Source organism: Alnus glutinosa, chromosome 4 (genome assembly GCF_958979055.1).
Source record: "Alnus glutinosa chromosome 4, dhAlnGlut1.1, whole genome shotgun sequence".
In the NCBI taxonomy this organism is placed as follows: Eukaryota; Viridiplantae; Streptophyta; class Magnoliopsida; order Fagales; family Betulaceae; genus Alnus; species Alnus glutinosa.
In genome coordinates this window covers 19178045-19247518 of record NC_084889.1, presented here as the reverse complement: position 1 = coordinate 19247518, position 69474 = coordinate 19178045, and the positions used below count along the sequence as shown (strand labels likewise).

Sequence of the window (69474 nt, the reverse complement as noted above, 5' to 3'; positions counted from 1 at the left end):
ACCACCCCAAGGATTAAATCAGGGGATACAGAACTATAGGAAGTTCACCACTTAAAGGTTAACACCCAAGAGATACAGAATTTACAAGAATGAGGATTCACTCTTGTCACAAACCAAACTGATTTTCACACTCCAAAAAACGTCCCCCTTCAGCTTACAACCACAAGTATTAAAAGAGCTTGGAACAACCCTCCAAGCATAGGACAAACAACACAACCATGCTGCAATTCTTACACAAAAAAAAGACATGGCAAACAGGTCAGGAAATGCAGGAGATAGACAGGGGACAATATCCAAAACAGGCAAGGAGACAAGGGATGGTTCAAAAGTAAGAAAACAACATCCCGGATTTTTCAAGTGGACCCAACGACTAATTTCAAAACGGTCTATCTTTTTTCCTGTTTCTCCAAATAGATTGAAATTTCTTGGACTGGAAAGATAACGTCTTGAAATTCAATTTAGACCTAAGAAACTCTCAAAAAGGACATCGTTTGGTCCTATTATGATGGGCCTAAACCCAGTAGTAGACTGCTGCATCCGAATCTTCTTTCATTTTGGGGTTTGGGCCTTGCTTACTTGACAAGAGTTTACATGGCTCTTGCTGGGCATACCCAAGTCAGGCTGGACATACCCATGTCAGGTTCCCCCGATTGATGAGGACTTGCCCTCAAGTCCACGATTTCTTCATTTTCTTCATATGGAGATAAGTCACTCACATTGAAGGTTGCAGATACTCCAAAATCTCCAGGGAGTTCAATCTTGTAAGCATTTTCTCCAATGCGTTGAAGTACCCTAAATGGGCCATCAGCTCAAGGCAGAAGTTTAGATCGACGCTTCATGGGAAAACGCTCCTTTCGAAGATGAATCCACACCAGATCTCCTTCCTGGAAAGCTGCAGGCTTCCTATGTTTATTTGCTTGCTTGCGGTACTTCTCATTTTGCTTCTCAATATGAGCTCGAATCTGTTCATGTAATTTCTTGATCTCCTTCGTTCGTTCATTAGCATCTCCACTAAATTGAGTATTAGTAGGAAGTGGAGCCAAATAAAGAGGGCTAATGGGTTTAAGACCATAGACAGCCTCAAATGGGCTACAACCAGTGGTTTGGCTTGTAGACCTCTATTATAAGCAAATTCAGCTTGAGCTAGGAGGAGATCCCATTGACAGATGTTCTTCCCTACAAAGCTTCTCAAGAGATTCCCCAAACTCCGATTAACAACTTCAGTTTGGCCATCTGTCTGGGGATGATAAGCAGAGCTGAATTGAAGGATAGTACCAAGCCTTCGCCAAAGAGTACGCCAAAAATGCCCGACGAATTTGGAATCACGATTAGAGGTGATCGTCTTAGGAATGCCATGAAGCTTGACTATTTCTCTGAAGTACAGGTCAGCAACATGAGATGCATCAAGAGTTTTGTTGCAAGGAACAAAATGAGCCATCTTTGAGAATCGATCAACCACCACCATAATGGAGTCTTTGTTCCTTTAGGTTCTTGGTAAACCTACAACAAAATCAATACTAACATCCTCCCATGGGGCATTAGGAACAGGTAATGGAATGTATAGCCCAGTGTTTTGTTTACGACTTTTTGCGCGGTGGCAAATTTGGCATTGCTTCACGTGTCGCACAACATCTTGCACCATTTTGGGCCAAACGAAATGTTCCTGCACAAGAGTTAAAGTTTTATCCCTTCCAAAATGACCAACAAGGCTTCCTCCATGGGCTTCTTTGATAATGGCTTCCCTCAGCGAACATTGAGGAATGCACAAGTGATTGTCTTTGAAAAGAAAACCATCTTGTAACAAGAAATGGTTGTTAGGACCATTAGAACATTCCTTCCATACATTGCCAAAATCAGGATCATCCTTGTAAAGTTCTTTGACAACTTCAAAACCCAAAACCTGCACTTGCATAGTGTTAAGTAAAGAGTGTCTTCGACTTAGGGCATCAGCAACTTGATTGAGTTTACCTGACTTGTGCTTGATGGAGAATGAATAAGCTTGCAAGAATTCACTCCACTTTGCATGTCGCTTGCTGAGTTTTTGCTGGCTGCTCAAATACTTTAAAGCTTCATGATCAGAATGAAGTATAAACTCTTTATGGAGTAGATAATGACTCCAATGCTCCAAGGTTCGAACAAGAGCATAGAATTCTTTGTCATAGGTTGAATACTTATTCCGAGATTCATTGAGCTTTTCACTAAAAAAGGCAATGGGCTTACCTTCTTGACTGAGAACACCACCAATCCCCAAATTAGAGGCATCGCGATCAATTTCGAACACCTTGGAGAAATCTGGAAGTGTAAGGACCGGGGCCCCCGTTACCTTCTGTTTGAGAATTTCAAAGCTCTTCTGAGCTTCCTCTGTCCACTTGAATGTTCCTCCCTTAAGGCATTCCGTGATAGGTGCAATGACAGTGCTGAATCCTCTGATGAACCGTCGATAGAATGATGCAAGTCCATGAAAGCTTCTTATATCATGGAAGGACTTGGGAGTAGGCCAGCTGGTGATTGCCTCTATCTTGCTTGGATCCATCATGATTCCTTCTTTGCAAACAACATAGCCTAAGAACAAAAGGCTATTGGTGCAGAAATGACACTTCTTCAAGTTGACATACAACTTTTGCTCTCGCAGAGTTTGTAAAACTTGACGAAGATGATCCATATGTTGTTCTTGAGACTTGCTGTAAACTAAGATGTCATCAAAGTAAACAACAAATTGACCCATAAATGGTTTGAAAATATGATTCATAAGGCGCATAAAAGTACTTGGAGCATTAGATAGTCCGAATGGCATAACCATCCATTCATAAAGACCATCTCTCGTTTTGAACGCTGTCTTCCATTCATCGCCATCTCTCATGCGAATTTGATGATATCCACTGCGAAGATCGATGTTTGAGAAGATTGTGGCTCCATGAAGCTGATCTAGGAGATCATCCAACCGTGGAATGGGAAAACGGTAGCGGATGGTGATTTTGTTGACAGCCCTGCTATCGATACACATACGCCGTGAGCCATCCTTCTTTGGTACGAGAAGTGCGGGAACGGCGCAAGGACTCATGCTTTCTCGCACAATGCCTTTGGAGATCAGCTCATCAACTTGCCTTTGCAACTCTTCGTGCTCCCTTGGATTCATCCTATAGGCTGATTTGTTAGGTAAGACAGAACCTGGAATAAGATCAATATGGTGTTGTATACCCCTCATAGGTGGAAGGCCCGGTGGAAGTTCTTCGGGAATAACATCAAGGAATTCCTCAAGAAGTGGTTGTATCATAAGTGGAATTTCAATGGGGTCTTTCTTTTCAACTACAATAAGAACATACCCCTTCCCACATTCAGTTAAGGTTTTCTCAACTTCACCTACAGATAGTAAGTTACAACCCTCCCCTTTAGATGGTTTAGGAGTAATTACAATTTTTAATGGGGCCAAAATCACTTTAACTCCATCTTTTACAAAAGAATAGGTGTTTTTGAGACCATTATGGACAGTTTTTCTATCATACTGCCAAGGCCTACCAAGTAGTATGTGACAAGCATCCATAGGAACAACATCACACATAACTTCATCTTGATAATTTTTTCCAATGGAGAATTGAACTAAGCATTTCTTAGTTACCTAGATATCATTACCCTTTCGAAGCCATTGAAGTTTGTAAGGATGGGAATGAGCTTCGGTTTTCAGATTCAGCTTCTCCACCATGGTTGTAGACACCACATTCTCACAACTTCCCCCATCAATGATAACATCACACACCTTGCCATTGGAAGTGCATTTGGTGTGAAAAATGTTGTTCCGAAGCCAATCATCTTCTGCATAAGTTGATCTTAAGAGTCTACGAATGACAAGAGACTCTCCTTGATCTGCATACGTCAACTCCTCCTCAGATTCTTCCTCAACTTGCTGCTCCGCATTATCTTCCAATTCTTCCTCAACAAGGGAGATTATCTTGCGATTTGGACAATCAGAAGCAATATGTCCAAAACCATGACATTTAAAGCATTTTCTACTTGAATTAGAAGTATTGAAACGAGTAGAACCTGATGGGGCTTCATTCTTAGCAGGTGGTTTGACAGCTGCTGTCTTGGTTGGTGGACTGGCCTTAGAAGTAGAACTACTCCCCCGGTTTGTGCTTCCATCATGATTGAAAGGCCGATAGGTGCTCCTACGCCCCTCCTTCAATTGTTTCTCCACCTTGAGTGCTAGCTTGAAAACATCATTGTAAGTCCAGTAGGGTTGCAGTTGTACAATATTACTGATCTCAAGACGTAACCCTCCAAGATAGCTAGCAACCATTTGTTCTTCGGGCTCTACGATGTCACAACGCATCATAGAATGATCGAACTCTGCTGTGTATTCTTCCACGGAGAGATCATTTTGTCGAAAGTTGTGGAATTTAAGAAAAGCATCTTGCCTATAATGATCTGGCAAATACTTCTTCTTAAGAGCCTTCCTCATCTTCACCCAAGTTACAATGCGACTCTTTCTCTCACGTTCTCGCTGCCTCTTAAGGTGTTCCCACCAAATAGAAGCATGCTTTCGTAGCTTGATGGCAATAAGCTTCACTTTGTTGTGATCTGGAACATCTTTGTAATCAAAGATTCGCTCTACGGTGTTGAGCCAATCAATGAATTCATCGGGTTGCATTCTTCCTTCAAATTCTGGAATGTCCACCTTGACGTCACAACCCCTTCGGAAAACATGATTTCTTAGGTTATGTGGGTGAGGTGGAGTGCTGTCACTTGAGGCGTGACTACGAGCATGGTGAAAAGGATTAACTTCGTCTCCATCATTGCTAGAAACTTCAACATCCGATCCATGATGAGAGGCACCATGTTCAGAAGCTTCGTAATGCTCTAGGCGTTGTTGGAGCGCTGTACTTGTCTCCTCAAGGACTCCATTTCGATATCTCGCGGGTCTCCTTGTGGCGGTGCTTCTGGAGCTGCTACCGGATTAGCTTGACCACGACGAGCACGAACAGCCATAATAACAAGAACTATGGAGATCAAGGCACTAGAGATCACTCTTGAGAAACCAAAGCTCTGATACCAATTTGATACCGGTTTGAAATGGAGGAACAGGAAACTCAAGAAATGAACAAGAAATTAAGGATAGGAGTTCACCACCCAAGAGATTCACCAAGGGGATATAGATTATCACCACCCCAAGGATTAAATCAGGGGATACAGAACTATAGGAAGTTCACCACTCAAAGGTTAACACCCAAGAGATACAGAATTTACAAGAATGAGGATTCACTCTTGTCACAAACCAAACTGATTTTCACACTCCAAAAAACGTCCCCCTTCAGCTTACAACCACAAGTATTAAAAGAGCTTGGAACAACCCTCCAAGCATAGGACAAACAAGACAACCATGCTGCAATTCTTACACAAAAAAAAAAAAAAAAAGACATGGCAAACAGGTCAGGAAATGCAGGAGATAGACAGGGGACAATATCCAAAACAGGCAAGGAGACAAGGGATGGTTCAAAAGTAAGAAAACAACATCCCGGATTTTTCGAGTGGACCCAACGACTAATTTCAAAACGGTCGTATCTTTTTTTTTGTTTCCCCAAATAGATTGAAACTTCTTTGACTGGAAAGATAACGTCTTGAACTTCAATTTAGACCTAAGAAACTCTCAAAAAGGACATCGTTTGGTCCTATTATGATGGGCCTAAACCCAGTAGTAGACTGCTGCATCCGAATCTTCTTTCATTTTGGGGTTTGGGCCTTGCTTACTTGACAAGAGTTTACATGGCTCTTGCTGGGCATACCCAAGTCAGGCTGGACATACCCATGTCACTTTTCCTCAAGCTCTTGAACTTTGAGCAGCAATGAACTCTTCTCGGTCTGCAAACTGTTCAGATCATTCAGGTGCTGCTTTCAGCCTTCCCTCAACTTCTCATACTCTATGTAGAGTGTCTTGTAGGCCTCCTTGAGCTCTTCCTCATTATCACTATGCTCCGAATAATCGAGTCTTCTTCTTCAACATGTGGGGTTACAAAGGCCAGAAATTTTTCAGACTCTGGAGCTTCTTCTTCTGACTCATCACTGAGAGTCACATTGTATGCTTTCCCTTTGCCCTTTTTAAGATTCCCGCAATCAGCCCGGATATGCCCAAAGCCTGAACATTCAAAACATCGAGGTCCTCTGGGATCTTTCTTATCTTCTTCCTCAGGTTCAGCTTCTCTGGGAGATTTCTTAACTCTTTTAGAAAACTTCTTCTTGAACCAATCATCTTTCATCAGTCTTCTGAAATTTTTGGCTAACATAGCTACAAACTTTTCCTCATCCTCAGAGTCATCTTCAGATGATGCTTCTACCTTCTTCTTAGAAGCCTTTAGAGCAATGGTCTTCAACTTCTTGATCGGGGGCAGAGATAGCTCATATGTTTGAAGAGATCCCACCAGCTCTTCAATCTTCATCTCCTCAAGAAGGGCTTTCTTCAATGGTGGTCACCTTGATTCTGAAACGCTCAGGCAAAGATCTTAGAATCTTTTGGATGAGTTTTACATCCGAGATAGGTTTCCCAAGACTCACCATGGAGTTCCTCAGGTCACTCATCTTGGAGTAAAACTCTCTTCCAACATCTTAATTTCTTCAAATCTCGAAATCAACATTTGAAGTTTGGCAGATTTAACAAGTTTCGTGCCTTCATATGTTATTTCCAAGATTTTCCATGCTTCTTGGGCTGATTCGCAGTTTGAAATTTTGGCGAATTCAGAAAGAGAAAGTGCTTGGCATAGAGCATGGAGGGCTAATATCATTGGAAAGGCGTGCGTTCTTCTGAGGGACTAGTTCAAGTGTTGTTTCCTCTGGTTTAGTCCAACCAGTTTTAACAATACTCCAACAGTCAATAGATTTCAGAAAGAAACGCATACGTGCCTTCCAATAGCCGTAGTTCGTACTATCAAAGGCAGAAACAAAATTAAGAGTTTGAGACATTATGATCAAAAAGAAGTCAAAAATAAATAACACTCAAGAAATTAATCTTCTCAGAGTGTACCAAGCTCATACCAATTGAAAATCGAAATTGACTTCTAAAAATAAAGTGTGTGCAACAAGTTTCAACAAAAATTAAGCACAGCGGAAAGTAAAAGACACATATTTTTGTTGACGAAGTGGAAACTCAATCAAGAGAAAAACCACTCCGGGGCAGCCAAACCCAGGAATTCCAAAATTCAGAAGACGAAGCTAGATACGAGATAGTAACACTCACATGTACCGATTCAGTGGTCGTACTTGCTCTCTGACGTGTAACCCAACACGAACGCTTCCCAACCAGGTCTCCTACCTGAAAGGGTCTTCAATGGAATTCCTTACCTTAGAGACGACCTCTAAGATAGACTTCAGTTGTAGCGCAGCACACTTGAAACGGCTTCAGAGGGATCTTGAACTTCTCTGAGCTCTTGTGGAATTCAATACCGAATTCTTGCAGTTCTCAATGCCCAGGGGCCTCTATTTATAGGCTGAGGTGCAGAATGGGCGACTGCTGTAATATGTACGGACGCCGTCCAGACAGTGAACTTGGGCCGTCCGGACGGACAACTGTGCGACAGGATTTTCTGAAAATTTCGCTGAAAATCTTTTATGTTTAAGACCTGCGTTCGGAATGTGAGACACTGACATCCGAACGGTCGCACGTCCACTGCAAGTAATTTCCATATAAGGCTTAGCGCGCGTCCGGACCAAGGGGGATGAACTTCCGGACGGCAATTCTTCAACACGCAATTTCCATATCTGCTATGCATGCGTCCAGACCAAAAGAGGCAGACGTCTGGACGGTTGAAGTCGAATCAGCAATTTCCTTAACTGATGCGCGTCCGGACCAAGGCTGATTGACGTCCAGACGGTGATATTTGAATTTCAATTCTTGCCTTTAGGAGACGCGCGTCCGGACGGGATTCCACATCGTCCGGACGGTTGATTGATCTCTTCCCTTTATTGGAACTTGGAAAGAATCCGAGACTGTTCGAGTACTGATAGGCGTCCGGACGGGCTGCTGCGATGTCCGGACAGATGCAAGCTGGAACAGAAGCTTCTCGATATAGTGTAGGGTCCGGACGGAATGAACAAGTTGTCCGGACGGATGGAACAGTGGACAGATGGCGTCCGGACGGGATGACAGGTCGTCCGAACGGCTGACAGGGAATCTGAAATCTTCTATCTTTTTCGCAGTGCAGAGTCTTCTGAAAATGCTATGACAAGTGAAATCCCTTTTTACAGCATCTTTACACATAAGTGGTTTTGTCCAAACATAGAATGAGGCCAAAATACTAACAAATTTTGAATGCGCGACTTGCCTTATGAATGGGCGCGTCCGGAGGGGAATCCACATCGTCTGACGATTTTAGCTGTCTTCCCATATCAGTGTTTTGGAAAGAAATTCCATAGCTGATCGAACACTGAGTGGCGTTCGGATATGTTGCTGAAACGTCCGGACAAATGCAAGCTGGAACAAATCGAAGCTTCTCGGCATAGAGGAAGGTCCAGACAGAAAGTTCTTGTCGTCCAGACGGATGATGCTTTAGACAGTTGGGCGTCCGGACAGGATATCACGTTGTCCGGACGGATGCAAGGGATCCGATTTAGTTAACTTGGAATCTATGCAGAATCTTCTAGAAACATATCTCTAAAGAAGACTTCTGAAAACTAACTAAACCCCTATTTAAAAGCATCATTGTTTCTGTTACTGACTAATGAGTGTCCAGGCGTTTCACGTCGTTCGGACGATAAACTCGAGATCTGACTTTTGCTGAGCTGTAGACTTTGTAGAGTCTTCTTGGAGTCCGAAAATTCCTTCTTGACGCTTGTGACACTGATCTTGTCATAATAAGGCCCTTTCTATATCAGAGAAACAAACTCTGAATATTTGAAGACTCTGAACTTATATGGCATCCTTGTGAAGTCAGCAACAGTACATGATAGTGATTTTGTCTAACAGAATGCAGCCAACACAAAAACTAACAGTTCTCATCTCCAACTCCTGCTAAGAAGAAGGAACGTGGGCAAAACCATTTCCAACTTCTGCTAAGAAGGAACGTGGGCAGAAGACCTAAATGCTAGCAGATCAGATCATGTCAGCAGTGTGTAGCACATCATGGGCTTCAACATAGTGAAACTCTAGCAATTATCTAGGATAGTTTGTCTAAGTTGTTGTATTTCAGTTAATTACTTTAGTGTATTTGAACCAAGCTTTATCAATGAAATGGGCATCAAATATTCAGAAGCTAAAATATGAGGAATTGACCCCTTGAAGTGTCAAAATTGTTATCTTTTATTATCAAACACTACTTAGTAAGCTCATCACAAGTGGTATCCGAGCCACGTTCTTGCGACCATGGCCGAAGGAACACATTATGCACAGCTCAATGATGTTGTAGCAGCCAACAAGGATACTTTCAGCCAACACACGGAGATGCTCAAGACCCTCATGGAACAAGTAAGTTTTCTGACCACTACTCAAAGTTAGAATCAAAATCAGAATAGCAGAGGTAGTAGTAGTAGTCCTAATAGGGAAAATCAGGGAGAGAATAGTGGGGAGACTAAAGGAGACAAAGGTGGAAAAAATGAAAGGATAGGAGGAATCCATACCCGAATAGTCAAACTAGACTTTCCTTGGTTTGATGGCACCGAACCAGTCACATGGATCCTAAAAGCTCAGCAGTTCTTTACATTCAGCCAAACCCCAGAAGATTAGAAGGTACCTATTGCTGCCTTCCACATGGAAGGAAGAGCACTTACTTGGTATCATTGGTTGATGGATGCAAGCCACACCGGAGGATGGGAGGAGTTTGTGTTTGGCCCCTCAGCTTTTCATGACCCTGTAGAAGCCTTTACTAAGCTCAAACAAACATCAACAATAGAGGACTACCAAATCCAGTTTGAAATTCGTTCCAATAGAATTCAGGATATGAGTGAAGAATTTAAGTTGATTACATTCCTAAGTGGCTTGAAAGAAGAAGTTAGGATCATGGTAACTATGCTGAAACCCACTACCTTATCCACGGCCTTTGGGCTTGCTAAACTACAGGAAGAAGAAGTTAAGTTGAGGAGTTTAATAAGTACCAATCTTGGGTGACCAATTCCCAAGGTTATACCAAGCTATCTACAGCACCTACTCCACCTCGTCTCACAGCCCCTATGCCACCTGAGACCCAAAACACTAACCCCCCATACAATACCAACTTCAATAGATGACCTAGCATCTCCATTAAAAGGTTGACCCCAGCCCAAATGCAGGAGAGGAGATAAAAGGGGATGTGCTACAATTGTGATGAGAAGTTCCAGCCAGGCCATAGGTGTAGCCGACCTAGGTTATTCCTACTGGAAGGTGTAGAGTTGGGAGAGCCTGAAGAAATAAGGGTAGAAGAGATAGTGCATAAAGAAGAGCTAGAATGTGAACCACAGGAAGCAGGATTGCTTGGCATTTCTCTGCATGCATTGGCAGGAGCTCCAGCTCCCAGGACTATGTGTCTTATGGGAAGAATAAAAGAGCAGTCAATGGTGATCCTCATAGACACAGGCACTACCCACAGCTTCGTGGATCAGAATCTGGCCCAGAAAATTCAGCTACTAGCACAAGAAAGGAACCAGCTGACTGTGATGGTGGCCAATGGAGAAATTGATGAGTGCCAAATATTGCATATGTGGACCCCTTAATTTGCATTTACTAAACATTTAGTTTTGTTATTTTCTAATGTTTTTTGTTAGTTTTTGTATTTTAGTATTTTACAGGTCATTAAGAGAAAACGGTAGCTTTAAGGTGAAAAATGCAAAGCTTGGAAGAAAGCACACTTTGAAAAGACCTAGATGATGTGGTTATGTTCAACCAAATCAAAGAGATGACTAAATCGAAATTTCTCTAATTGGAGTCAAAATCGGATTGAATTAAATTTTAGATTCTGCACATGTCATAGTATTTTAGCCATAACTTTCAGTTCAAGTATCGTATTAAGATGAATCAAGTGGCGTTGGAAAGGTAACTCAAAATAATACAAATCATTGTGAAATAAGATTTTCCTAAATCGGATGTCTGCTATGCCAAAATTTTCCCGCAATAAAATACCGTAAATTTGGGCGAATTTGGAATCCTTTTCATTCTTGGATTGAGTTTTCAGTATCTTACTCAAGCTAGAAGACTAACATCTGATTTTACTAGAAATTCTAGGGCTTCTAGGATTTATTTTCTCCCTATAAATAGACCTCTAAGCTTCAAGAAAAAGTGTGAAAAGCTAGAGATCAAAGATATTTTCTTCTTTTTAGTTTAGTTTTTCTTTAGGGTAGGTTTTTATTTTCAATAATCATGTGTAACTAGATTTTCAACTAAGGTTGAGGATGAAGACTCACCATTGAAGAGCAACAATATTTTCATGTAAGTTTATACTATACGATTTTATGAGTTTTTGATTTCTAATTGTTCTACTTCAATTCAATTATTGATATGATTCTTAAATATCTATTGTGATTTACAGTTACATGTGATGATTTGAGATAGTTTCATTTAATTAATTGCTTGGGTTTTCATTGTGTTTTGTTATACAGATACATTTGATGATTTGGTTTAAACCGGATATCTTTTGTGATTTGTGCAAGAATGGATTCATTGAATGATTTAATGATTTTTTTGAAGCATAGTAGAACATACATAAGATTTGTACGGTGAGAACTTCGGATGTGTATTGATGAACATGAGAATATGTTGCTATGATTTGGCGGGTGTGGATTCAAAAACCTTAGTACCTTTTCTTTTGTTTTATTTTACTTTATTTAGTTTTTTTTTAATATCAAAAATCAAAAAGTGTGCTAGCTAAGTTACCGAACAGAGGAATGGTACCTGTCACCACATTCGAGTATTCCATCTCACCCTCATACTCATATTCTGATGTGAGTAGAACAATTAGAAGTCAAAAACTCATAAAATCATCAAATCATCACATGTATCCATAAATCACAATAGATATCCAAGAATCATATCAATAATTGAATTGAAATAGAATAATTAGAAATCAAAAACTCATAAAATCAGATAGTATAAACTTACATGAAAATATTGTTGCTCTTCAATGGTGAGTCTTCATCATCAACCTTAGTTTAAAATCTAGCTACACATGATTATTGAAAATAAAAACCTACCCTAAAGAAAAACTAAACTAAAAAGAAGAAAATATATTTGGTCTCTAGCTTCTCACACTTTTTCTTGAGGCTTAGAGGTCTATCTATAAGGAGAAAACAAATCCTAGAAGCCCTAGAATTTCTAGTAAAATCAGAGGGTTAGTCTTCTAGTTTGAGTAGGATACTGAAAACTCAATCCAAGAATGAAAAGGATTCCAAATTCGCCCAGATTTGCGATCTTTTATTGCTGGAAAATTTTGGCATAGCAGACATCCGAATTAGGAAAATCGTATTTCACAATGATTTGTATTATTTTGAGTTACCTTTCCAACACCGCTTGATTCATCTTAATTCGATACTTGAACTGAAAGTTATGGCCAAAATACTATGACATGTGCAGAATCTAAAATTTAATTCAATCCGATTTTGACTCCAATTAGAGAAATTTCGATTTAGTCCTCTCTTTGATGTGGTTGAACATAACCACATCATCTAGGTCTTCTCAAAGTGTGCTTTCTTCCAAGCTTTGCATTTTTCACCTTAAAGCTACCGTTTTCTCTCAATGACCTGTAAAATACTAAAATACAAAAACTAACAAAAAACATTAAAAAATAACAAAACTAAATGTTTAGTAAATGCAAATTAAGGGATCCACATATGCAATATTTGGCACTCATCAAAAATCATTCCCTATCCAGGGTGTTGTACAGTAGTAGCCTTCAGCCTATAAGGGTATGACTTCCAAACTAATTTACATCTATTGGTTTTAGGAGGGTGTTAGGAGTGGATTGGTTAAGTACTCTAGATCCTAGCTTATGGGACTTTGTAGAACTTACCATGAAATTCAAACACCAAGGCCAAGAGGTTTCCCTGCAAGGCCTTATTCAAGCTGCAAATAATTTGGAAATGGGAGATGGAATTTCAAGGAAACCAGGGGCAGAATGCAAGGGAATTTGGCTACAACTCATAGGAGTCGAGGCACCAAAACCCAAGAAGCTGCAACACCCATTAATAGCCGAGGTTCTAGAGGGGTTCACAGGGGTATTCCAGTTGACCAATGGAGCTTAGCCCACTTGTGCCAGGCCATACCAGTATCCTTACTACTAGAAGGAAGAAATAGAAAAGTTGGTTAGGGAGATGCTGTCAACTCAGATTATAAGACCAAGCCAGAATCCTTATTCTTTCCCAGTTTTGCTAGTGAGGAAGGCTGACAGCAACCGGAGGATGTGTGTGGATTATCGTGCCCTCAACAAGAATGCTATCAAAGATAAGTACCTTATACCCAACATTGATGAACTCCTAGATGAACTACATGGGTCTATGATTTTTCTAAGCTTGATCTTAGGTCTGGCTATCATCAAATTAGAATGAAGCCGGAAGACATCCCAAAAACTGCATTTATGACCCATGAAGGGCATTATGAATTCTTAGTTATGCCTTTTGGGCTAACTAATGCACCCTCAACCTTTCAAGGCCTAATGAATGATGTTTTTAGAGACCCTATCTAAGAAAGTGTGTTTTCGTATTTTTTGATGACATCCTAATCTGTAGTAAGACCATCAAACACCATCTAAAACATTTTAGGGCTGTCCTAGAGCTACTCCAGTTACACCAATTGTATATTAAGTTATGTAAGTGTCAATTTGGGTGCCAAGAGGTAGAATACTTATGTCATTTGATCTCAGAGGAAGGAGTGAAGGCTGATCCATCAAAAATTGAGGCCATGCTCAATTGGCTAGTCCCTCGAACCACCAAAGCCTTAAGAGCATTCCTAGGGCTAACCGAGTATTATAGAAAGTTTGTCAAAGGGTATGGGAGAATAGCAACTCCATTGACTAGACTATTGAGAAAGTGAAAATATTTATTGACTTATAATTTAAACCAAGTGTGTGTTTGTGTGCAAACAAATATCTTAAATGCAGAATTTAAATGAGACAAGATATTTGTTACGAAGTGGAAACTCTTTGAAGAAAAAAAACCACTCCGGGGCAGCCAAACCCAGGAAATCCACTATCCAAAAACAAAGCTAGTTACAAGACACTCGTACTCACATAACCCTATGCAGTAATCATACCTTTAACTCTGACGTGTAGCCCAACACGAACGCTTCCCATATCTTTATCCTATTTTCCATATCTTTAACCTCAAGAAGAAATTGGGCAACCAGATCGCACCCTTACCACACCTCCCGACACTCACATCGGAGGGCGCTCTGACCCTGAAACCAAAAGCTGTGTTAGACCGACACCTGAAGAAAAAAATGGAACAAAGCTGGTGCTAAGGTACTCATCCAATGGACTAGGACAACTGCACAAGACGCACCTTGGGAGGATGTGGACGAACTTCGAAACTCTTTCCCTACCCTTGTAGGCAAGGTCTTCTAACAAAGGAGCCGTGTTAAGCGCGTAAGTGTCTAATCTTATCAAGAGAGTTCAGAAGAGTTTCCACAGACAAGTGTCAACTTGGTAACTCATCAATGTTACACGTGTCTGCAAACCAATTGATTTAGATAGTTCAAGACAGCTGGATGCAACTCTATGTTATTTTCTGTCTGTTATGTTATTTAATATTCCCTAAAACAGTGTCGTTCCCACCTCCAACTCCTGCTAAGAAGAAGGAACGTGGGCACAGCCATTTCCAACTTCTGCTAAGAAGGAACGTGGGCAGAAGACCTGAATGCTAGGAGATCATGTGCTGGCGGATCATGTCAGCAGCGTGGAGCACATCATGGGGTTCAACGTAGTGGAACTCTAGTAGTTATCTAGGACAGTGTGTTTAGTTGTATTTCAGTTAATTACTTCAGTGTATTTAAACCAAGCTTTATCAATGAAATGGGCATCAGATATTCAGAAGCGAAAACAGGAGGAATTGACCCCTTGAAGTGTCAAAATTGTTATCTTTTATTATCAAACACTATATTACTTAGTAAGCTCATAACAGGAGTCAATGGTGATTTTATGAGAAGTTTACATGGTGATGAGGGGTTTTTGCTGATTAGTGGTTACGCGGATATGATAGCTGAATTGCTTCAAAAAGAAGAGCCAGAAACATTTGGGTTTACACATTGGTGTAATTTTGGTTTCAACGAGATTGATTTTGGAGGGGAAAGCCATTTGGGTTCTCATCTCTCTCTCTCTCTCTCTCTCTCTCGTGAAGACACAAACCAACAAAGGGAAAAGAAGGGATGGGGAGAAGCTTTGTGGTAGGGACTACAACGAAGAAACAGACCAGCAAAGCTACCAGAGTCTCAGATTTGGGACTACTACGACAATAGAAACCTCGATCTGAAAAAAAAAAAATTCATGTCTTCCATGGTGGCGGTTCCTCTATGTATGTGCACTTGAAATGCTGTGGGAAGGAGAGATTTTATTCAAAGAAAAAATTACTGAGAAAGAATTTACTCTGAGAGAGAGAGAGAGAGAGAGAGAGAGAGAGAGAGAGAGAGAGAGAGAGAGAGAGAGAGAGAGAGAGAGAGAGAGAGAGAGAGTATTGAAGCACAACTTTCAGATATGGAGCAGGACTCCACGTCACCTCCTCAAGCCAACCTATCTCCAGAAAAGTCTCCAAGAAATAGAGTAGCAACTCTGCAGAAGATAGGAAACCTGCGTATCAAACAGTCCTGACTTCAAGGGATTTTCACAGCTTGATTGACATCCTTATTTCAAGGGAAACTCAACAGGAAACATGGGCTTCAGTTTTTCATTGCTCAAGGACTCTCACGTTGTACAGTAGCTAAGTAGGTAGTTTACTTTTAGTAAGTTCTAGATAATGCAATAGCTGTTGTTGTAGTCTTTGGGTTGTCTTCTAACCCCTGTAAATCCTTTATATAAATGATGATCTAAGCACAATGCTAAGCAAGGCAATTAACAATCAAACACTATCCTTTCTTTATCAAAAAATCATTATGGTATCAGAGCCCTCTTCGACTAACGTCGCCATGTCTGACTTCTCCACACAATCCTCTGTTTCACCCTCAACTCTACCAACCATTGCTCCCATGCCCAACTTTTCTTATGTCAAACTTGGACGTGACAACTATCTTACTTGGAAACAACAGCTCCTTCCCTATTTACAGGGACATGATGTTTATGGCTACATTGATGGTTCCGTCCCACCACCTCCAAAGCTTGTTTCCTCTGCTTCTACTAGCAATGATGGCCTTTCCCCATTGGCTCCTAATCCAGATTACAAACGTTGGTTCCAACAGGACCAGCTTTTACTAAGCACCATTTTGTCATCCTTGACTGAAAATGTGCTTGCCCAGATGATTGGGTACTCTACCTCCAGAGAAGTCTGGATGGCTCTTGAGAGAATGTACACCTCTCAATCTCGAGCCCGAACTCTTCAAATGCGGACTCATCTTGCAACCTTGCGCAAAGGTAATGCATCTATTTCAGAATATTTTCAACGTGTCAAGAGCTTATGTGACACACTTGCAGCTGCCGGACAACCTTTGTCCGATGATGAATCCATTTCGTATATCCTTGCTGGTTTAGGATCAGATTTTGATCCTTTCGTGACTTCTGTCACAACACGTCTCGACCCTATGAGCATTGAGGAGCTGTATAATCACCTTCTCACTCATGAGATGCGAATTGATCATCAAAATCAATCCAGTGGGCTACTTACTGCTTCTGCCCATGTTGCATCACGCCAATCCTTCAAAGGCCGTCCTCAACGTCCTCACCAAAGCTATCGTGGTGGAGGCTCTACTCGTGGCTCCTTTTTCAGCTCACGTGGCGGTACCCATCCGCGTTACTCCTCTGACTCCTCTCGTCCTCAATGTCAGATTTGTGGGAAACTTGGCCACACTGCCTTAAAGTGTTTCCGTCGCTTTGATGTGGCTCATCAAATGGACGTGCCCTCAGCAACTAGTTCTCAAGCATTGGCAGCCTTTTCTCAGCCCTCTCCATCTAATTCAGATTGGCATCCAGATACTGGTGCTACGCACCATATTACTGCAGATATGAAAAACCTCACATTGAACAATGAGGAATATCATGGCTCAGACAACATCCAAGTTGGCAATGGTACAGGTTTAGCTATTTCTCACATGGGTTCTTCCACTCTCAATGCCTCTAATCACTCTTTCTCCCTCAAAAATATTTTGCTTGTCCCAGAAATTCAGAAAAACTTATTATCTGTCCAACAATTTGCTCGAGATAATAACGTTTATTTTATTTTTCATGCTAACTTTTTCTTGATCAAGGACTGCACTACGAGGACCACTCTGCATCGCGGACCCCTTCGTAATGGTCTCTACTCCATGCAGTTCTCTTCCCGTTCATCGTCTCCATGGGCTCTCATCGGTGTTCGGGTGTCTTTTGAAGATTGGCATAAAAGGCTTGGGCATCCTGCTTTTCCAACAGTTAGCAAAATAGTGGGTCGCTTTTGTCTTCCAGTATCCACTAAAAGTCGCCCTTCAGTTTGTTCTGAATGTCAACAAGCTAAGAGTCATGCTCTTCCTTTTCCTCTGTCCATGTCTAAGTCCCGTGGTCCTTTAGATTTAATTTTTAGTGATGTATGGGGACCCTCCCCAGTTCTTTCTACTCATGGTAGCCGCTACTATCTTGTTTTTGTTGATGATTATAGCAAATATATGTGGTTGTTTCCCCTTTTGTTGAAATCTGATGTTGAATCCTCATTTTATAAATTTCAAGCTCTTGTTGAACGCCAATTTAATCGAAAAATCAAAGCCATTCAAAGCGATTGGGGTGACGAATTTCGTCGCCTAAATGTTTACTTTAAAAATCATGGCATTATCCACCGTCTTGCTTGTCCACACACCCATCAACAAAATGGATCTGTTGAGCGTCGGCATCGTCATATCACTGAAATGGGTCTTGCTCTTTTGGCTCACTCTCATTTACCTCACTCATATTGGGAAGAAGCTTTCACCACTGCCACATACTTAATTAATCGTCTTCCCACCCCGGTGCTACAAAATAGAAGTCCTTTCGAAACACTTTTTCAAAAATCACCTGATTACACCTTTTTACGTGTCTTTGGTTGTGCTTGTTGGCCTTGTCTCCGCCCCTATAATTGTCATAAACTTGACTACCGATCCAAAACATGCATCTTTTTGGGTTATAGCACTGAGCATCATGGTTATAAGTGTCTTGACCAATTTTCAGGTCGTGTCTATGTTTCCCGCAATGTCATTTTTAATGAACAATTGTTTCCTTTTTCTTCTGGTTCCCCTAACTCTGACTCTTTCCTGCCATCCCATGTGCATCTATCTACACCTAACACTATTTTGCAGGAACCAGCTGTACCATTGTCTTCTTATGCACCCCATGTGCCTTCTATTTCTCGAGCTTCACCATCAAGACGTGTTCATCATCCTACAGCACCTCAACTGCCTTCAACTGCTCCAACTTCAACACGTGTTGCTCCAACCAGCCCACTCATCAACACGTCTTCCATTCGTGTTCCTCTCTCCAGCCATGAGAACTCCCTTGGAGCTCCAATCAATGACGATGAGGCCCACATATACCCCACACCTCCTGACCTTGCAGCCCCTCATGATCAAGTTGCACCCCTCCACACGTCCTCCATACGTGTTCCTCTCCCTGCACCACCCCTTGGAGCTCCCATCACTGTAGCTGAGGACCACGCCAGTCACCCTATGGTTACCCGAGCTCGCAATAATGTCTTCAACCCCAAACAATTCCTGGACGGCACTGTCCGGTACCCCTTGCCAAAAGCTCTTCTTGCAGAACATTCAGCTTTATCCCATGAACCCTCTTGCTACACAGAGGCGGTCAAACACTCTCATTGGCGAGAGGCTATGAATGTCGAATTTGATGCCTTCATGAGAAACGGTACATGGTCTCTTGTTCCATCCACTCCAAATCAGAATATCATTGGCTGTAAATGGGTCTTTCGCATCAAACGAAAGGCCGATGGCTCCATTGAACGTTATAAAGCCCGTCTCGTGGCCAAGGGTTATCACCAACAGCCGGGGATTGATTTCTATGAAACTTACAGCCCAGTTATCAAACCCACAACCATACGCACGGTTCTCTCTATTGCAGTGGCGTTGGGATGGTGTCTACGGCAAATTGATATTCAAAATGCGTTTCTCCATGGATTTCTGAATGAAGAGGTATTTATGGCTCAACCACCAGGCTTCTGTCATCCTCAACTGCCTCACCATGTGTGTCATCTCCGTAAGGCTCTTTACGGTCTTAAGCAAGCTCCTCGTGCATGGTTCTCAAGACTTAGCAATCGTCTTTTAGCTCTTGGCTTTACAGGCTCCAAGGCTGATTCCTCTCTTTTTATCTTCCGCCAAGGTTCAGTTGTCATCTATTTTTTAATCTATGTTGATGATATCCTTGTCACGGGTTCTAATCCAGTTGCTGTAAATTCTGTGATTCAACAACTGAATATCGACTTTGCTGTCAAAGACTTGGGACACTTGAGTTTTTTTCTTGGGGTGGAAGCCTTACATGTCTCAGATGGCCTCTTTCTCACTCAAAGAAAATACACTGCTGAACTACTCCATCGAAGCAAAATGTCCCTTGCCAAACCGTGCACCACTCCCATGGCATCCAATTGCTCCCTTTCAGCTCACACAGGGGCACCTTTTGAAGATCCTACTCTCTACCGAAGTGTTGTTGGGAGTTTACAATATTTATCTTTCACTCGTCCGGATATTGCTTTTTCGGTAAGCCGTGTATGTCAATTCATGCACAACCCACTTATCTCTCATTGGCAAGCCGTTAAACGTATTCTTCGGTACTTGAAGCACACCATCTCCTATGGTCTCTTTCTTACACGGCAATCCTCCATGGCTCTCTCCGCCTACTCTGATTCCGATTGGGCTGGGGATCGTGATGATCGTCGTTCTACAAGTGCTTATTGCATTTTTCTTGGCACCAATCTTATTTCATGGAGTTCGCGAAAGCAATTGACTGTTGCTCGAAGTAGCACTGAGGCAGAGTACAAGTCTTTGGCAAACGCAGCAGCTGAACTACATTGGATTAAACAACTTCTCGGTGAACTTGGCTTTCCTCCATCTCATCCTCCCACTCTTTGGTGTGATAATATTGGTGCCACTTATTTATCTTCCAATCCTGTGTTCCATGCTCGCACCAAGCATATTGAGATTGATTTTCATTTCGTTCGTGATCGTGTTACTTCCAAAGAGTTGCTAGTTCGTTTTATTTCAAGCAAAGATCAAAAGGCAGATGTCCTCACTAAACCTTTGTCCTCTGTTCGTTTTTCCATTCTCAGAAACAATCTCTCCGTTCGTGAACTCCCGTTGCGATTGCGGGGGAGTATTGAAGCACAACTTTCAGATATGGAGCAGGACTCCACGTCACCTCCTCAAGCCAACCTATCTCCAGAAAAGTCTCCAAGAAATAGAGTAGCAACTCTGCAGAAGATAGGAAACCTGCGTATCAAACAGTCCTGACTTCAAGGGATTTTCACAGCTTGATTGACATCCTTATTTCAAGGGAAACTCAACAGGAAACATGGGCTTCAGTTTTTCATTGCTCAAGGACTCTCACGTTGTACAGTAGCTAAGTAGGTAGTTTACTTTTAGTAAGTTCTAGATAATGCAATAGCTGTTGTTGTAGTCTTTGGGTTGTCTTCTAACCCCTGTAAATCCTTTATATAAATGATGATCTAAGCACAATGCTAAGCAAGGCAATTAACAATCAAACACTATCCTTTCTTTATCAAAAAATCATTAGAGAGAGAGAGAGAGAGAGAGAGAGGATGTAGAAGATGAACAGTGTTTTCCACCTCCGGGTTGCCCGCAAACCTGGTCAGACCCAGACGCACCTTCATGGAGCTGGACCCGGTCCCATCCATGGTGGGGAGGCATGTAGGAGGTGGAAGAAGACTGAGATTGGAGGTTTGACATTTTTTTTTCAGTTTAAGATGCTGGAGATGGGACGATGAGGCTTGGTTTTACGTTATGGTGGGCATTGTTTAGATTTTGGTGGGGGGTTGTAGTCGAGTGGGTGTGTGCTCAATTGTGTTGATGATCATGGATATATGAATTGATTGATGAATATGGTTTTGGGAAGAAGAGGGTTGAGGCAGGATGTCCCTGAATTTGGATGGGTTCATATTTCGGCAAAATATCACTTACTTTTTCTTTTATTTCTGTCTTTCTTTGGTTTGTTAGGTTCATATGCCATTGGAGAGAGAGAGTTGAAGAAGAAGATGAAAGATTGCTACCACGGTCTGATTCAGTGGCTAAAGAAGGTTTGAAGAAGATGAAGAGTGGGTTCGAGAAGAAGATGAATGAACAGTAATTTGATTTTTTTTTTAAATGTATTTTTTAAATTTTAATTTTTAATAAAATAGTAAAAATCTTATTTTAAGTAAAAATGCTAACTAGGCACTAAATGTGTAAAATAAACTTGGACGACAAACTCAGGAACGGATCAATTGCGAATAATCAAAAAACTCAAGTACTTAATTTTTAAAATTAAAAGGTGAGTGAATGAAATCAATTACACGTTTACCCAAATATTTATTATAAATTTACTCTAATTTTTTATATATTAAACTTTTTTTTTTAATAGTGACAAGTGTCGCGTTTTTATTAAACTAACCTGACAATCTAACGGACTTTATTAAGTTTGTAGACGTAAAATGACTTCATAAAGTAATTGGTAATTTTCACCTACGATAAGGACCTTATAATTATTTTTTATACGTGTGAAAATTATTTGTAATTTTGGCCAATTTTAATAACTAATGATGCAACTTTTTCTCTCTTATTTTGCAGGTGACCATCGTTTAGTCTGACCACGCAGAAATATGCATCACCAATCACCATATAGGTTGCCCTAGACATTTTAAATTTTGTTTGTTGCTGTGCTATTAGCTCAATATTTTAAAATTCGTTAGGTGGAGCTTAAACCCATCTAGGCTCCAACTTTCCGTGTGTTCAATACAAGCATTTGAAATCCCAATTTCACACACAGAGGCCTAAGGAGTTATAGCCGCCACCTAAGAGGGACCAAAAGAGCAAACATTGGGTTTGGGCTTTAGGGATTTAGAAGTGTTCAACCTTGCCTTGCCTTGCTTGCTAAACAGGGTTGGCGAATCCTTCAAGATCCGAATGCTTTGGTGGCTAGAATTCTAAAGGAAAAATACTTCCCCTCGGGTTCCTTCTTATCGGCTAATATGGGGAGGCGTCCATCTTATACTTGGCGAAGTATCTGTCAAGCTAGAAAAGTTTTGGAGGATGGTCTTTTGTGAAGGGGAGGTAACGGGGAAAGCATTAAAATCTGGGGCAATAAATGGCTCCCTTCTTCCTTTCCACATAAGGTTCACACCCCGGTTAAGGGGTTGGATGGGAATGCACGTGTCAGTGGCCTAATTGATTCGGAAACGGGTTGGTGGAATATTTCTCATTAGGTCTATTTTTTATCTAGGGGAGGTAGACCTTATTTGTGGTATCCCTCTTAGTCCTCTTTGAAACCCAGACAAGCTGATTTGGCAAGGGACTAGTCATGGATTCTTTACTGTTAAAAGTGCTTATCACGCTGAGAAGCAGCGGCATAATTCAGCAGAGGGCAAGTCTTCAAAGGCGGCAGAGGAGAGCACTTTGTGGAGAAAGATCTGGTCCATCCTAGGACCAGTTGTGTTGAAAAATTTTATATGGAAGGTGTGTCAAAACATTCTACCTACAAAGGCCAATCTCTTCCACAAGAGAATAGTGTCTAACCCCCTATGTCCCTGGTGCACTACAAAAATAGAATCCATAGGCCATATGTTATAGAGATGTCCATCTTCAATAGCAGTATGGCAAGATTATAAAAGAAAATTTCAGAAGCTTTCCACTGCAGCAGATAAAGGGTGGGATCTTGTGAAGGACCTTTGGGACAAATTATAGGTGTTTGAATTTGTTTTTGAAGGTTAGATCTCTCTCCCCTCCCACGTGATCCAACAAGCCCAAGATGCTATGGAGTCCTACGCCCAAGCTCATTCCTCCTCGCACCATGTAGTACGAATTAGTGAAGATGAATGCCAAAAATGGACAAAGCCCCCCATAGGAAAGCTGAAATGCAACTGGGATGCAACGTTGATTTCTGGACAGAAAATCACAGGTGTAGGGGTGGTGGTGAGGGATGATCAAGGTAGGGTGGTGGCTTCTTTTGGCTCGTGCTGTCCCAGGTATAGACCATCCAACAGTGGCCAAATCCCAGGCGGCTTGGCAGGCTGTGGAGTTATGTTGTGTGTTGGGGTTTCAAAAAGTAGCTTTTGAGGGAGATTCTATGATTGTAGTCTCTGCCCTTAACAGCGAAAACCACTGCTGAAGTGCTTATGGCCAACTAATTGAGGACACCAAAATTAAGCTTAATTCCTTTTCTTCTAAGAGAGTTAATCATGTTCCTATGGTAGCTAATAACGTGGCTCATTGTTTGGCCAAGTTTGCTCTATCTCAAAGGTTAGATAATGTCTGGATTGAGGAATGTCCTTCCTTTATTCAAAGTGTGGTACTTGCTGAGCAAGATGTTTAATTATCAATGATATTCATCCTTTCCTCAAAAAATAAATAAATAAATAAAACTAAACCCTAATTTAGTTTGCGGAATAAACCTCTAGAATGAAATGGAATAATCATTCTTTTATTTGGTAAGGATCTATTCTTTGAAATAACTATTCATGTTAGAATAACTATTTCCTTACCAAAATAAATAGATATTCCTTTAAAAAATGAGTAAAATAGAGATTCCACTACATTTTCTATATAAAAAGAGAGAAAAAAAAAAAAAAAAAAAAAAAAAAAAAAAAAAGAGAGAGAGAAGAAGAAGAAGAAACCTACTAGCCGACCATACCAGTGGGTAGTCAGCCATCCACAAATGGAGCCGAAGGTAGTCGCACCACCCTCGATACACCTTGTGGTGGAACGTCAATGGGCTTCGGGGGTGGTCTTTTATGTGGGTGGGATTGTCACCAAACTAAAAAGTGAATAACTGTTGCATTCCACTCTATTTTATTCTAAGTAATAATTATTTAGTTTTCCAATGGAATACTCATTTCGCAAACCAAACAAAGCCTAATATAAATATATATATATATATATATATATATATATATATATATATATATATATATAAAATAGGGGAATCAATAGAAGGAGAGCCTATAATCGTCACATGTAGCATACAATTGACAAGTGTACCTATTTTTGTATAAAAGCAGTTTTCTTTTTCTAGAAAATAATTGTATCTTATTTTTGTATAAAAGTAGTTTACACAGCTAAATGCAAACATCGCATACATAAAAAAGCCGTTACAAATTTTTACCATTTGTTCAATTTCCACAGCCTGTTTATTTCTTTCTTCTTATCCACTACTCAAATTTTTTCTTTTCATTGAAACTTAGAAAAGAACACCAAAAAGACATTTATTTTATATTATATTACAATTTTTCATCTTTTCCTTTTTTTGTTTTTATTTTACGTGGTTATGTTCTTCTGCTTTTTATTAGTGTCCTTATTTTTTTTTTCTAATTTATATATTATTTTTTTTGGTAAATTTTACACTGAATTCATAAAATGATGGTGAGAAAGAGATTTTCATATCTTCTTTTGTTTTGGTTCTTATTTTTTGTTGTAATTTATGTATTATTATTATTATTAAAAGTAGTTTCTTTTACGTTATATATACGAAAGATGGTCGAAAGAAAAATATCTATTTGACAAAACTTCTTTTTATACCTATGAATTTAATTGGAACGTAAAAAAGTGAACGGAAAAAGAAAGTTAATTTCTATTATATTAGTATTAATTTTGATTGGGTTTTGAAATTGTGTTTCCAGGGTCACGTTCCAAGAGAATGGTAAATTATCTGTTTGTTTATCTTTATTTTTCGTGACTTTGTGCTTCAGATTTAATTTTCTATCCTTATTTTTTGTTTTAATTTTTATATTAATTATTAATTTTGTTCTAAAAGTATTTTCTCTTATGTTATTATATACACAAATGATGATCAAAAGAAAAAAAATATCTATTTAACAAGAATTCTTCCTATACCTATGAATTTCATTGGAACCAAAAAAAAAAAAATGAAAAAAAAAAGACAGTTAATTTTCTGTTAGTATTAATTTTGATTGGGTTTTGGAAAATGTGCTTGCAGGGGTCGTGTTCAAAGATAATGGTAAATAATCCATTTATTTGTCTTTAATTTCAGTGGTTATGTTCTTCAAATTCCTTTTTTTTTTTTTTTGCCTTTTTCTTCTAATTTTTAAATTATTTTTAATTTCAGTAATAAAAGTAGTTTATTTTACGTCGAAAAAAAATCTCTATTTGATAGGACTTTTTCCTATACTTATGAATTTTATTGGAACCGGGGAAAGTATACGTAAAATGAACTTCTTTTCTCTCTCTCTCTCTCTCTCTCTCTCTCTCTCTCTATATATATATATATATATATATATATATATATATATATATATATATTAGTATTTTTCAAACTTTTTTTTTTAATTGTTTGTGGTTCTATACTTTTGTTAATTTTACAATAAATTCAAGAAAATAATGTGAGCAAAAGAGCTACGTTGGTTTTGGTACAAAGTATTAACCATATTAATATTATTATTAATTTTTGATAGAACAAAGTATTTTGTAGTGGAGAGGAAGTGGTATTATAGTTGGGATATGATAGATTGTTTTGTTGGTGGGGTTTTGTTTATGCTATTGAGTAAAGATATAGGGACATGCTAAGCATTTATCCTCTAAGAGCATCTCTAGTGAGTTCTCCAAATTTTATTCAAATTTGAGCTAAAAAATATACTTTTATTATTTTAACTACTACTTTTAACAAACTTTCTAAATATTTCTCTATTTCAACTAAATATTAATTTTTTTATTGATTTTAAGAAACTCACTCCTAACAAATGAGGAGAGATGAAAAGTGAAGTGAAAGGTGATGTGAAAAGAGAGAGAAATGATTAAATATTCAATAACTTATGAAATTTTTGAGCCAAATTTAAAGTGAAATTTTGACATGAGCCAAAATAAAAAAATTATACAGAGTTTGTTGAAGTAGACTTTTTTGAATTTTTCACCAAATTTTGGTAAAAGATTTGAAATAGAGAGCTCACTAGAGATGCTCCAATTATCACTTACCCATTTGCATACAATTTCAATTTTGTTCTTTATTTTTTTTATTTTTTTTAACTTTTATTTTTTGTATTAATTTATATATTATTTTGTATTCAAATTGATATTTTTTTTCTTTTGAAAATTTTACATTCAATTCATGAAAATAATGGTGAGATAGAAAGGTTTCCTACCGTTATTTTAAATGTCAGGTATGATAATCTTTTAGTCTACGCAATTATTTATTAAGTAGCTTTTTTTCTTATTCTTTTTGGTTTTTCTTTTTGGTAATGTACATTATTTGATACATACTTAATTGATGATCAAAATTGGTTTATTTTATTTTATTTTTTTTTTAAGGTTTTTTAAATGGATTATATATTTTTTTTAAAGGGGAAGAATTTGTCTCACATAATCTCTCTTTAAGACCTTTCAAATAAATTACAATGAATAAAAATACCGCGCATATTATAAGCTAGTTCATGTATGCGCCCATTATCAGCATATCCTATATATGACAAGATGCCATTCCCATCATGTTTAACATGGCATAGTGGTCATTTTCTCAGGCATACATTAGCCATCGTTGTCACGACCAACCCCTATCACGATGATTTCATTGCCTTCGTCGACGATGTCATCTTCATTATCTGCAGATATTTTGGTCCATTACAACATTTGGATGGGGACAAGGTAGTTCATATCACCCTCGCAAAGGAACTTGTCTACAACTATTCAGCAAAAGTGTAAAACCAAGAATATCCTCTCTCTTTCTTTTTTTTTTTTTTGTGGCTGATTTGTCAAAACTATAGAAAGAAACACAAATTATATGCTCGACTTCTTTTTTGAGCGCAAAGCTTTCAGATGGGGTATTACAATGGTAACAATAGAAATGAAAAAAAGGAATCAAAATGATGATTTTCCACTAGAATGACGAGAATAATGAGCTCGGCATGCTCGATAATTTCAAGTAATGAATCTGCAGAATAAAGAACCAAACAAGGGATTGTCCACAGCTTGCTCTAGTTTTAATGGATTCTTTCTTCCCTCCCTCTACTATTCTAGCAGATACTTGTGTGTTCCTAGACAACTATAATTTATTTTAACTTCAACTAAGTTCCATTCTAAGCTTGAAGATACTCTGCCAACTTGTACTCAACTGTGATTCCCTCCCTCACTTCCATATACCCATGACCATATTTCGTATCCCACTTCCAAACTTCCTTTCAAACATACTGTTTTTCCCCTTATGAGAGAAAGAAACAAGCAATAACTTTACAGCCACCTGCTCAAGAAAATGACACATAATTGGCATTGAATTAATTCCAATAATTCTTATATAAAAACCCTGTTAATAACTTTACAGCCACCTGTTTTACTACGACCAAAACACATGGGAATGATTGGTCAGAGAACGTGTAGGAAACTTGAGAACCCAAAGTTAACTCCACACAGTAAAATTTCTTTACAAATAACCAAAAGAAAATGCATGTATTATACATTTTGAAGCACAACAAATGTAAAATAAGAATTCAGTTTTAACACAAGAAACTGCCAGTAACATGAATAAGAAAAAAATAGCACTAGTTTTCCATCATAACAAGTTTATGAACGACTGATTCAGAGTAAAAAGACTAGAAATTACATTACTTGAAGCAATATGAAGAACGAGAAGACAGACAGACCCCATTTCGCTAAATAGAAGGTACCAGAAAAGGTAAATTCACTGCACATTGGTAGCAAAGAAAAGGTGGAATTTTCATTTTTTTTTTTTAATGAAGTTTCTGAACCAGCATGTTATCAAGAATCAGTAATAAATTCAACTTGGTAAGGAAAGAAAGAAAAGTGTCAAGTGAAAAGAACAAACAATAAGAAATTCCAAGAAATTCGTTACTTTCACTAAACAAATTACCAAAAGTTAGAAGAAATTCCGTCTGGAAAAAATGAACGCGAGAAAAAAGTCAAACATTTGATCATCATATCACCGATGCTGTCATCATCATCATAACATTCACCGTTGTGATGTAAAAAAATGTTTTTTTTTTCTTCTTCATATCAATAACATATAGTCGTCGTCATCATAAAAGCAACCATTATCATGACAAAAAATTATATAAAATTGGCAAATTCAAAAACACTCATCTGGAAAGGACACTTCCAAGCCACAATTCATTCATCTCAAATCCTGCAAATTACTCAAAAATTATAACACAAAACAAACGCATCTACCCATAAATCCATAGTAGAACCCAAACCCTGTCAACTTACAATTCATGAAAGAATAATAAACAAAAATTAACAGATGGATTAGTCACTGGAAAATGCCCTGAATACCACTTGGTAGAAGGAAAACATAATTTTCTGATATTTTTCCTTCAATTTCTCAGCAACCCAACAGAGAATATGATATACAGTAATAAAAAAATACTAAATAATGAGAGAGAGAGAGAGAGAGAGAGAGAGAGAGAGAGAGAGAGAGAGGTGAGCGCTGGATGCAGAGGTTTATCGACCGATTCATGTTTTGTGTTACAACAAATTCCCAGGAAGAGATCGATGAACCGCTGCCTCCAGTGACTTCACCCCAACCATACCAACCGCCAAATAAACATTCAGCAGCAACAAATAAAATTTAAAAAAAAAAAAAAAAAAAAAAAAAAAAAAAAAAAAAATCTATTTTGCCTATATATATTTTGATGACAACAAAAACCAAAGACTTGAAAGCATAAAACATTAATAAAAAAGGGTAACACGCAGATCAAGCATTTCCCAGAACAAAAACTTTTAAGACAAAAAAATAATAATAAAAAAAAAAAAAACAGTAAAAAAAAAAAAGGCGATGTTGTCAACCAAGACAGATCTGAACATCAAAGAAAAAGAAAATAAACACAGCTGGAGCTGAGTTGTCGTTTTGCCACAGTCATAAATCGCATACATTTATAGAGAGAGAAACAGATTGAAACCAGGAATCTGAAGAGTCCCCCTTTGCCATGCGTCTCCCCCTCCCCCTCCCCCTCGCCCTGTTGGAATCTCTCTCTCTCTCCCTCTCTGCTTTGTTAAGAGAGTGACACGGTGTGACTTTTCAAGGTCACTTTTGCTATGGTAATTGCAGGATTCGAAACTACCTTTCTACCCCTGCTTATTATTGGATTGCTTTTAATGCTTTTTTGGGCACTGCCGCTGGACCAGCGAAGCGTCGGGTGGCGTGTCCTAACATAATTGGTCTGTCACTTAATCTATTATAAAATATTATTATTGTTTTTAACTTTGCTGTCCTACTGATGCAGACACGTACACGTGTTTGGTACCTTGGGTGCACCTTTCAAATTCGACTCCGTTGGAGACATTATTATACTGTATTATACAAGTGTAATTCTACCTGCTATATAAATTTTTATTAAGTATCCATTAAATAATAAAGTAGTTTTTAAAATAATTATTTGATCAAATTCTAAAAAATAAAATGATTTCTAATTAACCGTGTATGTGAACAATGTGCAATAAAATATTAAATGCGAAATTTAAAGGAAACAAATATTTTATTAACGAAGTGAAAACTCAATTAAGAAAAAAATCATTCTGGGGCAGCCAAACCTAGGATTTTCACTATTCAGAAGACAAAGCTAGTTACAAAGCAGTATCACTCACATACCCTTGATGCAATGGTCGTACCTTGAACTCTGATGTGTACCTATACATGAACGCCTCCCAACCAGGTTTCCTACCTGAAGGGGTCTTCAATGAAATCATTTACCTTAGGGCTTCTCCCTAAGATAAACTTTACAGTTGATCAAATCACACACTGGCAACAGTTAAAGAGCTAGCAGATTTTTAAATCTCCCTAAACACCCTTTCTAAGCTATATAAAGAATTCAATACCGAATTCTGTAAATAATACATGACTAGAGGCTTCTATATATAGGCTACAAAAAGCCTAAATCGACTCTGATTTGATTTTCTTTAAGCGGCGTTCGGACGGTTAGTTATGCAATCGCCTTTTCTAAAAGCGCTGAAATTCTTTCCTGAATAAGGCCTTGTCCGGACGGTGTTTCCCTAGCGTCCGGACGGTTGCACTTCTGCTGCTTCAATTTTCATAATAAGGATTGAGCATCCGGATAGTGTAGACTAACGTCTGAATGGTTGCAAATCTGCTCCACGTCTTGCCTTATCAAGGATAGCATCCGGACGGTGTAGACCTAACTTCCGAACATATGCAACTGTCTTCTCATATCTGTGTTTGCGAAGGAAAACCTAATTCTCCTCGAACTCTAACTAGCGTTCGGACGGTATAACCACGTCGTCGGGATGGATGCACTGGAACGCTGAAATTTTCTCGAACTCTAAATAGCGTCCGGACGTGTTGCCAAGACGTCCGAACAGATGCAAGCTTGAGCTGTTTGAAGCTTTTCAACACTGATGGGTGTTCAGACAGTATTGCCACGTTGTCTGGACTGATGTTGCTGACTGATGAGCGTTTGGACGTTTTACTGAGTCGTCCGAACGGAAACATGGGATCCGGCTTCTATGAGTTGGAATCTGCACAGAATCTTACTTGACACTTTAAATAGCCTTCTTTGAAGCTTGTAACACTTGAAACTTGTCATAATGAGGCTCTTTTCGTATTAGAGACATAAACTCTAATTACTGTGAAGATTCTGAAATATACGGCATCTCTGTGAAAACAGCAACATTACATAATAGTAATTTTGTCAAATAGAATGCATTCAACACGAAAACTAACAAACTCCTCCTTTGGCCATTTTGGTACAAAAATCACTTGACCGGTTTAAAAATACAATCCCGATCTAAAATCTAACATACTCTCCCTTTTTGTCTCAAAATGACAAAGGGTAAAATAGAATATGAAAACCACATCTATAAAATACTCCCCCTCGATGTCTCAATAGGACAAGGGTAAATAGAGTATATAAAATTCTAGATAGAAAGTTCTAATAATCCAAAAATAATGGGGATAAAGAGAAGTGTCTGGAAGTAGCCTAAATAATCAGAAGTTTGAAGAACAATTGATAGAGGAAGGAAATAAAAATCCCCCAAGTACCAAATCCTGCTGATCCACTGAAAGCAAGTGACAGAGAGAGATTCGTACAGTAAGCCGGATTTGTGCTACAGTAGCTACTAGCACTTGAAGCTGGGAACCATATACTGAAAAACTTTAGTCACTTGAGTTTGCAAAGCCTGAACCTGATTATTCGCAGATTGAAATCCTCTAGTCAACTAGTCTGCAAGATAAATGAGAAGATTCGCCACTAATCCTCTAATTGGTATAGATCCAAAGAAGGATGCTACGAAAGTGATGGGCCTCATGGTAGACTGAATCTTAAAGATCCCTTACAAGTTCCAGATGGGCCAATCACAAGGTCAAGAGCGAAGAAGATCAAGGATGCAATGCAAGGATTGGTGCAATCCACTTGGGCTGAGTTTGCAAATGTATCGAGCAAAGCCCCAGCATTCAAGATGGGCTTGAAAGAAGAAGAACTAACTTTAATCCATGTGATACAAGCGACAGATGGGGGCGGCATAGCCTAGTGGTTTAGTGCAGACTCTTTATTCTACTAAGTATAGGCGTGTGGGCCTATTTTTATGTTTCTATGGTTGTAGGCTTTTGGGCCTATTTATTTCATTAAGTAGACTTCTTTTATTAGCTATAGAAGTGTAGTTTAGGATGTTTTGGGCTTGAAGATGTTCAGCCCATGTCTTTTAATTGATGTAGGCCTTAGTGGGTTTAGGGTTTCATGGAGAGGTTTTAAAAAGACTCTTAGCTGCATTTTCAACATGAATGAAGTTTTTGTTCTTCATAGAAAACTTTTCAATTTTCTCTACTTGTTCTTGATTGAACTAAGAACTTATCAAAGGCAAACCCTTTGTGGTGTTCTTCCCGAATCTAGGTTTTTGAAACAAAATTGCAACGGGTCTAGATCTTCTTGACTTGATTCTTGACTTTCTTGGGTAGGCTTCAATTTGATTGTGGGTTCAAGAGAGTTCGATCTCACAGGTTCACATCAGTTGGTATCAGAGCCAGGTTCCAAATCAGGTCTTATTTATCCTTTTTCTTTTTCTTTTTCTTTTTAGTTCTTGCATTTGGATCAGCGATTCCTCTTTCATTCTTGTTAATTTCGTGTGTCAAATTCATATCTGTGATTTTCACAATTGATTGCTCGTGTACTTGATTCAAGAATTTAGATCTGTGAATTCTTTAATTGATTACGCGAATCCTTGCTTTAATTTTCCAGATCTGTATTCTTTTTCTCCATAATTGAATTCCATTGATTACGCAAATCTTTGCTTTATTTTTTATTTTTTTATTTTTTTTCAGATTTGTTCTTTTTAGATTTGAATTCCATTCTTAATTGATTTTGCGAATCTTTGCTTTAACGTTTCAGATCTGTAAATTCCATATTTGGATTCCATTCTTAATTGATTACGCGAATCTTTGCTTTAATTTTCAGATTTGAATCATTGTTTTAATTTCCAGATTTGACTCTTTGCTTTAATTTTCATATTTGAATCTTTGCTTTAGTTTTCTAGATTTGAATCTTTGCTTCGATTTTCTAGATTTGAATACTTGCTTTAACTTCCATATCTGTAGTTAGCGTAGATTTTTCTTCTTTAGTTTTCTAGATTTGTCCTTTGTCTACTTCCGTTTCTTGTTGTGTAGTTAGCGTATTCAAAAGTTGCAGCATAGTTATTTAAAAAGAAAAAAAGAAAAAAAAAAAAAAGGGAAAAAAAAAAAGAAGAAAAAAGAAAAAAGAAAAAAAGAAGAAGAAGAAGAAGAAAGAAATTTCGAAAATAGCTGTTTGATATACTTTGCAATCCGAAAATTGAAGCGATTTGGTGTTGATTGATCTTTATCTTCAAAGGAATCGAATGTGTAACGACCCGCTTTTTACAAAAAAACGTAAGTAATTATATCTGGATAATTACGTGTCATTAACCATTCAGAGACGATAAATCTGGCAGCGGAAAATACGAATATCTTTTTTTTTTTTTTCTTTACAACCATCAAGGACAACTCTCTTACAATACATTTAGAGCTTTAACTGGCATCCACTAGAAATACATTAAAAGTCTTTCACACTAATTACAAAGAAACATGTGTCACAAATGACACGACAACATACATGGAAAGTTTACTAAATACAAATAAATCCTTAAACATGTTCCATACAAGAGTACAAACATTGATAAGTATAAAGCACTAAATCCTAACTACAATAGCTTTAAATCTCTTAAACTAGCAGTTAATCCAATCCATAATCTTCAGAACCTGCGGAAACATCTATGAGAAGGTGGTTACAGCCACAATCCCATAGTTCCATAAGTGAGCTAACTGTCATTCAACAACATCATGATTTATACGTTATTTAAGGAACAGAGATATGACATAATGATGTAGTGATAGTTTTCTATGCAAAGTTTAACAGTTTAATATAGTCATGACACTCCACTCATATAAGGGCCGTACCCCCGGTCAGCGTATTCGAGACGTTCGACGACGTGTCCCCTGCATTACTTTTTATTAGCATGGTTTCTGCACTAGCAGAGTACGTCCCACGTCACTCCACTAGCACTTTGAGAGACAGTAGCAATCAATATGAATTATTGGGTTTTCGGTTCCAGGCACTATTCCCATCCTGAACCTTTGGGAGACGATAGCACCCAATATTAATAGGTTAATTATTAAATGTATGCAATGATCAATCACACGCATCCAATTAAAATAAAACATAAACACAACACTAGTGAAATCCAGTTCTACCCTTAGTAAGTAATTTATACTTACAGCCCTTTCATGCAGTCATAGTTCATCATCTGCATCAAATACATACATACATATATATATATATATATATATATATATATATATATATATATATGCATAGAAGGTTAATATCATTTCTTTTAGAAATTCATGCCTAAACATGAACCCTAAAGTCACATATATGCATACATAGAAGCAATCATCTTTTCAATTGCAAAGTCATTTACATATATTAACACTTAACATCACATGGTTCATTCTCAATATTATTTTTCAACAATGGCACCTAAACCTATTTTCTGTAAAAATAATAACACTTCTACAAGACCTAGTCATTTCTAGGGAACATCAATCAAATCACTAAACCAATTAACAAAACATCTATTTTAAAACATATTAACTCTAACAATTATTTCAACTAACATATATTAAAGAAATCACAGTAAAACAGCATGCTCAATTTCCATAACACTCAATCTCTAAAACAATGCATTACATGATTAAACTCATAAAATCATTCTTTAATTTTAGAGTTTTACAACTAATCAAGCACTTACTTTAAACAACATCACTCATTAATTATCAATAATCAAACATAATCAATACCCTAAAATATTATACAATTCTAGGTTTCACTAATACATATCAATCATCAATAATAAGACACAAGCCCATTTAATTACAATAAGGAATTCTTAATAAAAAATTAGTTTAAACCAAACATGACAAGGCACAACAATTCATGCTTCACATAGATCGGGTCAACACATGATATATGACTTAACCTCAAATGGCCAAATAATAATAATACACATAAATATCTAGCCAATACATATCCAATTTAAACAACCTAAAACAAATCTCCAAAACACCCATTTGGCCCACATAGGAAATCTATTCTTTAAAATTCATCACTGCTCCGGTACTAAAATACCAATACACTCAAATATTCATTCAACAATAATTCTAGCTTTTAAAATTATCACAAGCCATCTAACCAAAACACTGCCAACAGGGAACATCAGAGAATAATCCCCCAAAATCAATAGACCCCAAACTGGCCAGCAAGACCTAATCCCAAAATAATTCCAACAACTAAAATCAACATAAAATACCACAAGGCCAAACCTAGCACAGCCTACACCAAATCAGAACATCAATTATCATTAATAATAACCAAAACTCAAATCCACAACCCCCAATTCAATACCCATAGCCACTGCCGACACATAACCGGCCAGAACAGGAACACAAGACAGGGAATTCAACATCCAAAAATACCCCATCATTAATCCATAAAAATCCCCTAATCAATCCATAGAAAACCCCCAAAATCATCAAACCCTAATTCAACAATAATCAAATCAATCCTCAAAATAAATCATCATAGGTTATAAGAAATTACCCCAAGGATTTTCATAGCAAATCCACCGAAATTCGCCACTATTCCGCCGGAAAAGTCGCCGGAAAACGCACAGGAAGAACCGGGTCTTCCCTCGGGTCTTCGGGGTTCGGCTGGGTTGCACACAAGGGTCACGGGCTTACCGGAAACCGCTACTGGGACCGCCGGACATGGAGGATCGGACCTCCGGAAGGATCGGGTCACACGGGGTTCTCCCGGATTCGTCGGGTTTGGCTCGCAGGTCGCGGGTCCAAGCTCCTGGGTTCGTCGATTTCCGCGTCCTAGGCACCACCGGAGTCGACCCACCGGTAACATCGGCCGAAAATCAAGTCACCGGCGTTCCTTGGGTTCCGGGTTCGGCTCCCTCTCTCCCGATCTCTGACTCTCCCTCTCCCGATCTCTCGGTGTCTCTGTCTCTCTCGACATCTCTCTCTCTCTATCCCTCAAGTCTCTCCCTCAATCTCCGGCTCTCACTCTCTCTGTCTCATTGTGTTCGTGAGAGAAGAAAGAAAGAAGAAGAAAGAAGAAAGAACGAAGAACAGAGAAGAAAGAAATAAAGAAGAGAGGTGCGTGGGATTTGATGAGAAAGGGGGATTTATTTTATAAAAATATAAGATATTATTTTTTTTGTAATCATTAAGTTTTAGTGAAATATCCATTGATATTTTGCACAAAACTTAGTAGTTAAGTTTTTACAAAATATCTTCCATAAAAATATCTCTTATTAAAATATCTCTAGATATTTTATCTATTGATATTTTTACCATTTTGTATAATTCCTTAAAATTATGAACTAAGTCCGTTTTAATTCTAGTTCGTTTCATTGTCAATATTATTATCTCAATATATACCAAATATATATTGCACAATAATATTACATGCAGTGAATATTACACATTAATACTATTTATCAATATTATCATGCCAATTAGTCCACTGAATAATTCGGTCAGTCTATTAAATAGCCCTGTAATATTATTAAACTTTATCAGAGTTTAATAATATTATTCTTTATTTATAAAATCATGGTTTATAAATAATAAGACCAATGAATATTTATTTTCATAAATATCTATGTATTCCTCATTATTTATCGGGGATTAAAATACCGTGTTTAAAGCAACGTATTTTATTAACTGATGGATGTGAATATTGTTTCCAACAATATTAAGCCGTTCGAGCGTCGAGTCTTGAGAATCGAACGTCAATTCTAGACTTGTCTATTTTATTCAGTCTTAGATTCTAATTTAAGACATTTATTTTATTTCTTAAAATCTGGGGCGCTACAGAATGTATCATCTTTAGTATCTTGTTTCCTAATTGCTCTTTCCTCGTACAAATTCTTTTAGGTCCGTGTCATTTTAGTCCTTGTTTCTGGAATCTACTGCTGATTGGAATAATACAAGGTGGTGTCTTGATTTAGTTCAACTAGTGGTGGAGGTGAAAGACCAAAAGAGTGAAAACACGAGTGGAGTGACAATATTTTAGTGTAAACACGTAAGGGAGTGTGTGAGGTTTTACCACAAACATCTTTTTTGTTTTGTAGTGCATTGAAAATGTCTCATAAGAGTGACTCAACACCTAAGGAGGAGGCGGATAATTCATTCTTTGTATTGTTGGCCACGCAACAACAGTTTGAACGGTTGAATTTGGTGTTGGAGGAGGTGAAGGATAGGATGGATCAACAAGAGGTAGTGATTAGAAATCTGCAAGGTGGGCGAGATAGGAAGAGACGTGCGCCTAGCGTTGAAAATGAATTTGAGAACGAAGGAGATGATGATGATGAGGAAGACATAGCATTTGAAGTTGGAATGGGTGGAGTTGACAGACCTAGAGGAGGTAGGCGTGGAAGAGGACATGGGAGAAATTCAAATGGGGGTAGATAGGAACCTTGGGAGCATCAAAATGAAAATACCATCTTTACAAGGTAGGACTGACCCTGAAGCCTATTTAGAGTGGGAGAAAAAAATGGAATTGATTTTTGATTGTCACAATTATTCAGAGGATAAGAAGGTGAAGTTGACAGTAATTAAGTTCACTGATTATGCAATTATTTGGTGGGATCAATTAGTGACCAATAGGAGGAGGAATTACGAGAGACCTATAGAAACATGGGGTGAGTTGAAAGCTCTCATGAGGCAGAGATTTATACCTAGCCACTACTATAGAGACGTCTACCAAAAATTACAAAACCTTACACAAGGGTCTAGGAGTGTAGAGGATTACCATAAGGAGATGGAGGTGGCTATGATTCGGGCTAATGTAGAGGAGGATCAGGAGGCCACAATGGCCAGATTTTTAAGTGGTTTGAATAGGGACATAGCCAATGTAGTTGAGTTGCAACATTATGTGGAGGTAAAAGACATGGTGCACATGGCTATGAAGGTGGAGAGGCAGTTAAAGAGAAAGGGGGCAACAAGGTGTACTTCAGTTTCTAGCACTCCTTGGAAACCAAAGTGGGATAGAAATGTTCAAGCTGTAGTAAAGGGGAAGGCCGAACCACCTAAGGGAAAAGATGAGGGAACTAGCAAGAACAAACCCAAGGTAGATTTCCAACCTTCAAGGAATAGAGATATTAAATGTTTTAAATGTTTGGGTTCAGGGCACATTGCGTCTCAATGTCCAAACAAGCAGGTGATGGTTATGCGAGACAATGGAGAGGTGATGACTGATAGTGAAGATGATAATGATGAGATGCCCAAGTTGGTCGATGCTAGTGATGATGATGGAGTGGAATACCCTGTAGAAGGTGAGTCTCTTGTTGCCAAGCGTGTTCTCAATACACAAATTAAGATAGACGATATGGAGTAGCAGAGAGAGAACATATTTCATACTAGATGTTATGTAGACAACAAGGTGTGTAGTATGATTATAGACGGGAGAAGTTGCACCAATGTAGCTAGTACTACCCTAGTTGAAAAGTTGAGCTTACCTTTACTGAAGCATCCTAGACCTTATAAGTTGCAATGGTTGAATGAATGTGGGGAGGTCAAGGTCAATAAGCAAGTTTTGGTGGCTTTTACCATTAGGAGGTATAGTGATGAGGTGCTTTGTGATGTAGTTCCTATGCATGCTGGCCATATTTTGTTAGGCCATGGCAGTATGATAGGAGGCTGATTCATGATGGGTTTACGAAGAGGTACAACTTTGTAAAGGATGGAAAAACATGCAAGCTTGCTCCTTTAACCCCAAAATAAGTTTATGAGGACCAACTGAAGCTGAAAAGTGAGATTGAGCAAAAAAGAAAGAGTGAAAAAGAAAACAGAAAGGTGCCTGAGAATAAAGAAAAGAGAGTGAAGACACGAGAGAAAAAAGAAAGAGAACCTGCAAAGGGAAAAGGAAAGGCAAAGATGAATTTTTATGCAAAGGAGAGTGAGGTTAAGAAGGCCTTCTTAACAGATCAGCCTATGATTTTTCTTGTTTACAAAGAATCTTATCTTAATCTTGATGAAACTAACCAATCTCTTCCTAGTTTGGCTGTTTCTTTGTTGCAGGAGTTCGAGGATGTATTTCTGGAGGAGATGCCGAGTGGGTTGCCACCCATTAGAGGCATTGAGCACCAAATTGATTTCATACCCGGAGCAGTTATTCCAAACTGACCAGCCTATAGGAGTAATTCGGAGGAGACCAAGGAGCTTCAAAGGTAAGTTGAAGATTTGTTGAGCAAGGGGTACGTGAGAGAGAGCATGAGCCCATGTGCAGTACCAGTGCTACTAGTGCCAAAGAAGGATAGGACTTGGAGGATGTGCATTGATTGCAGAGCGGTCAACAATATTTCGGTAAAGTACCATCATCCCATTCCTAGATTAGATGATATGATTGATGAATTGCATGGCTCATGTATTTTCAGTAAAATAGATCTTAAAAGTGGATACCATCAAATTAGAATGAAAGAGGGAGATGAATGGAAAATTGCTTTTAAGACTAAACATGGACTTTTATGAATGGTTGGTTATGCCATTTGGACTTACAAATGCGCCTAGTACTTTCATGATATTAATGAACCATGTATTACGTGTGTTCATAGGCAAATTTATAGTCATGTACTTTGATGATATCCTAGTGTACAACACGAACTTAGATGAACATATTGAACATTTGAGATGTGAAAAGTTGTATGCTAATTTTAAGACCTTTTGCATGGAAAAAGTTGTTTTTCTTGGTTAGGTTAGTACAAAAGGTATTGAGGTGGATGAAGGCTATCAAGGAGTGGCCAACGCCTAAAAGCATCACTGAGGTAAGAAGCTTTCATGGTTTAGCTAGCTTTTATAGGTGTTTTGTTAAGGATTTTAGCACCATTGCTGCACCACTCACTGAAATAATTAAAAAGAATGTTGGATTTCATTGGGGGAGTGATCAAGGGAATGCATTTGCTACTCTTAAAGAAAGGTTATGTTCTACACCTGTGTTAGCATTACCTGACTTTAACAAAACTTTTGAGATTGAATGTGATGCCTCAAGAATAGGAATTGGAGCCGTTTTAATGCAGGATAGACGGCCCACAGCCTTCTTCAATGAGAAGCTAAGTGGGGCGGCCCTGAATTACCCCACTTATGACAAAGAACTTCATGCTCTTGTTCGCGCTCTAGAGACGTGGCAGTACTACCTTTGGCCTAAGGAATTTATGATCTACACCGATCATGAATCATTAGAGCATCTCAAGAGTCAAGATAAATTAAATAAGCGACATGCTAGATGGATTGAATACAATGAGACCTTTCCCTATGTCATCCGTTACAAGCAAGGTAAGGAGAACATTGTTGCTGATGCTTTATCACGGAGGTATGTACTTCTTACTTCTCTAAGTGCTAAAATGCTTGGGTTTGAATATTTGAAAGACATGTATGTCAATGACGCTGATTTTTCTGATGTGTATATAGCGTGTGATAAAACGGCATTTGGTAAGTTTTACAAGCATGATGGTTATTTGTTTAAAGAAAGCAAATTGTGTGTGCCAAATTGTTCAATACGTGAATTATTGTTGCGTGAGGCACATGGTGGGGGATTAATGAGACATTTTAGTGTGAGGAAAACCTTAGAAATTTTACATGAACATTTCTTTTGGCCTAGGATGAGAAGAGATGTCACCCGAATATGTGGTAGGTGCATTACATGTCGCAAGGCCAAATCTAAGGTTTTACCACATGGATTGTATACACCCTTACCCGTTCCTAGTGAGCCATGGGTAGACATATCTATGGACTTTGTTTTGTGGACTTTGTTTTGGGGCTGCCTAGGACAAAAAAAGGTAGTGAGTCTATTTTTGTGATAGTGGACAGATTTAGTAAAATGGCACATTTCATTCCATGCCATAAAATAGATGATGCTACCAACATAGCTGATTTGTTTTTCAAGGAAATAGTGCGACTCCATGGTGTACCTAGGAGTATTGTTTCTGATAGAGATGTTAAATTCCTTAGCTACTTTTGGAAGGTTTTGTGGGGAAAATTAGGTACCAAACTTTTATTTTCCACTACTTGTCATCCACAGACTGACGGACAAACTGAAGTAGTCAATAGGACTCTAACTCAACTCTTACGCATTGCCATTCAAAAGAATTTGAAAACTTGGGAGGACTGTTTACCATTTATAGAGTTTGCATATAATAGGACTGATGGAGATCAAGGCACCGCTTTGAAGGATCTCGTTCAAGTACCAATTGGGCCGGTTACGAGAGCACGAGCAAAGAAGTTCAAGGATGTGCTCAACGGACTCATCCAAGAGTTATGGGCTCAAGCAAATTCGGGGAGGCCCATTGAGCACGATCCACGTGGGCAACAAAGAATTGTCACCTTGATTCAAGTTCTAGAAGGATCCGATCAAGGCTAAGAACTGTTGAGATTGTTCGTTAATTTAGAAGGATCGGATTGCAAGACTTATTTTCTTTACCTACCTAAGATCTTTATTTATTTTCTTTCCTTGCTAGGAATTGATTTGGACTTTATATTTTTTCCTTGCTAGGAATTGATTTGGACTTTATATTTTTTCCTTGCTAGGAATTGATTTGTTTACTTATTAGGATTAGAACTACTTTCTCCGCAAGTAATTTTCTTGTATAAATAGGTGTACCTACCATGTAATCGAGGAGACATTGATGATTCATAAAACTTGTGAGGTTTTATTCTCTTTGGTTCTTTGAAGAACTACTCGAATTTATTGGGATTTCCCGTGGCGTTCATCTCGACTTATCAAACGGAATTTCCACCACCGTTTGTGGCGTCTTCCTTATACCGAGGTTCTTGTTTGTCATAAACAACGGGTCGAGGTTTTTTCCATTCGAATCTGTCCTTAGAACGGTATTGGGTTCATGCTTCCCAACCAGGTTCTCCTACCTGAAGGGGTCTTCAATGAAACTCCTTACCTTAGAGCCGACCTCTAAGATAGACTTCGGTTTATAGCACAGCACAATTATAAAACGGCTTCAGAGGATTGATGACTTCTCTGAGCTCTAATGGAATTCACACTGAATTCTTGCAGTTCTCAGTGCCTAGGGGCCTCTATTTATAGGCTGGGGGCTCAAATGAGCGTCAGGCAAAATATACTTGGGCACCGTCTGGACAGTGGACATGGGCCGTCCGGACAAACAACTGTGCGACAAGATTTTTCGAAAAATTCACAGGGAAATCTTTCCTGTTTAAGGACATCGTGCGGACAGGATGGCACATCGTCTGGACGGTCGCACGTCCGCTGCAAGTAATTTCCTTATAAGGCTCTCGAGCATTCGGACCATGGAGGATGAGCGTCCGGACGGCTATTCTTCAACACGCAATTTCCATATCGGTAATGCGCGCGTCCGGACCATGATAGGCAGTCATCCGGACGCTTGAAGTCGAATCGGCAATTTCCTTCTCTGATGCACGCGCGTCTGGACCATAGCTGTCAGACGTCGGACGGTCATTTTTGAATTGTGATTCTTGCCTTAAGGAGACGCGCGTAAGGACGGGATACCACATCGTTCGGACGGTTGACTGATCTTCCCTTTCTTGGAACTTGGAAAGAAATTAGAAGCTGATCGAGTACTGGGAGGCGTCCGGACGTGATGCTGAAACGTCCGAACAGATGCAAGCTAGCACAGAAACTTCTCGATACAGTATGGGGTCCGGACGGAATGAACACTTCGTCCGGACTGATGATGCTGGTCTGTCTAGCGTCCGGACGGGATGGCACTTCGTCCGGACAGATGGAACAGTGGACAGATGGGCGTCCGGACGGGATGGCTCGATCGTCCGGACGGCTGACAGGGAACTTGGATTCTTCTGACTTGCAGACTCTGAATAGTGGAATCCCTGTTTATAGCATCTTTACACTTGAGTGATTTTGTCCAAACACAGAATGAGGCCAAAATACTAACATGAAGCAAGTCCAAACCGGATCTTTTTTAGCATAAGGGAGCTTCATCACCTTTATCCTAGAAGGTTTATCATTTCACACACACCCGGGCAAGATTGACAAGGCGTATACTACTAAGCATACAGCCAAACTCGACCATTATCAACTCCAGTAGGTTCCTGAGCTCCACCTCAGGGAGGGTGCACTCACTTTCCCGATAGCGTTCAGTTCTCCTTTTGCAGCCTATTGAGATGAGGCCTGAATGTGGCAAGCTTGTGAATCACAAACCAAAGAGCGGTGGAGTTGGTGACCTGTCTCCGCGGCAGATACACTCCCCGACGTCATCTTTGAGGTCCGGTTACCCCAGCTAAAAGTAAAAAAGAAGTACGGAGGGCCAAGATTATCGGTTTCGACCTTTTTTCGTAGAACAACTTCATGCATTTAGGGCGTCGATGAGTCTAAGCCGTTGGTGTCACGTGAGTCTGTCTTCTTTGGTTATGAGAATCAAGAGCTCGAGATGGGTTTTGGCAGGATTTACGCTGCTAGATCCAGAATTAATCTGGGACTCCCCAACACCTGGGCTATGTAAGCCCTCATCGGTAGGAGCAAGGGCAAACGACACTTTAGCAACAACTAGAGTGGCCATGATGTAAGGAAATTTCAGAGCACTTGCAAAGCAAGCCATCCCCGAGTCTCAGATTAGTTCTAAGCAACTAGAACATGTAACGCCCAGTAAATTCAACTCTTAAAGAAATCATTGATATTGTTGAGGAAACAATATCCACATGTTTTTACAAGCAAATCTAAAGTTGCTTTGAAAACTTAAAGATCAAACCCTAAAAACCCTTGAAAACTCAAAAGTTACATTTAAGCTTTAAACTTTGATTGAACCGAAAACAGGTCAAACGAACTCAGATTTAGATAAATCAAAGACCATTGTACTTACAAAAGAAAGATCTATCATATGGCAAAAGTTAGTAAAAAAGTCCACCAGTTGACTTTTTGCCCCGAGCCTAAATAACCCAACTATCGATATTAAACGAAAAACTGGAAAGAAAAATATCTCAATGCTTCTAGAAACATTTATGTATAAAAAACAAAAGTAATGATGAAAGAATGGAATATCTCAAAAGTAATTATGAAAAGGAGGAAAAATCAATAAAGCAAGTATGAACGTAGAAAGTGGATAAAAGATATTTTGGCTTTATAGACAGAAACTTTGACTTGACCGAAACTACGTCAAAATGAACTCAAAATGAGACGAACCAAAAAGAGAAAATGTTTGTCTTGAAGTCCTCTATCTACCCTCAAAATTTTACATCAATCGGAGTCAGTTTGACTATTGAAAAAAATTGTCAGAGTAAGCTGGGCCTATTTGGACGAAAATCCCAAAATGCAATTAGATAAAAAAGCAAGGACTTATGTGCAAGAACTTATCACCGTACTGTCGTCATTCGCAAAAAGGTAGCATCATGATATCTTCTTTGACGATGCGGGTAGACTACCTTCACTTTTTCATTGAGCAAACAGAGTTTGGTAGTCGGACCGGTAACTAACTGTTAGAAAGGAATAGACAGAAGAAAGTGTTAGAGAGGAATAAGCGAGTTTCAGAGTAGGCCGAACCTCAGTTGACCGATAATTGGGTGAGACCGCTTGCCGAACACTTCGGACTGTGCCCTTTTGCCCGACCTGATCTTCTCTTGTTTGTTCTCCGCCCTGCTCACGAGTTGACTATTCCAGTATTGGCCGAACTCTTTGGCTGGCTCACACTCTGTCCATGGAACCCGTATTTTCGTCGTATTTGTGACTTTCCTTCTGGCCCCTTGCCCCTCTCACTCCCTAAGGAATTAGAGGGCCACATCTAACCACTGTCCAAGAGATCGGAATACGGATGAGATCAAAAAGGCCATCATAGTCATCCCCATAGGATAAATCTTTTATTAAATTTTTCACCTCAATACCCCTACCTTCCTCCTATAAATAAGCATGCAAGGCCCTTTGTTTTTCCACACAAATCCTAGACAACTTTCAAGAAAGCTTTTGCTTTGGTTTTCTCTCCATTTTTCTCTCCTACCACACAACCACTTTGGTGTTCTTGAAGTTATTTTTCTCTCCAAATCAAATTGGTGAGTAAATCTTGACACCTCTTCCTTACTATTTGATTTCATTTGTATTTATTACTACGGACTTGGTTTAACAACCCCCGTATTTATTTACTTGTTTATTTATTGCGTTACTACGGAATTGGTTTAACAACCCCCCGTATTTATTTATTTGTTTATTTATTGCGTTACTACGGAGTTGGTTTAACAACCCCCGTATTTATTCACTTGTTTATTTATTGCCTTACTACGGAGTTGGTTTAATAACCCCCGTATTTATTCACTTGTTTATTTATTGCGTTACTACGGAGTTGGTTTAATAACCCCCGTATTTATTTACTTGTTTATTTATTGCGTTACTACGGAGTTGGTTTAACAACCCCCGTATTTATTTACTTATTTATTTATTGCGTTACTACAGAGTTGGTTTAAAATCCCCGTATTTATTTTATTTATAATGCAATCCTACAAAGTGGCTATGCCGCTAATTTCCCTATCCCTTTGCATATTTATTTTATAATTTATTGTATTCCTACAAAGTGGCTATGCCGCTAATTTCCCTATCCCTTTACATAAAAATATTATCCTGTTAGGATTCATGTTTAAGTGTTATGTTACCAAGAGCATTATGCTGTGTTTCAGTGCTTAAACATGAAACGTTGTAATATTTTCTCAATGAATCGTTGTAGGATTCATGTTGAAGTAATTACCTTTTAATTGATAACTAAAAACGATGAGTAAAGTGATGTAAAAATATACACATTTTTTTATATTAGAAAAAGGACTGATGTATATATCATCTTCTTTGTATAATTGTTACAGAAAAGGAGCTAAGAAACTACATCAAGGAGAGTAAGTATGGATGTACTTAATGAGGAATGATTCTATGTTTCATTAGGACTGTGTGGTGTGTGTTTATTGCATGTGGTTGTTCATGCATTGCATGTTGTGTCCAATTAATATAACGGCTGATGAGATAGCCATCAACAAGCTGATGTAGTAGCAAGTGGAAGGAAGGCTAGTCAGTGGATCCAGGGGGTTCATAGTGACCCAGGGGTGTCCGAAGTCCTAATATATAACTAATGCTAGGACCGGTAGGATTCTAGTGCAAACAGGTAAGACTTTAAGTGTGAGGCAAAGGACATGAACGGGTTTGGATACCTAAGAACGAGAGGTCTAAAGTAAGATGATCATAAAACACAAACTAAATGGTTACTACGATGCATATTCATACAACTCTTACATTTATATTATTTATGAACTGTTATTAATCTGATGGTAACTTAGATATGAAAATGGATGACTCACTTGTTTGTCTATGTAAATATGATGACGTCATATTTGCATAGTTACTGATGCAGATCTGGAGAATGAAGGCATGGACCCATATGCCAGTTTTGATGGTTTTTGAAACCATCAACGAACTATCATGTGCTAGCTTAGAAATTACTAGTTGCGCTTATATGTGTTTTGTTTTATGACATGTAAATATTTATAACAATGTCATGTTCGACATGTTTTATGTTATATGCTTATGTGCCGCCTGTGGCACTAATTTTGATGCACTTAGTGTGCATATAGGATGTAAAGATAAACCTAAGTAACTTTTAATAAACGTATCGAGGTATTTCAGTCAGCTCTAAATGTGTTATGCTATCAATTCCTATGGCTTTAGAAGAAAAAAATATATTCCACTGCGAGAGTTTATCTCTGATGTAGTAATGTCACGTGGAAACCGGAAGTTTCTGCTTACGAATTTGCAGGCTCAAATTTTGGGCGTTACAGTATGGTACCAGAGCAGTTCGCTCAGGTGACCATCGGAATTGACCTACCTAGAAACTAGAGCATAACCAAGAGCTACTTTTAATAAATGATTTTATAAACCACGTAAAAGATTTCGTTTGAAGAATGTAGTGTTGAGTTGGGAATAATAGTAAATGAATAATTATAGAACTGTAGAAGCATAAATTTTGTTTAAATATGCTATGTACCCTAAGTAAAATAAAAACTTTTGTGGGCAATATCTTTTTGTAAGAATTAGAGAATGATAAGCTTTTGGAGCTAATCAATATGTATCTATGTGATTAAATGTATTGGTGTAGTATTTAAATTAATTATTATTTTCGTGATTAACTTGATGTGATGGTACAGAATTATGGCACCTCGACGTTACCCTGTTCATAACGAAAACTACGGAAACCATCGTCATGGCAACCGTGATGACGAATTCCCACCTCCACCTCCACCATTTAATGATGGAGTGCATTCGGCCTTAGCTCAATTTATGGCTGAAACTACTAGGCAGTTTGCCGAAGTAGTGGCAAGAATTCTGCAGCCTGCTGGCCGATTGGAACAGGTAGGTTGCTCTCTACGTGATTTTGCTAGCCAGGAATTTTGCCTATTTGATGGAATGCAGGGATTGTTAGTTGCTGAAGCTTGGATTACGGATATCGCGCTATTGCATGAGACCCTTGGCTGTACTGATGAGCAAAAGGTTAATTATACAGGACTAAGGTTAACCGCTGAAGCTGCAAGATGGTGGAAGTCTAAGAAAGGACTCTTAGGAATAGAGTTGGGACATGGGGTTGCTATCCCTTGGGATAGGTTTGTAGAGGAATTCAATGGGCGTTTCTTTCCAAGGGCACAAAGGTAGATACGGGCCATCGAATTCAGAATCTGGTGCAAGGCACAATGACGGTAGAGCAATATTCCTCTAGGTTTATTGAACTAGCGAGGTTTGGCCTCAACCTAATCCCAGATGAAGAATCGAAGGCGGAACGTTTTGAAAATGGCCTTAATCCTCGTGTTAAGGAGAGAGTTATGTGCCATGAAATCAGAAATTTTGTCAAGTTGGTCAATATAGCATCGATTGCCGAACGAGGAATGCGTGAATCATCCACCGCTTACGAACTAAAGAGGCGAGCAGCATCGCAGGTGTCATACCCATCCAAACGACCTGCACTTGGTACTGGAAGCAGGCCAGTTGAGAAGAGGAATTTCCCTCCAACAGCAGGGAATCAGGCGACTTCATGCCATAAGTGCGGGAAGGTGCATGCTGGAGAGTGCAAGGCTAGCGAACCAAACTGCTTTAGGTGTGGTCAATTTGGCCACTTCAAGAGGAATTGTCCACTGGATGCCCCAGAAGGATCCCGACCCCTAGGAAGCAACTTCCCACCATGGCGACCTGCCCAAGCAAGGGTGTATACCTTAACTCCAGTTGAGGTAGACGAAGAAGAAGAACGAGGTGTTAACGATGTTGTGACAGGTACCATCTTTTTGTTTGGTATCCTTGCGTGTACACATTCATTCATTTCTGAAGCATACATTAAATTACGTCATGTTAGCACTCGACCTTTAGTACAAAGTCTTACGGTTGAAACCCCTGGAGGAAAGAGAGTTGTATGCGATAAAATGGTAGAGAGTTGTCCAATCATGATAAAAGGAAGGAACCTACCATCAATCTATCAGTGTTTAAATCTCTAGGATATGATGTAATCCTAGGCATGGACTGGTTATCAAAGTATTATATGCAAGTATAAATTGTAGAGAGAAGGTAGTCGTTTTTCAATTGCCAGGTGTTGAAAGATTTAAATTCAACGGATCTTCTACGCGAGCTACTCCACCGCTACTTTCCGCAATACGCTACAAGGAATATACGACAAGGAGCATCAGCGTTCTTAACTTATGTAACTGCAAAACCAGAAGCTGAGCGTACATTGGAAGATATTCCAATGGTGTGCGATTACCCAGACGTGTTTGCCGAGGTTGTGACAGGATTGCCACCTGATCGTGAGATTGAGTTTACCACATTGACTTGATCCCGGGAACTCAACCCATTCACAAAGCACCTTATCGTATGGCGCCCGCCGAGTTGAAAGAGCTGAAGAAACAACTCCAAGAACTTTTGGACAGAGGATTCATACGCCCAAGCGTATCATTGTGGGGAGCACCGGTATTGTTTGTCAAGAAGAAAGATGGGACTATGCGACTATGCATAGACTACCGGGAGCTAAACCGCGTTACCATAAAGAATAAATATCCTCTGCCAGGGATTGACGACTTGTTCGACCAATTGAAGGAAGCCAAAGTATTCTCGAAAATCGACCTTCGATCGGGATACCATCAACTTAAGGTAAAGGAAGAAGATGTGCAAAAGACGGCGATTCGAACGAGGTATGGTCATTACGAATTCCGAGTCATGCCTTTTGGGGTGACTAACGCACAGTTGGTATTTATGGATTTAATGAATCGTGTTTTCCATATGTACCTCGATTTGTTCGTAGTTGTGTTTATTGATGATATTTTAATTTACTCGACTAAATCATCAAGAGCACGGAGAGCATTTGAAAACAGTACTAAATGTTCTAAGGGAAAAGCAGTTATTTGCTAAACTCAAGAAGTGCGAATTTTGGATGGAGAAAGTTTCATTCTTAGGGCACGTTATCTCAAAAGATGGAATAGCAGTTGATCCTAGCAAAGTTGAGGCTGTCGTCAACTGGGAGCGGCCAACCAACGTCCATGAAATCTGTAGCTTTCTTGGATTGGAAGGTTACTACCGAAGATTTGTAGAAGGTTTTTCCAATCTTTCCGGCCCTTTGACCGCCCTCACTAAGAAGAACGCTCATTTTCAATGGAACGATAAGTGCGAAGCTAGCTTTCAAGAGCTGAAAAAGAGGTTAGTAACTGCACCTGTCCTTGTACTGCCAAGAGAGTCTGAGAAATTCGTAGTTTTTAGTGATGCCTCTCTTAAAGGACTAGGGTGCGTACTCATGCAGCAAGATAAAGTTATAGCTTATGCCTCTAGATAGTTGAAGGACCACGAGAGAAACTATCCTACTCCTGACCTTGAACTAGCTGCTGTAGTTTTTGCTTTAAAAATTTGGAAACATTATCTTTTTCGTGAGAAGGTAGAAATTTATACAGATCATCAAAGTCTAAAATATATCTTCTCGCGAAAAGAATTGAATATGAGGCAGCGTAGGTGGTTAGAATTGTTAAAAGACTACGACTGCTATATTCTATACCATCCAGGGAAAGCAAATGTAGTCGCAGACGCTTTGAGTAGGAAATCACAGGGTGCATCAACGAACTCAACGCCTACCCCTAATCAACTCGCCAAGCAATTGGGAATGATCCAGCTGGATGTGGCGCCAAGCGTGGAGGATGCCGTCCTAGCAGCTCTTATTATCCGTCCGTTAACTGCTGACAGAATTAAGATTGCTCAGGAGAACGACCTAGGGTTGCAACAACTGATGGAGAAGACGAGCCAGCGTAAAGCTCCAGGTTTCTATTTCACAGAAGATGACCTTTTAAGAACAGGTGATGCCAGAACTGTTATACCCAATGATGCAGAATTGAGAAGGGACATACTCAACGAAGCACATAAGACTAGGTACACCATACATCCGAGAAGCACGAAAATGTACCAGGATTTGAAAAAGGGATTTTGGTGGCAGGGAATGAAGCGTGATATCGCAAAATATGTAGCGCAATGCCCCACTTGTCAGCAAGTGAAGGCAGAACACCAAAGACCGGCCGGTCCACTCCAACCTCTCAACGTGCCAGAAGGGATCAAATTGCAATGGACTTCGTCGTAGGTTTGCCAAAAACACTCATTATGAAAAGTGCTCATTTCATCCCTATCAAAATTACCGACCCTGTTCCTAAGCTGGCAGAATTATATATAAGAGAGATTGTCAGACTACATGGAATACCTGCTTCTATTGTATTTGACCGTGATGCGCGATTCACCTCTCGTTTTTGGCAATGTTTACAAGATGCAATGGGGACAAAACTAACTCTTAGCACGGCATACCATCCTCAAACTGATGGCCAATCGGAAAGAACCATTCAAATTTTGGAAGATATGTTGAGACTTTGCGTATTGGACTTTAAAGGTAAATGGATTCAATATTTACCGTTAGTTGAGTTTGCCTATAACAATAGTTTTCAGGCAACTATTGGAATGGCTCCATACGAAGCGCTCTATGGACGGAAATGCAGATCACCACTATATTGGGATGAAGTTAGGGAAAGACAGCTAGTAGGATCGGAGATAATCCAGGATACTAAAGACAAGATTACCCTAATTCGAAAGTGGATGCTGGCCGCACAGAGTCGCCAAAAGAGTTATACTAATACATGACGACGCAAGCTAGAATTCGAAGCTAGTGACCAAGTATTCCTGAAGGTATCACCAATGAAGGGAGTCATGCGGTTTGGTAAAAAGGGAAAGATAAGTCCAAGGTATGTCGGTCCCTTTTTAGTGACGGAAGTTGTAGGTCCGGTCGCCTATAGAGTTGAATTACCATCTAACCTAGCTGGTGTACATGATGTATTCCACGTTTCCACGCTACGATAATACGTGCACAACCCGTTACACGTGATAGACTTTGAACCCTTACAAGTTCAAGCAGATTTGAAATATGAAGAGAAGCCGGTGCAGATCTTGGATCGAAAAGTACAACAACTGAGGACAAAGACAATACCACTAGTATAAGTTCTATGGCAGAACCATGAAGTAGAAGAAGCGTCTTGGGAGTTAGAACAAAAGATAAGGAGCAAATACCTGTGCCTATTCCCATGAGCCACTTTGAAGTAGGTATGTTTAATACTTTCGTGATTTATGAGTATTTTTAATTAAATAACTTTTACGGTAGTAATTGTGTTTAAAATAGTTTGCGAGTAGTAGCTGTGAATACATACTGTAGTCGGTATGTCGAGCCCATAAATAGATCATGGTACTATATAAAACCAAATACCCAGATAAAGATAGTATGATTTGAAAAACATTATTTTCTTACACCTTTTTTGATAATTGTCAAATATCATGGAGTTAACATAAAGTTGAAAACTCTGTACATCAAACCATACCTCAAGATCAACCAGAGAGAGAGTTACCTCAGTCCTCCACTAAGCCATGTCTCAGTGACTTTGAAGATGATTAAGGTAACATCTTTACTTGAAATTTTCTTACTTAGTGTAAAATTTTCTTTTGGCATAACTTAGTTTGCAAATTTCGAGGACGAAATTCTGATAAGGTGGGTAGGATGTAACGCCCAGTAATTTCAACTCTTAAAGAAATCATTGATATTGTTGAGGAAACAATATCTACATGTTTTTACAAGCAAATCTAAAGTTGTTTTGAAAACTTAAAGATCAAACCCTAAAAACCCTTGAAAACTCAAAAGTTACATTTAAGCTTTAAACTTTGATTGAACCGAAAACAGGTCAAACGAACTCAGATTTAGATAAATCAAAGACCGTTGTACTTACAAAAGAAAGATCTATCATATGGAAAAAGTTAATAAAAAAGTACACCAGTTGACTTTTTGACCTGAGCCTAAATAACCCAACTGCCGATATTAAACGAAAAACTGGAAAGAAAAATATCTCAATGCTTCTAGAAACATTTATGTATAAAAAACAAAAGTAATGATGAAAGAATGGAATATCTCAAAAGTAATCATGAAAAGGAGGAAAAATCAATAAAGCAAGTATGAACGCAGAAAGTGGATAAAAGATATTTTGGCTTTATAGACAGAAACTTTGACTTGACCGAAACTACGTCAAAACGAACTCAAAATGAGACGAACCAAAAAGAGAAAATGTTTGTCTTGAAGTCCTCTATCTACCCTCAAAATTTTACATCAATTGGAGTCAGTTTGACCATTGAAAAAATTCTCGGAGTAAGCTGCCCCCATTTTGACGAAAATCCCAAAATGCAATTAGATAAAAAAAAGCAAGGACTTATGTGCAAGAACTTATCCAATAGGATAAATCTTTTATTAAATTTTGCACCTCAACAACCCTACCTTCCTCCTATAAATAAGCATGCAAGGCCCTTTGTTTTTCCACACAAATCCTAGACAACTTTCAAGAAAGATTTTGCTTTGGTTTTCTCTCCATTTTTCTCTCCTTCTACCACACAACCACTTTGGTGTTCTTGAAGTTATTTTTCTCTCCAAATCAAATTGGTGAGTAAATCTTGACACCTCTTCCTTACTATTTGATTTCATTTGTATTTATTACTACGGATTTGGTTTAACAACTCTCGTATTTATTTACTTGTTTATTTATTGCGTTACTACGGAGTTGGTTTAATAACCCCCGTATTTATTTTATTTAAAATGCAATCCTACAAAGTGGCTATGCCGCTAATTTCCCTATCCCTTTGCATATTTATTTTATAATTTATTGTATTCCTACAAAATGGCTATGCCGCTAATTTCCCTATTCCTTCGTATATTTATTTTATCATTTATTGTATTCCTACAAAGTGGCTATGCCGCTAATTTCCCTATCCCTTTACATAAAAATATTATCCTGTTAGGATTCATGTTTAAGTGTTATGTTACCAAGAGCATTATGCTGTGTTTCGGTGCTTAAACATGAAACGTTGTAATATTTTCTCAAAGAATCGTTGTAGGATTCATGTTGAAGTAATTACATTTTAATTGATAACTGAAAACGATGAGTAAAGTGATGTAAAAATATACACATTTTTTTTTTTTTATATTGGAAAAGGACTGATGTATATATCATCTTTTTTGTATAATTGTTACAGAAAAGGAGCTAAGAAACTACACCAAGGAGAGTAAGTATGTTGAGGGCTGAATTAGAACCGATTCATGAGAGGTTGGACAGGGTAGAAGCAGAAACTCCTAGGGGACAGCAACAAGACAATCCCAATAGGCAACAAGGTGGGCGTGTTCCGTGGCGGAATGTTGAGGAAGAGGCGGAGTTGGAGGAATTTGATGAGCCATATTTGAACCGAGGCAGGTTTGAGCGTGGGTATGGGAATAGAGAAGCTAGGATGGGTAGGCCTAGGAGGGATAATGATTTAGGAAACATAAAGATTAAAATCCCGTCTTTTCAAGGGAAAAATGATCCTGAAGCTTATTTGGAGTGGGAAACTAAAATGGAGATGGTGTTTGATTGTCACAACTACTCGGAGATAATAAAGAAGGTTAAGTTGGCTGCAATTGAATTCACAGATAATGCCATTGTTTGGTGGGATCAATTACTGATTAATAGGAGGAGAAATAGAGAGCCACCCATGGACACTTGGGAGGAGATGAAAATGCTAATGAGGAGGAGTTTTGTACCCAACCATTATTATAGGGGATTGTATCAAAAGTTGCAGAGGTTAACTCATGGTTCCAAGAGTGTGGATGAGTATTACAAGGAGATGGAGGTAGCTATGATCCGGGCTAATGTAGAAGAGGACCGAGAAGCCACCATGGCTAGGTTTTTGCACGGTTTAAATCGTGAGATTGCAGATATAGTCGAGTTGCAGCACTATGTTGAGTTAACGGATATGGTGCATCAAGCCATAAAAGTGGAGGAACAATTCAAATGGAAGGGATTGGCTAGGAGGGGACAGCCTATGGCTACCACCAGCCCATGGAAGATAGCTCCAAAAAGGGACGAGCAGCTTCAAAATAAGCAAAAATTTGAACCCTCAAAGAATGCCAAACCAACAACCACCACTACTTCAGGTAACACCGAGGCTTCTATTTCTAAAACACGTTGATGGAAATCAAGGCACCGCTTTGAAGTATCTCGTTCAAGTACCAATTGGGCCGGTTACGAGAGCACGAGCAAAGAAGTTTAAGGATGTGCTCAACGGACTCATCCAAGAGTTATGGGCTCAAGCAAATTTGTGGAGGCCCATTGAGCATGATCCACGTGGCCAACAAAGAATTGTCACTATGATTCAAGTTCTAGAAGGATCCGGTCAAGGCCAAGAATTGGCAAGAAAACAAACGCAGAAAATCTAAACCAAATTGATGCGGAATAATTGATGGTGGGCTGATATGGAAATACGTTGGACCACAAAGACAATTGATGGTGAGCCGGCATGGAAATATGAAGAGTACCCATATTTAGAATGATTTCAAGCCTTATTTAAGTTAGATATTTAAGTATATTTTGATTTGTTTACTTTTTGGATTAGGACCTTATTTTCTTTCCTTGCTAGGAATTGATTTGTTTTATCTTTTTTAGGATTAGAACTACTTTCTCCGCAAGTAATTTTCTTGTATAAATAGGTGTACCTACCATGTAATCGGGAGACATTGATGATTCATAAAACTTGTGAGGTTTTATTCTCTTTGGTTCTTTGAAGAACTACTCGAACTTATCGGGATTTCCCGTGGCGTTCATCTCGACTTATCAAACGGAATTTCCACCACCGTTTGTGGCGTCTTCCTTATATCGAGGTTCTTGTTTGTCATAAACAACGGGTCGAGATTTTTCCATTCGAATTTGTCCTTAGAACGGTCTTGGGTTCCCTTTCGTTGTTGGGTCTCGTTATTCTTGACGGGGTTCACATCATTTGGTATCAGAGCACAGTTTCTAGTTCAGAGCCAACTATGTCTATAACACTCTCCAAAGAATCATGGGCAGAACTTAACCGATGGAAAGATCAATTTTTCCAGCAATGGAGAGATGAAATTGCGCCACGTCAGGTACGATTCTCATCTGTTTCATTAGAAAACCCACCCAAACAACTGCCAAAACCCACAACCCCACCACAAATCAACCCGGCAGAACCATCACTGCCCAAAACCACAGCCCCACCACCATGCAAAGACCCCGAACCCATCACTGCACGACTACAAGACCAACCACCACCATCACCCTTAGAAAAACCACTCAAACAACAACCCACAAAAGCCACCCTACCACCACCATCACCCCTTGAAAATTTTCCAGAAAAACAACCACTGCCTATACCCACAGTCGTAGCAACACCTCCGAAATTCCCACCATGTTCATCAATCACCCAGCCACTCCATCACCCACGGTACCCTCCCCCGAAACCTCAAAACCCAGCCACCCTCTTCACGATTCCCTCAACCCAACGTTTCCCATAGCTCAAGATCACCCACGGTCAGCCACAAACCAAAAGGATCAAACCAAAAAAACAATCCCAACCATGGAAACCCAATTTTTTTCACATAGATTGGTTCAAAAGGAAGAAACGGGCCAGATACAAAATGAGCAACAGAGGACCGAAGAAGAAGAGGCAGGTGTTGAGGGCCAACATCCAGGGGTTCACAATTCTGACGATTTGGCGTTTAGCAAGAAAGAGGCTCGGGGAGCCGACCCAAACTGGGCCGTGGCCTAGAGCATCGTTCCCTGGCCGGCGGCAAGACCTAGAAGCTGGAACGATGGAGGGAGGTCCGACGAAGCAAGCTTCTTCACCAGGCTATTTCTCCGGTCACCGGCGGCCACCCAGACGCCCCCCTGACGGTGATGACGCGAGGGTCGGTGATTTTGGCGTGAACCACGGCAGCCCATAATCTTCCATCGAGCACAGGGGCGAGCCTCCATGTGATTCTGTGACGGATGCAGAGGCACCGGCCGATGATCGACAGTTTCCTGTGAGCGAGGTGGACAGAGGAGCACACTCAGGTTTGATTGGTGGAGGAAGAATGAATATGGGATTCGAGATTTTCGGACTTTCGGTTGAAGGAGACGGAAATCAGAAATCTGCTGCTGAAAAAAAAAAAAAAAAAATTGAAGAATGCTGTGGCAATACCCGAGAGTTCCAGATTTTGCATTGAAAGAGAAGTAAACCGGGAATCTGTTGTTAGATGAAAATGGAAAGGAACTGTAGCTGAGACAAAAGGGGCGCGTTGCAGTTCCTTACAAAGAAGAAGCTGGATCCTTAAACAAAGAAGAAGAGGACCACGAAAAAAAAAGAAAAAAGAAAAAAGAAAAAGAGAGAGATGGCCCTTTCCAAGTCCTCGAGCGTGGTGATTTGAGGACAAATCCTTTTCAAGAGGAAGGGAATGATGGAAATCAAGACACCGCTTTGAAGTATCTCGGTCAAGTACCAATTGGGCCGGTTACGAGAGCACGAGCAAAGAAGTTTAAGGATGTGCTCAACGGACTCATCCAAGAGTTATGGGCTCAAGCAAATTTGTGGAGGCCCATTGAGCATGATCCACGTGGCCAACAAAGAATTGTCACCTTGATTCAAGTTCTAGAAGGATCCGGTTAAGGCCAAGAATTGGCAAGAAAACAATCGCAGAAAATCTAAACCAAATTGATGCGGAATAATTGATGGTGGGCTGATATGGAAATACGTTCAACCACAAAGACAATTGATGGTGAACTGGCATGGAAATATGAAGAGTACCATATTTAGAATGATTTCAAGCCTTATTTAAGTTAGATATTTAAGTATATTTTGATTTGTTTACTTTTTGGATTATGACCTTATTTTCTTTCCTTGCTAGGAATTGATTTGTTTTATCTTTTTTAGGATTAGAACTACTTTCTCCGCAAGTAATTTTCTTGTATAAATAGGTGTACCTACCATGTAATCGGGAGACATTGATGATTCATAAAACTTGTGAGGTTTTATTCTCTTTGGTTCTTTGAAGAACTACTCGAACTTATCGGGATTTCCCGTGGCGTTCATCTCGACTTATCAAACGGAATTTCCACCACCGTTTGTGGCGTCTTCCTTATACCGAGATTCTTGTTTGTCATAAACAACGGGTTGAGGTTTTTCCATTCGAATCTGTCCTTAGAACGGTCTTGGGTTCCCTTTCGTTGTTGGGTCTCGTTATTCTTGACGGGGTTCACATCATTTGGTATCAGAGCACAGTTTCTAGTTCAGAGCCAACTATGTCTATAACACTCTCCAAAGAATCATGGGCAGAACTTAACCGATGGAAAGCTCAATTTTTCCAGCAATGGAGAGATGAAATTGCGGCACGTCAGGTACGATTCTCATCTGTTTCATTAGAAAACCCACTCGAACAACTGCCAAAACCCACAACCCCACCACAAATCAACCCGGCAGAACCATCACTGCCCACAAATCAAGCAAGGTAAGGAAAATGTGGTGGCTGATGCATTGTCCCGAAGGTATGCTTTACTTTCCATTTTAGATACAAAATTGCTTGGCTTTGAATATATTAAGGATTTGTATGCACAAGATTCTGATTTTGGTGATGTGTTCAATGCATGTGAAAAAGTGGCGTTTGATAAGTTTTATAGGCAAGATGAATTTTTGTTTCGGAAAATAAACTGTGGGCCCCTATGTGTTCTTTGCGTGAATTGCTTGTGAGAGAACCTCATGGTGGTGGTTTGATGGGTCATTTTGGTGTAGCTAAGACTTTAGAAATTTTGCATGATCATTTTTTTTGGCCTCATATGAAACGTGATGTGGAAAGAATCTGTGAGAAGTGTATCACGTGTAAACATGCTAAGTCTAAGTTGAAACCCCATGGTTTGTACACCCCTTTGCCAATACCTAGTGAACCTTGGACTGATAATTCTATGGATTTTGTTTTAGGTTTACTTAGGACTAAGAGGGGGAGAGATTCAGTTTTTGTGGTGGTAGATAGATTTTCCAAGATGGCACACTTCATTGCTTGTCATAAAACTGATGATGCATCACATATAGCTGATTTGTTCTTCAAAGAAATTGTTAAGTTACATGGCATGCCTAGGACCATTGTTTCTGATAGGGATGCAATGTTTTTGAGTTACTTTTTGAAGACTTTGTGGGGAAAGTTGGGAACCAAATTGTTGTTTTCTACTGCTTGTCATCCACAAACGGATGGTCAAACTGAAGTAGTAAATAGAACTTTGTCTTCTTTGTTGCGTGCTATCATTAAAAAGAATTTGAAAACATGGGAAGATTGTTTGCCACATGTTGAATTTGCTTACAATAGAAGTATACATTCTGCAACTAAGTTTTCACCATTTGAAATTGTTTATGGCTTTAACCCATTGTCACCCTTGGATTTAACTCCTTTACCTTTGAGTGAACGTGTGAACTTAGATGGCAAAAAGAAGGCAGAATTTGTAAAGATGATTCATGAAAAGGCACGGCTGAACATTGAAAGGAGGACTCAACAATATGTCCATCAAGCCAACAAGGGACGCAAGAAGGTAGTATTTAAATCAGGAGATTGGGTTTGGTTACACTTAAGGAAGGAACGATTTCCAGAGAAACGGCGTTCAAAACTCCTACCTCGGGGTGACGGACCATTCCAAGTAGTGGAGCGCATCAATGATAATGCCTACAAGCTTGACTTACCGAGTGAGTATGGTGTTAGAACAAGCTTTAATGTTGCTGATTTGTCTCCATTTGATGTAGGTGATGATTTGAGGACAAATCCTTCTCAAGAGGGGGAGAATGATGGAAACCAAGGAGCTGGACATGCTGATCATACACATGAGAATGGAGCTGAAGTTGCGCAAAACCCTTTGTCACTTCCTAGTGGCCCAATTACAAGACTTAGAGCCAAACGTTTCAAGGAAGCATTAAATGGGCTAATCCAAGAGAATTGGGCTGATTCTAAAAAGACCAAGATGGGCTCAAATAATAATCAAGGTAGTCCATGTCATCAAAGCAATTGAAGAGGATTCGGCTCTTCAGGGGGCATTTGCCGAGATTTCCCTAGCAGTGATTTGGCTCTTGCAGACTTTGGCCCGCCAACACTGTTTCGGTGCAATCAACATCGATCTGGCAAAGACTCAACAAAAAATATATCTTTACATTTGATTTTCTAGCGTCACGATTAATTATTGAAAAGGCATGTGCTCATCTATAGCACCAGCAAGAAGTTTTGTTAATTTTATGTGCAGAAAAGACAAAAAGGGAAGGGTAGCATCCTGAATTCTCCACCTTCCCGAGGATCTCATACACCTTCCCGAGTTCGGTATGTACCGAGTTTGCTCTGCATACCGAGTTTAGTCCAAACACCAAATTTGCTATATGCCGAGTTTACTATGTACCGAGTTTGCTAGCATCCCGAGGAGCACTTTTTCGAGTTGCATATTCTGAAGATCCTTCCAGCTTCGTATAAAGCGGCACATGTCAAGGCTCCAAGGTGAGAAGATTCAAGCCCAAAATTTTAAAAAGAGTAATTAAGAGCAAATATGCGTTCAACTAGCATAGAACCAAATGCTTGTCTTCATCGGAACAACAAGATAAGTCGATTCTTGCCATTTTTATTCATGATTCGCCCATTCGCAATACATGCTAGTTTATAAAAAAAAAATGATAGTGCATTACTGTTTAGTCTTAGCACACACAGAGATGAAGTAATGAGAAATTGAAAACCACATCAAGTCGCATGATCAATTCTTGGTGCAATCTTGCAAATTTTCTCACATTCACGGACTGTTAGTTGCTGGCCACGATTACATGTATACATACATATATATGCCTTTACAAGCGTAGACGAGGCCAATATTTTTGGCCAGAGGTCTCTAACATCCGTTCATGGGCAGAACATGATCAGACGGTTTCTCAACATATATGCTTTGCTTAATGAATATTTATGCTTAAGATGAATCAAATCATAACAAGCACATGTGGATTTCAAGCTTTTAACGATTCATTTAACATTTGAATGAGAATGATCTCACATGACTGAGTTCTCTTATGATATATGCTGCTAATGGGTAATGCTGAAATACCTAGAATGCTTCTTGAGATACAGGTGACCTCCAGAAGATCTAGCGTTTGGTTTTCTCTTATTTGCAGGTTGCATACCCGCATGTGGTAACTACTTGCTGTGTCTAGAGCTACAATGCCGCAACTAAGATCTTATATTTTAGCCTCCACTCAGTGTGAGTTTGGCATAAATGACACTGGAATTCTTCTCAAATGGTTCAAGAGAAGAAAGGGCGATATATGAGGAATCTTTTAGTGCTACCAAAAGGATGTAGCCTATGTATTTTCTCACACCGAGGCTTGTGGCCATAGATGTCAGCATGACACATCCCTATCAGACTCACACTATTATTTCTAACTCCGACGTGGGCTGGTTATGATACTCAATCTCGGACTTAAAAGGCCTGAGATCCTGTACTCATTGTGTTCAAGGCACTACTTGGCAAGATTTGACATCCCTCTTTTGGCTCGCTCCGGTCTGAGTTTGGAAGCCCCACAAAGAACGAGCAGAAAGGAGGAATCGTCGTTATTGTGCACAGGCTTTATGCTCACCTCAGCATCACAGAAATTCTTATGCAAGTGCTACTTGTCTTCATTAGTTACGCCAGATAAGTTCAAACTATTCTCTTATATCTGCATATTAAACTCAGTTTTTTCATTTAAGTTATCCTCCATCGGATAAGGGGGGTAACTCGGTTTTACATTTAAGTTATCCTCCTTCGTATAAGGGGGGTAACTCGGTTTTTATATTTAAGTTATCCTCCTTCAGATAAAGGGGTGGAACTCAATTTTACATTTAAGTTATCCTCCTTTGGAGAAGGAGGGTAACTCGATTTTTTCATTTAAGTTATCCTCCTTCGGCTAAGGGGGGTAACTTGGTTTTTACATTTAAGTTATCCTCCTTCGGATAAGGGGGGTAACTCGATTTTACATTTAAGTTATCCTCCTTCGTATAAGGGGGGTAACTCGGTTTTTACATTTAAGTTATCCTCCTTTGGAGAAGGAGGGTAACTCGATTTTTTCATTTAAGTTATCCTCCTTCGGCTAAGGGGGGTAACTTGGTTTTTACATTTAAGTTATCCTCCTTCGAATAAGGGGGGTAACTCGATTTTACATTTAAGTTATCCTCCTTTGGATAAGGGGGTAACTCGGTTTTTTCATTTAAGTTATCCTCCTTCGGATAAGGGGGTAACTCTGTTTTTACATTTAAATTATCCTCCTTCGGATAAGGGGGGTAACTCGGTTTTTACATTTAAGTTATCCTCCTTCAGATAAGGTCGGATAAGGGGGGTAACTCGGTTTTTTCGTTTAAGTTATCCTCCTTCGGATAAGGGGGGTAACTTGGTTTTTACATTTAAGTTATCCCTCCTTCGGATAAGGGGGTAACTCGGTTTTTACATTTTTTTTTTTAAAAAATTTAAGTTATCCTCCTTCGAATAAGGGGGTAACTCGGATTTTACATTTAAGTTATCCTCCTTCGGATAAAAGGGGGTAACTCAGATGTTTAGCATGAGGATCGCAGTGAAAGACTTGTGATGCTTGTTATAGTCTTCCTTGTTCTCAGCAATCTCTAGAATGTGTTAAGGTATCTTTGAAGCAAAATTCGATTGTCTAAAACAAGTAATTTAGATTTATTGATGCATCTTTGATAAATAACTTAGGCAAATTTGTGCAATTGCCATAGTTATTTATGGGGGAAGATTAGCTAAAGACCTGCTTATCTCACGCTGACTTGTTATTTTCCCCTTTTGGAAAGAATGCCACGTGCATTATTAGCAATATGCAGATTCTATGAAGACTTACGCGCTGGCATTTTGGCTTCTCCAATGCCGAGGCAAATTTGCTTGAAAGGTAAAGCTCCATTCGAGAACATCACCTTCTGCGGTTCGGAAGGCGGCCTATAAAAGCTTCTATCCCGCGGATCAGGGAACAGACGCCTTCAAAGGCCCGTCCGGACAGTTGCACAGGAATCGGCTGTTCTGACTTGGAAATTGCATGGAATCTTCATGGACATCTTCTTAGAAACTTGTGACCATACACATGGGATGAAATGAGACACTGTCCATATTACTTGAAGACTTTGAATAGAACCGATAATCCTGTTAAAAAGCAATCGTTACATAAAGTGTTTTTGTCAACCAGAATGTTGCCAATATAAAATACTAACACAAGCTACGAGATTGTTTCCCACATAGAAGCAACCTCCCGAGGTGCTCTTTCTATCATCAGCATTTCCAGCCCAGTCTGCATCAGAGTATCCCGCAATAATAAGATTTGTTTACCTGGAATACCATATGCCATAAAGAAGAGTATCATTTACATACCTGATGATATGCTTGACTGCAGTGAGGTGAGATTCCTTAGGATTTGTCTGAAAGCAAGCACAAACTCCCACAATGAAGGCAATATCTGGTCGGCTGGCTATTATGTTAGTATTTTGGCCTCATTCAGTGTTTGGACAAAATCACTTGTGTGTAACGATGCTCCACAGGATTCTACTATTCAGAAATGCTTCAGAGTCAGAAGATTTTTAGTTCCCTGTCAGCCGTCTGGACGATCGAGCCATCCCGTCCGAACGACCATCTGTCACTGTTCCATCCGTCCGGACGACGTGCCATACCGTCCGAACTCCAGACAGACCAAGTATCATCCGTCCGGACCCTCCACTGTGTCGAGAAGGTTCTATCCAACTTGCATCCGTCCGAACGTTTCAGCAGCACGTCTAGACACCTCTTAGTACTCGATCAGTTTCAGATTTCTTTCCAAGTTCCAAGAAAGGGAAGATCGATCAACCGTTTGGACGATGTGGTATCCCGTCCGGACGCGCGTCTCCTTAAGGCAAGAATCGCAATTCAAATATCACCGTCCGAACGTCTATCAGCTGTGGTCCGGACGAGCGTTCATCAAAGAAGGAAATTGCCGATTCGACTTCAATCGTCCGGACGACTGCCTATCATGGTCCTAACGCTCATTTGAGCCCCCAGCCTATAAATAGAGGCCCCTGGGCATTGAGAACTATAAGAATTCGGTATTGAATTCTACAACTGCTCAGAGGCGTGATATTTCCTCTGAAGCCCTATCAAGTGTGTTGTTTTTTGCTACAACTGAAGTCTATCTTAGAGGTCGGCTCTAAGATAAAGGATTCCATTGAAGACCCCTTCGGGTAGGAGAACCTGGTTGGGAAGCGTTCGTGTTGGGTTACACGTCAGAGATCAAGATACGACCACTGCATCGGGTATTTGTGAGTGTTACTGTCTTGTATCTAGCTATGTCTTCTGAATAGTGGAATTCCAGGGTTTGGGTGCCCTGGAGTGGTTTTTCTCTTAATTAAGTTTCCACTTCGTCAACAAAAATCTGTGTCATTTATTTTCCGCTGTGCTTTAATTTTATTGACACTTATACACACACTTTATTTTTAGAAGTCAATTTCGTTTTTCAATTGGTATCAGAGCTTGGTACACTCTGAGAAGATTAAATTCTTGAGTGTCATTTATTTTTGACTTCTATTTGCTACTATGTCTCAAACTCTTAATTCTGTTCCTACCTTCGATGGTAAGAACTATTGGAAAGCTCGGATGCGATTCTTTTTAAAATCTATTGACTGTTGGAATATTGTTGAAACTGGTTGGACTAAACCAGATGATACAACACTCGAAACAGTCCTTCTAAAAAACGCCTGACTTTCCAATGATAAAGCCCTTCATGCTCTATGCCAAGCACTTTCTCCATCTGAATTCATCAAAATTTACCGTCCGGACGTCTGACAGCTGTGGTCCGGAAGCGCGTTCATCAAAGAAGGATAGCCGATTCGACTTCAACCGTCCAGACGACTGCCTACCATGTTCCGGATGCGCGCATTGCAGATATAGAAATTGTGTGTTGAAGAATAGCCGTCCGGACGCTCATCCCCCATGGTCCGGATGCGCGAAACCTTATAAGGAAATTACTTGCAGCAGATGTATGGCTGTCCGGACAATGTGCCATCCCATCCGGACGAGGCTCTTAAATAGGAAAGATTTCCTCGCGAAATTTTTGGAAAATCTTGTGGCACAATGTTCCATCCCACCGTCCGGACGGCGCCCAGGTATATTTTGCCTGACGCTCATTTGAGCCCCCAGCCTATATAAATAGAAGCCCCTGGGCATTGAGAACTGTAAGAATTCGGTATTGAATTCCACAACTGCTCAGAGACGTGATATTTCCTCTGAAGCCCTATCATGTGTGCTGTTGTTGTGCTACAACTGAAGTCTATCTTAGAGGTCGGCTCTAAGATAAATGATTCCATTGAAGAACCCTTTAGGTAGGTAGGAGAACCTGGTTGGGAAGCGTTCGTGTTGGGTTACACGTCAGAGATCAAGATACGACTACTGCATCGGGTATATGTGAGTGTTACTGTCTTGTATCTAGCTATGTCTTCTGAATAGTGGAATTCCTGGGTTTGGGTGCCCCGAAGTGGTTTTTCTCTTAATTGAGTTTCCACTTCGTCAACAAAAATCTGTGTCATTTATTTTCCGCTGTGCTTTAATTTTTGTTGACACTTATGCACACACTTTGTTTTTAGAAGTCAATTTCGTTTTTCATATTAGATATAGGAGGCTCCCTATCATCCTCTTGTATAGAGATGGATCAACTGGTTTCCTTGCTAGGTCACTACTATTAGTATGTAATTAGTTAAATTCTGTTGGACAAAATCACTTCTTTGTAATGATGCATTTAAATAGGGATTCAGCTATTCAGAGGTCTTCTAGAAGATTCTGCACAGTCTACAAGTCAGAAAAAATGGATCCCTAGCAGCTGTCTGGACGACGTGATATACTGTCTGGACACCCAACTGTCCAAAGCATCATTCGTCCAGACGATGAGAACTTTCCGTCCGGTCCTTCCTCTGTGTCGAGAAGCTTCGATTTGCTCCAGCTTTCATCCGTCCGGACGTTTCAGCAGCATGTCCAGATGACACTCAGTGTTCGACCAGCTATGGGATTTCTTTCCAAAACACAGATATGGGAAGATCGCTGCAACCGTCTGGATGATTTGGATTCCCGTCCGGATGCTCTCATCCATAAGGTAAGTTGCGCATTCAAAATTCAGACGTCCAGACGACAACCTTCATGGTCTGGATGCGCAAGCTACTTATATGGAAATTGTGTGCATCTGATAAACCGTCCTGACGACCATTCCCTTGGTCCTGACGCACGAAGCCTTTATATGGAAATTGAGTGTAGCTAAAGTACGACCGTCCAGACGACAAGGCAACACCGTCCGGACGCGGCTCAAATCAGGAAAGAATTTCAGCGAAATTTTGGAAAGCTGATCTTGCAGTTGTCCGTCCGGACGCCTTATGTCTACCGTCCGGACAGGGACTAGGTTTATCAAGCCAGATGCTCATTTGAACCTGTAGCTTATAAATAAAGGTCCATAGGCTTGAGAACTGGAAGAATTCGGTATTGAATTCCTTAGTGCTTAGAGAGTTATATTGTAGAGTTATTGTGCTGAATTAGTCTCTCTTAAGCCATTGTTGTGTGTGCTATTGCTGCGTTGATCTGAAGTCTATCTTTGGGGTTGGCCCTAAGGTAAAGGATTCCATTGAACACCCCTTCAGGTAGGAGACCTAGTTTGGAGGCGTTCGTGTTGGGTTACACGTTCGAGTGTAAGGTACGACCACTACATCAGGAGTATGTGAGTGCTACTACTTTGTAACTAGTCTCATCTTTTGAATAGTGGATATCCTTGGTTTGGCTGCCCCAAAGTGGTTTTTCTCTTATTAAGTTTCCACTTCGTTAACAAAATTCTTGTGTCTTTTAAATTCCGCATTGAAATTATTTTGTTAACACTTTGTGCACACACACACACTTGTTTTATATTAGAAGTCACTTTATTTTTCAATTGGTATCAGAGCCTGGTACACTCTGTTTAGATTCAATTCTTGAGTGCTACTCTTTTTGACTTTTATTTGATAAAATGTCTCAAAGTCTTAATATAGTTCCTGCCTTTGGTGGTACCAAATATGGCGGCTATTGGAAAGCTCGTATGCGGTTCTTTTTAAAATCTATTGACTATTGGAGTATTGTTGAAACTAGTTAGACTAAGCCTGCAGACAGATGCAACTCTCGAACTAGTCACTGAGAAAAATGCACGACTTTCCAATGATAAAGCCCTCCATGCTCTTTGTCAAACACTTTCACCATCTGAATTCGCAAGAATCTCAAATAGTGAATCTACTAAAGAAGCGTGGTAAATTTTGGAAACAACATATGAAGGCACCAAACTTGTTAAATCTACCAAACTTCAAATGTTGATTTCCAAATTTAAAGAAATTAAGATGTTAGAGGATGAGAAATTTGGAGAGTTTTACACCAAGACGAGCGACCTAAGAAACCAAATGGTGAGTCTTGGGAAAACCATCTCGGATGTAAAACTCATCCGCAAAATTCAAAGATCTTTGCCTGAGCGTTTCAGGATCAAGGTAACTACAATTGAAGAAAGCAAAGATCTAAAAGAAATGAAGATTGAAGAGTTGGTGGGATCTCTTCAAAGTTATGAGTTGTCCTTGCCCCTGGTTAAGAAGCTGAAAGCCATTGCCCTGAAAGCTTCCAAGAAGAAGGTCGAAGTCTCATCTGGAGGTGACTCTGAGATGAAGAAAAAGCTGTGGCCATGCTAGCCAAAAATTTGGGAAGATTAATGAGAAATGAGAGGTTCAAGAAGAAGTTTTCCGAAAAAATGAAGAAGGTCCCCAAAGAAGCTGAACCTGAGGAAACAGAGAAGAAAGATCCCAGAGGCCAAAGATGTTATGAATGCTCAGGGTTTGGGCATATACGGGCTGATTGTGGAAATCTCAAGCAGTGTAAGGGGAAGGCATATAACGCGACTCTCAGTGATGAGTCCGAAGAAGAAGAAGCTCCTGAGCAAGAGACATTCCTAGCCTTTGTGGCTCCACATGTAGAATAGGAAGATTCTTACTCAAGGAGGCTTATAAAACCCTCTATATAGAGTTTGAAAAGCTAAGGGAAGGTCGCAAGCGGCACATTCATGATCTGAACAGTTTGTAGAGTGAGAAGAGTTCATTACTGCGCAAAATACAAGAGCTAGAGGAGAAGCTACTAGAGACACAGCTTCAATTAGAAAGTGTAACTGATGAAAAGCTGACTCACATGCTTTCAATCCAGATGAGCCCAACCGACAAGACTGGTCTCGGGTATGTAGCTCCTCCTTCTGATATTACCTCTACTTCTAGGACTGTCTTTGTTAAGCCTGCAGTCCCAGAGCCTCCCCACACTGTTGAGGATAAAGGGAAGGACAAAATTAATGGAGATGTTCCGGGCACTTAGAAGCCCACTTCAATCAGAAAATCTCCTATATGCCATCACTGCAGTTTAAGTGGGCATGTGATATGAACTCCACCAACAAATGTGATGAAACCCGATAGCAATGATGGTTTGAAACCCCAAGATCGTGTAGACAAGAATTGTTGAGGCTTGACCCGTCACCTAACTAGATGAGAAACCAAGACTACGAAGGATTGAAACGCCACACCAAGAATCTGAATCTCTTCAAGAATCAAAGTGATAAGTTTGGTTGTTTGAACGCCACAAGATTAACTTGATAAGCTCAAAAAGTTCTTTCAAGAACAAAGAGGAACACAAGACCTCACAATAATAATTTTCTGAAAACAAAATTCTATATCCCTTACAAAATTCGTTATGCCCATATATATACTTGGAACAACCCTCCAAGAATAGGAAAAGTCTTAATTATAGCTTTAAAAGCAACACAAGTGCCAACATAAACAAGTCCCAATATTTTTAGGTCTCTTTGGACTTCTAGAGGCAACCAAAATAACTAAATGACTAAATTCATAACCAGCCAAGACCAAGTTCATTCCCCTATTTAATATCCTTGAAACTCAACGAGTTCACACCCTTTAATGGTCAAACCAAGCTGGTCACGTTTTTGCATGCTAATTATCCTCTTCAACTGCTTTGATGACATGGACTAAGCCTTGATTATTATTTGAGCCCATCTTGGTCTTTTTAGAATCAGCCCAATTCTCTTGGATTAGCCCATTTAGTGCTTCCTTGAAACGTTTGGCTCTAAGTCTTGTAATTGGGCCACTAGGAAGTGACAAAGGGTCTTGCACAACTTCAGCCCCATTCCCATGTGTATGATCAGCATGTCCAGCTCCTTGGTTTCCATCAGCATGTCTGACCCCAGTGCTCCCTTCTAAAAGCACAAAAAGAGAAGGTCAAGAAAGAAGTGCCCAGACAAGCAAATTATGGCACAAGACCTTTGGCCCAGCATCAGACTCCATGGCATTAGGGTCCTTACCAAACTCCATGGAATCAACCTCCATGGGATCAGACTCTTTATCAAGCCCCATGGCATGAAGCTCCAAGGCACCAGGCACCTCAGCATCAGCGGCCTCAGCAGAGATTTGTTCCTGCCAATCATAGTGGCAAATCCAAGTTCAACAAATCCAACCATTCCAAAAGCCGTAGAAGGTGGAAAATGATCTATACTGTAGGGAGCCACCGATTTGGATGCAAAGCATGATGGAGTGGATGGGCCAACAGATGAAGTCCTGTCAGCAACTACCCATAGGAAGGCAGGCTTGGGTTAGAAAGAAGGAAGAAGTGCACCTCATGAGAGGGAATAGACTCACCTAATTGGTGAAAGTACTCCTGCCTAGGATTTGGTTCCTAATCCTAAGGTTTGATTGCTTGATCTTTTACTTATAGCTTGTGCTTACTATGCAATCTTGGGACCATACTTCTCTTTTGCCCCCTATTTCTCTTAAGAGAACATTGCAGGTACTATTTGAGGAAGACAGAAAAAGGTTGGGCGACTATTTTTTTTGTATTGGCAACATTGAGCTTACACAGGTTTGATCATGCCTTGCTTGCGTGTTGTATGATGTTATTTCCATATAACATTTCTTTTTAAATAAAAAAAAATGGGGAGAAAATGCAGGAAAATTGTTTTCTTTTCTTAGCAAGTCAAATATTGCTTGTTTTTTTTACCGGATATCTCAATTCTTTATGCATTATTAACTTTGCTTAGATCTGATTGAGATTTTATGACTATATATCTACCAAGTTTTTTCCTGTATATGCAAAAATTGGATAGCTTCTTTCCTCATGCGATGAAATGTACACTATCCAAGACTCCCCTAAAGGTACATCTTTCCTTCTTTGACTTTTTGCTTCTGGAAATTCTGAATAAGAGAAGAGATTTTTGATAAGA

General features: G+C 39.5%; 1 long non-coding RNA gene and 1 other non-coding gene across 2 annotated transcripts; one reads left to right on the top strand and one right to left on the bottom strand.

Moving 5' to 3' along the window:
- Positions 1-11670: 11670 nt before the first annotated feature.
- LOC133865203 (uncharacterized) lies at positions 11671-14499 on the bottom strand. The gene is made up of 4 exons (XR_009899667.1): positions 14440-14499; positions 14192-14335; positions 12047-12107; positions 11671-11884 (listed from the first exon to the last, which is right to left on the bottom strand). It is a non-coding gene; the product is annotated as an uncharacterized LOC133865203 (long non-coding RNA).
- A 2067-nt stretch (positions 14500-16566) lies between these two features.
- On the top strand, positions 16567-16706 carry LOC133867538 (small nucleolar RNA Z247). The gene has a single exon (XR_009900095.1). It is a non-coding gene; the product is annotated as a small nucleolar RNA Z247 (small nucleolar RNA).
- The last annotated feature ends 52768 nt before the right edge of the window (positions 16707-69474 follow it).